The 72,089-nt window shown below is 44.2% G+C and overlaps 1 protein-coding gene across 1 annotated transcript; it reads right to left on the minus strand.

The window, feature by feature from the left end:
- Window positions 1-29,639: 29,639 nt before the first annotated feature.
- midn (midnolin) lies at window positions 29,640-56,584 on the minus strand. Its single transcript, XM_070832381.1, has 8 exons — window positions 56,480-56,584; window positions 54,025-54,253; window positions 52,232-52,319; window positions 51,990-52,052; window positions 42,242-42,793; window positions 40,722-40,845; window positions 40,124-40,447; window positions 29,640-33,464 (listed from the first exon to the last, which is right to left on the minus strand). Exons 1-8 carry the CDS (start codon window positions 56,553-56,555, stop codon window positions 33,202-33,204), a joined length of 1,719 nt encoding a protein of 572 aa, XP_070688482.1. The 5' UTR covers window positions 56,556-56,584; the 3' UTR covers window positions 29,640-33,201.
- Between the last annotated feature and the right edge of the window lie 15,505 nt (window positions 56,585-72,089).

The following is a 72,089-nucleotide window of genomic DNA, read 5'->3' on the forward strand; positions in this document are numbered from 1 at the left end:
GCCATGAAACAGGAGGGCACCAGGGACCTGGGCCACCTCGACAACATGCGCCCCCACAATCTGCTGTTCACAGTGTACCCCAACCCTCTCCCTCTCTCCCTCCCTCTCTCTCTCTCTCTCTCTCCACACTAACAATCTACTTCACTATTTCAAATATTTCATCCCTCAGGCTCTCTCTCTCTCTTTCCCTCCTGCACATTTTTGTTTTTGTTGCAATGTCTTGTCTCAGTTCTTTCAGATTTTCTGTTTGTGCCTGTCATTTTCTCTCCCTAATACTCCCTCCTTCTTTCTGCCCTCCAGTGGCCCTCTCATACTGTCACATCTGCATGTTTTCGCTGCTTGGCTGTCATGTCCCATGTTTTCGCCTCAGCCACACATCATTTCTCACAAACAGAAAGAAGAGGAGAGAGACGGGGAGAGGGAAACAGAGAAAACAGAAAGTCCGGGCTGATTCGGAGGAGGTTAAGAAAGCATGTGGAATAAGAGGGAGGCAGGCTGAATAAACCAACAACAAACAATTTCTTATTTTGACTGGCTGCACAGCACAATTGCAAGGCTGTCTGGGATTTAATAAGCACTTCTTTGGCATTAGGAGTCTGCTTGTTTTCTGTTGGTGCCAAGGCAGAGGCGCTGCGTGGTTTCCCCATTTTCAGCTCCATATGGGAAGGAGAGAACATGGCTGAAGGCTACGGGAGGAGAATCTCTCTCTTTCTCTCTTTTTCTCCCTCTTCCCTGGCTGGGTGGAGCTTAACTGAGGGGTTTAGCCAGAGGGCAGGTGCAGGAGCTGAGGTAGTGATGGGGACAAGCTCCCCTGGAAAGCCCTGGAGGGAGACAGCTTCTTTGCAGTAAATAAACAGCCCACTCTCCCTGCATGGAGCATCTCCTCCCTTTATGCATCTCAAACCCTCAAGGACAGTTTCCCATCACTACTACCCCCCCACCCCCACCCACCCCCAATGCACTTCTCGCTTTCAATGTCGCTTTCTCTCACATACTTCTCTTCCCCCCACTCTTGTCATGACACACTCATACAAACATTGTCATCCCCCCTACACACACACACACTAACTCACCCTTTCTTAACACATCAGATCAAAGAGGATGAAAATGTGATCTTTGTAATTCCAATTTTTTTTTTTCTCTGCCTTTCTGTTCAAGGAGAGACAAACAACAATGAACAATGTGGGATCTGTCGCCTTCTTCCCATGGGAGGAGACTTCTAACGGCATCTTCTATTAGGGATGGAGAGGAAAGAAGAGAAGAAAAGAGGAACTCCCCCACTGTGCAAACAAAAATCAAAGTGAGAACCATAATTCAGAACTTAATAGCACAGTGGTATCACATTTGTTTGGTATTTACTGTATGGGGAAATCACTCAGAATCCGGTAACCTTAATAAAGGAAAAGTCACGCACTTTGCAGTACAGTGAGTGTGGGTTGTAACGTCTTCATTTGATTGTGGGAGTACGTAAAAAAAGTCTTAATAGATTCAATATGAATTGGCAAAGCTTCTCCACAATCATCTTACTTGCGTCACAAAATACTTCTGTTTGATACGTCACTGCGTGGCGTTCAGAAGGCTTCGTTCTCCCTCAGGCCCTTGAATTGTCCTTCAAAACGTGTCTAAATCAGACCACATGTGAGAAGTCATCAAGTGCAGCAGCATCAAAGTGAGACTCAAGGTCAAAGACGGATTTCTCACATATTCCGTGAGCAGCCTCGCTCTCACCCCGTACAAATAACACATCTGATTAGCTTGCTGCTCAGTCCTCCCACGTAGGCAGCATGCAGTGTATATGCTGTGTGCATGCTGTATGTTTCTAACTGATGCTTTGACTGGTGTGTGCAATACTGCCTCTGATTCACAGAGGCCTTTGCTCCTCCTCCTTCTTCTCTCTGCTTCTCATAGCCCTGTCACTGCTTGAGTCTCACTGCTCGGCACAGTGGGATTGACCCACTTCTTACACTGGTGGGGCCGAGTGAAGGCACCCAGCAGAGTGAGAGCACACACACACGCACACACACACACACACAAACTCATCATATTATATACGACAGCATGCATACGATCACATATGCTGATAAATAAAACATGTCATTACTGGTACCTAATAATTCCATCAATGAAGCATAGCATCTGCAGCCCCCCTGCACCTTACAGACACTGCACTTGAAGGGGATTTAAACCTAATGAACACATAAACAAGACATAAAGACATGCACTTCTACATGAGGTCAGGAGCTGCGTTAAAGGATCATTCAGATTTATTGAAACCTAGATCCTACTATCACAGTTTCACCTGTCACATCTGTATGATAACATTGTATTTACTGAGTTAATTGCAGAGATATGTTGACCTCAGCCAAAAAGACATTGGTTTTAGACAAACTTATTTGGAAGAGGAAACATCACTCAGCCCTCAGAAGGAAATATCATACTGCTGATGGTGTAACAAGACAGCAGAGGACAGCACAGCAGACAATCAGGCACAAATAGTCTCGCAAAGCCAGATCTCTGTCACATCACTCTCACAGAGAACCAGAGAAAATCCTAGTAAAAACCAAAGGTAATGAGAACGTATGGTGACAGCCGACTGTGTCACCCTATTCTAACTAACCATTAGCTTAATAAGACGGAGGTCTGGCTACATGAGATTAGGACAGGACAGGAGACTAACTATTTCCTGTCCAGCATCCGACTGCAGTATTCATCTGATCTATCACATGATCTCCTACTCCTATACACAGACCATACAGCATACAAATGCATGCACAAACACACACACACACACACACGTGTGCCATAACCTGCAGGCATGCAGGAAGCTCCAAGGTTACCATCCATGTGAAAAGGCTGATATCTGGTCAGGATCTTTGATGTCAAAATGATGAGAGCGTTCTGAGAGCACAGAAGAACACAAAGGTAGCGGACTGGGGTCTGATCTACACACGAGGATATCTGAGCCTTACAGTCCCCTCTGGTTTAAGTTATTCATCAGATGCCTGCATCAGGAATACACAAAGGCCAGAGATTCAAAGGAGGAATGGTGTTGTGAGGGGCTGTGCTGCTGTACGCTGTAGATTTTTGGATCAAAAGCATTATACATATGGCATACACATGGTAGAGTGTCACAAAAGTTATTCTGTCTCAGTGACATACGGACAGCATCAAACCCCTTTTTGTTGTATTTTTACCAATTTCAAAAGTGATTTTAAAAGATAAACTGTGACTGAGCCTTTGTTCTAATGTTACATTATGAAAACTGGTTAAAACGTAGCCTGAATTAAACAGGTTGCACCACACAAACTAGTTAAGCATATATATATATTATCAAATACTATGAAATGTTAAATATTTACATCCAGGAGCTGTCAGGTGTGACTGTTAACTGACCCAGCTGACAACTAACTTTCATTAGCTTGCTAAGATTTGACCCATTTATGTTATGCCTCGTCAAGTTTTTTAAGTTTAGTTCATGTGTTTTATGTACTTTCTGTTTTATTGTGGCCCCTTGACTTCCTGCCCTTGTGTGTTTCCCACTCCTGTGATTATCTGCCCCGCCCTGGTTGTCTCCACCTGTGCTCCCCTGTCCTGTGCCAGGTCGTCTCGTGTCCTTGTGTCAAGCATCCCAGCATCCTCGTCAGTGTTAGTACGTGTTGGAGTCAAGTCAGGTAGTATTAGTAGTAAGTATTTCTTTGATTGTGTCTGTTGGTGCCTTGTCTTTGTTGTTCTGGTACAACAATTAACTGCACCTTTTTACCATCTGTTTGCCTCGTGTCGAGCATTGAGTCCGTCTTCTTGGGTGTGCTTCTGGTTGTAACAATTCACTGTTATTTAGTGTGACAGAGGCAAATGTGAACATGGTTGACATATCTGACGTATCCAAAAGGTACTTTAATATTGAATACACACTCAAATTATTGATATTTAATGGTGCAACCCAATGTAGGGAATCACAAGCTTGAAAATAGCTAGCAGTTCTTTAGAATTTAGAATTCTACACAAAGCTAGTAATGGATTTATGAATAGCAGGTGTAACATAATTCTGACCAAGGTCTGTTAAGCCTCACAGTCCATAAACCCATAAAGCCGCTTGCCCAGCAGACAGACAAGACCATTAATATGAAGCATAAAAGGGTTAAAACTGGTAAAAACAGCAGTGAGTTTATTCAAATAGATGCTACTTTGCATTTGTGACAGATTGTGAGCGCAGGCTCTGTCTTTTTAGTTTCAGGGTCACAAGCTTCTGTCACTGAATGTCATTTTTCAGTATTTATCTTCAATTCAAATAGAGTAGAGATGCAATGATAAGAGCAAAACTATCCAAGTGTAATTCGTGCTTTGGTAGGAATTATGACACGCTGTGTGTGTTCATGTATGAATGCAGGATTGCAGACTGCTGCAGGGAGAAATTGGGATCCTCAGGGAGAGGTCACAATAAAAATACCCTGCACACACCATGCCTGTCAAACTAGAAATCCCTGCAGTTTCGCTCAGCGTCACATCATTAGTATGTGGAAGTGAAACCTCACTGCTGTTCCTGAGTGAGTGTAGGCTACTACTTCAGCTCAGCATGCTGGCCTGAGCAGTGGCTTTATGTCAGACATGAAGACGCTGAGTATATGACTAACTCCATCCTACATGGCTCCTATATGAGCTTTTCAATGCAAGCAACAAGCAAGAAGGCTTATAAGGGCCGAGCAACAAAGACAGTACTGACAGAGTAGGAGAAGGAGCTGAGCAGTGGGAGGAGTGGACACAGGAAATGGAGTGAGAAACACAGGGCATTGCTGATACAATAATGACTTCCACTAATTGTGTTTCCTATGGCCAATGTGAGTGTGGTGACATTTCAGTTCTGTGTTTGTCGGTCAAAGGATGAGCTAATTAATATGGTAATTTAACCCCAACGCCTCCAGTGACAACCACACCCCCTCGTTAGCAGCCACAAGGACAAGGGTCTGATGCACCAGGATCAAGAGAGAAAGAGAGAGAGGGAGAGAGAGAGGGAGAGAGAGAGAGCAAGAGCGAGAAAAGAGTTTTTTTTTCTGGCTTTGCCATCTCAGCAGACCCGGAGTCACACGACTCTGTCTCTGTAACGGGAACAAGTGATTATTTCTGAAAAATGGGGAACTTTGTCAAAATGTATCCCACCCACACACTATCTCTCTCTCTTCCTGGCTCTCCTTCACACACACACAAGCTCAAGCTCTCTGTCATGCACACACATTGAAACTTTCATGTTGAGTATGGGTAGGCACACATATAGTATACTGGTGGGTATAAACATACACAGCTGTGCAAATATGCAAACAATGTGGAAGCACATACGTGCAGGACCAAAACTCTGAGGCAAGCTGTCTGATTGATCCCATCCAGCCAAGGGCATCTCTGCCTGTGAGGAGTCATGCAGCATTCAGCAGCATTCTGACAGCAAATCAAGCATCAACGATGAAGGATAAGAAGGTAGCAACTCTCTGCTGACATCTAAAAGACAGAGCAGAATCTATAGCAAAGGTGCACTGCACCTGCTGCAGGGTATAATGCAGCAATGCTGGGTGTATTTTTTACTTAAGTAGAAGTACTAGCACTACAACAAAAAATATCCCATTACAAGTAAAGAGTTTTGAAGGCAAAATATACCTAAAGTATTGAATTTATTTGAATTTAGTACAAGTAGATAGTTCAACCTGATTTTCTTAGGTTTTTGTGAAATATAGAAGAATTTTTCCTCCTTGAGTCTCTTTTTTGAATGAAACAACTGAGAAGTTAAGAGCTTCCCTTAGTTGGAACTGTTAACAATTCATACACATCTGAAACATGACAAGAGGCCACAAGTCAGCAACTGGTTTGAATATGTAACTATTGCATTTTATACACTTGTCAAAAGTGACTCTGAAAAGTATCATAAGCAGTGAATGAGGTACAACGTTTCCCTCTGTAATGTAGTGCAGCAGAAGTAGAAAGTAAGTGAGATGTCATGAAATTGTCCTTGTACTTGAGTAGATGTACTTTGCACCAATGTACTGCAGCTAAATGTAGGTTATTACTGATTCATTCCTGCAGTTTGGACAAACATTCAGTTTGCCGGCTCCACAATATTAGATGAACAGTCGTCTGAGGGAGACTGTCTACGTACACTCTGAGACCACTGAGCTGTCACATGTTGTCAAACTGGATTTCTTGATGTGCAGTGTGCCCCTTTGCCTGGATCCCTTTTTGCAAGTTTTACAAAAGAGAAGCTGGAGTCTGTGTGCTGCCAAAATACACTCAAGCATTCACAAATGCAAACAAAAGGCCCCGCACAAGAAATCTGAGCAAGCTCATAAATGTTTGCATGTATACGTTCCAAAAACCTAATCCTGACACGGGTTGTCAATTTAGAAATGTTATCTAAATGTCACAAGGGGGAAAGGTTTGTCAAACAAATGCAGTCCAAAATCAATGTTCTATATTCTATATTCATATTCTTCCTCTGTGACTTTTCTTTCCACACAGATGTGTTTATGTTTGTAATTCCTTCTAGTTTGTGTGGAGAGTTATATTATTTTTGTGACTGCGTAAGTTAGAAAATTAATAATAACATTTACTTAACATTGTCAGTGACATGCAGCCAGTAAATGAAGTTAAAGCAGATATGACTAATATATCTACATCAACAATGGATGAACCCACAGAGAATCATCAATCACCTCTGCCGCTCCCCTCAGCTTTACAGAGCTTTAGAGTAGGGATGTAAAGATTCACCGGCACGAACCGGAAATCGATTTTAACTCCAAAGTACAGTATTATATAGTATATAGTTGCTATATACTATATTCTGCATCAATTCTAAACGTAATATGACCATGATAAATATGGCCACTCCAATCTCGAGAGAGTTTACGAGACTACTGTTAGCATAACATCATTTCGGTGGCAGCAACAAAGCAAGAACATGCAAGACAAAGACTTGGTTCTTAAAACTTCTTCCAGCCACAACTAAGCCACAAATTGGCGGGTTCCAAGGTAATCACCAGCATCTATAGCCCGTTTTACTGTTAAGGACTTCAGGCCTTACAGTGTACTTGAAAGCGATGGCTTTCAGGACATGGTAGATTCGCTGGAGCTGAGGTATAAGACATCAGGTAGACAAAACTTCACGGACAAACGCCTCAATTTTATACTGTAGTAAAGAACAAAGAACTTTTCAATGCAGCACGAGTGGCAATAACAAGCAACGCCTGGACTTCCGCCACAGATTCTTATGTCACTATCAAAGCGCACCACATCACTCATGGCTACAAGGGACACAGCCAGTGTGGAGATCATGAGGGACAGAGAGCACATTTCTTTGGCCCTGAATGACGACTCACTACAATGGTGGAAAGCACAGGTGGTCTTAACACCGCTGTGGTCTGTTGCAAAAAAATACCCCTGTGTATCAGCCACCAGTATGGCATCAGGCGATATTGTCTCACGTTAGTTCACTGCATTGTGTGGAGACAAACAACATCAATATCACCAGGCTTTGATCTGTTGAATTAGAATTTAATATGACCATAGAATGTTTCAGGCCTTCTCAAATAAAGTTACTCTCTCCTCATGAGAGTGAACAGAATATGTCAATCTGACCTCCACAGACGTGGCTTCTCCTGTATTGTTTTGTGAAGAAGATAGACAGAATGTACCAGACGGACCTTGATTGTAATAATTTTGTTGTGCTAATCATACTCTAAAGTTACGATTAGAGATACACGCCTACGCAAACAACATCCACAAGTGTTTGAATATTATATGACCACACCAGGGATGCACTATCTGTGACGCACACACCGAAATGGCCAGTTAGAGACAGTCACGTATAGTACTAGGTCCAGCCAACCCTTTAAAAAGCATATGCATGAAAGAGTCTGGGCTCACTGCCAGAGGTCCATGAGGCCTCTGTCACTCCGAGCCCAGCGCTGTATGTACTTTACCTGTGACTTCTGTGACTTGAATAAAACTGCTATTGGGAACTGCAGAACTCTCCGGCTGAAATCCTCGGACTGTCAATAAAAGAACCGGGAGAATCTAACAGATCTATTTTAAATACTGCATATTTTTTCACATTTCATACAGCAAGTCTGTTTTGTCTGTGTCTATTTGAAAAATAAAACATTTCTGATTTTTCCCATTCAAGTAGATTCAGAATACATCGAATCGAATTGCATTGAATCGTAATGTATCATTTCGTATTAAAAGATGTTGATCCGTAGCACATCAGCACATAAGGAAGAGATGCACACCCCTGCTTTAAAGCGACTTTCGGCTTGTTGTTTTGGTTTTATGGACCACAGCTTTACTGTTGCGGTTGCCACCCACCACCCATCATGCAGCGACTAATTCATGGATATTATCTAGCCCGGCTGACTAACTTTTAACTATTATGCCCTTGGCCAACTTGAATAGACATAAATGTTATTAAATCGCCTGGTTCTTCTAGACACTGCAAATGTTATCGGACCGAACTTATCACATTCTGTTAGTAAAACAATTCATTTTGACTCGGCCACAATGCACAAAAAATGTATCCATTATTTTACAGCCACTTCTTTTCTGATGCTATTTGGCCCTCTGTCAGAGATCTGAAGTTGTAATTTCACTGTTTGACCGCTATGTCAAATAGGCTTCAAAGCCTGGCAAACGTCATTGGGGCTTGGTCTATTCTACAGGAAATATCATAGAAGAAGAAGACGTCATCATCGTCATTACCCCCACATGGTGCAAAAGGCACAGAAAGAATACATTTATTCCAAACAGAGAAAAACTATTGGAATATATTATGTGCTAATATTTTCCTACTGAACAGATTATCAAAGATTTACACCACCACTCTCAACCTATTTCAAAATTAATTCGGACTGGGTCGGAGTGTATTACTCTCAAATGAGTCAGAAGGGTATATAAGGCAATTTTATTCTAATTGGGCCATTATTCCCATTATCAATGGAATATTAGGGTCCGTGTAAATGAGGCTAATGTTGTACAATTCAATTACATTTTTACCCGATCGCCAGACCCCTGCTTACAAAGGTAGCACTTCTTCAGGAAATTAGCATTTATTTCCTTAAAATAAAGACAGGTGAACTTGTACTGCTCAAAACCAACATTTCTTTTAGAAACTGTCATTTCATTGATTCTGCATCAAAAGAGGAAACTCCTTATCTGTAGTCTGTGCCTCGCTGGCTATTTTAATGAGCAAACTCTTTCTTCTACCACCCACCACACCATTCCTATTTACCTTACCTCAGTACTCTCACCCCACCCTGAAACACCTAACATACACACACACATGCACACTCACATGCATACACAAACATTTGCCTGGCTCATTAATTAAAAGCACAAACAATTTACGGAAGCCAACTCCTCCAGCTTCCAGAGGTTGAGGTTTTTTTCTCCATGTGTGGAGGAATGTTTGGCTGAGCTGAGCCTCCTTGTTAATGTAAATAATTTACCTTTACCTTTATCCTGATGGAATCTTAATTGTGCCTCTCTGGCTCACCTCGCAGCAATTCATCAATGTCCTCCTTGACCAGAAAAAGATGCGCTGCCTGTTGTGAGGGAGGGGAAGGAAAAAAATCTAGCACTTTGAAACAAAGTAAGAGGCTGCACGGACAATGGAAGGCACACAAACATGCAAAAGAAACACACACACTGTTGTAGATAAATGGCAACTCTCCACCAATTAAATGAGTGTTTGTTGTTTTCATCTGATGCTGCTGGTCATCTATTGTCTCTCGATATTGATCTTTATTTCAATGGAGCAGATACAAGAGAGAACAATAAGAGCATTACGGGCTGAGGCCATGTTAGCCCCAGAACATTTGGAGGGTTATTGGCGAATCCATTCATTCCAGCGCAAGGTATTCATTATACTGTGAGACTGATAAATGCAAAGATGAGCTGCATGCGCATATGGGGCTGGAAGCTGTTCAGAGGGCAAGATACCGACTGTGTGTGTGTGTGTGTGTGTGTGTGTGTGTGTGTGTGTGTGTGTGTGTGTTTATTTGAGAGTCTGCAAGGGGAGGGTCAGAGTGGTGGAGAGGGTGAGGGGGAGGGGTTGACTCTTTATTTTTCATTCTTGGCATATCAGCCTTGGAGGGCCTCGGTGTGCAATAAAAAGCCATGCATCTCTGTCACGTGACCCACAGGGTGTAATTGCTAGCCTCTCGGCTTGAAATGAAAGCAGCATTCGGCCATTTCTCAACACACACGGCTCAAGCGAGACCACAAAAACCCACCACTTCCCTTAGCGAGAAATGTCCCTGCACTCCCACAGCCTGCGCTCTTTACCAGAAGCAGCAGCAGCTGACAAGGCAACAGTGGCTGTGTATGTGTGTGTGTGTATGTGTGTGTGTGTGTGTGTGTGTATGTGTGAGTGCACAGACAGGGCCTACACTCATCTCTGCTGATTTATCTGTGCTTAATTATGTTGCACTGTGGAATCTCAAGCCAATTATTTGCCCTTTCAGAGCTTTAGAACATTCTCGGAAAAGAGAAGCACAAGATAGGCATTTTTAGCATAGCTAGTACAAAGATGTGCTATCACAGGTACATTTTTGACCTTCATGAGACCACAAGCGTGCTTATTCATCCAAAGTTGTGATTTTAGTCTCATGGTCGGTGGGCTACAAAAGTCGATCAGCCCACATCAATACCACAAAGTGTACAATTCTGCTCAAGAGTGAATCTAAAATACCAACTTCCAATGACCTTTGCACTTTTGAATAAGAAAATTCAAGTGTAAAGGTACAGTGTATATGTCTCTTTCTCTTCTGCTGCAGGAAGAAAGAAATGTGTTCTGAGCTGGTGTGACAATAAACCGATGAGGGTAGAGGTCAATTGTCTGTGTGCATATGTGTTTGCAAGGGAGAGAGAGGCAAGTGTGCATCTGGGGGGGACAGGTGACATAGTGTGTGTCCTGGTGATAAAAGGTCAACTGAGGGTCACAGTGATCCAGTTACGCTTACCTTTCCTCTCCATTGATCCCTCTGATTCCTCTGATACACTGCTGTTTCTATATTGACATCTAACCATACAGATGAATGCTGGAAGGCATACGGTCTTCCAGTGTCTGAGTTCTTTATTGAGCCATACGAGAGACGCTAATGACCGAGATAGCTTCAAGCAAGCCGGCTTGCCATTCTCCTACACCTGTTTTGACCTCTGTTTTCATCTCACATATGATTGCTCACGGCCATGATGTCATCAAGGCCTCATGTCTGTCTTTCAGTCTTTTTATCAATACCCACCTCTCTTTCTCCAATTTGTCTTTTCTTCTGCCTCACACTCCTACTATAGTTTCTATTTCCCTGACTGTCTCTCTGCGCCTCCTCCCCCCTCTCCTGTGTTTTCCCACCCTGCACACCTGCTCAGGGACCCAGCCCTGTGCCTCCCACCCCGGGCAGGGTGGAGAACAGACGGCCCCTGTGTTTTCTGATAATCATCACATAGCTTGCATGCCTGCTCCTCTTCTCTCTATCTCTGTTCTTTCTCCTGTCCTCTGTGCCAGCTTACCTCAGCCAAGCCTATAAGCACCCCCGCCCCCCCAGCTCTCCCTCGTTGCATCTGCCCTGCCATACATCAACCTACTGACAGGCTCACTCAGCACCCACAATGCCTTGGTCTCATTCTTTTCACCTTTCGTCATCAGTTTCATCAATTGCAGCTGTCAATTGCAAAACAGACATCTAGGATGAGTGTTTCTTCCAGGAAGTGAGAACAGGGTGTGCATTTAAGTGTAGTTCAACATATGGAAATATTCTGTTTGTTTTGTTGCAGATAAATAAGACGAGAAGTGTTACCTTTCTTACATTTGTCTCCTAAATATGAGGCTACAGCCACCAGAAGATTTAGTTTTTTAGTTTTTCTTCATAGTAAGTAAAAAGGCTGCTTGACCGTAGCCTTACTGTGTGCACAGATTCCCAGGTTAGCAAATACCGCTGCTTAGTCACCCCCCTTGCCATTTGATACAGAGGAACAAGGTATTTTTTAGCATCTGAGTGAAACTTTACTTACATAACTAACAGACTTAATTCAAACCCACATTTTTTCCCACACATTTGGTTCCTAAACCAGCAAAACTGCTACAGTTTCAGAACATTATTGTTACCAGGATGACGAAGATCAAGTGGGCCCCTGTGGCATGATTGAGGGCTGGGATGTTAGTATTTGCTGACCTGGCAATAAGAACGGTTTGGAGTGAAGGGCCAGCCAAAGCAGTTGCTCTGAGCACTTAATGTTGGCACAGAAGGGTGCCTTGTGAGTCTGTATCAGACGCTGTGGAGGCATGACAAAGCGACAGTATTTGACAACCCGGGAATGATAACGTTTTGGTTCAGACATGAAAATGCATTTGCTAGAGTTGAAAATGTTTTCAACTTGAGTGGGACGAAAAATTCTTGGGCTTTATGAATCTGCTTCACAGACTTAGAGAGACAAGATGAAAAAGGAGAGGGATTGAAAGGAAAGAACCAAAGTCCAGTCCAGTCAGAGTCTGAGCTGAACAAAAACACAAATGTTCACTACCACAGGCTTGTTTGTTGCACCCATTGCTACCTAGCTTGCAGCTAATGTTTTTTTCAACTGATACACTGGCTGTTCGGGGCAGATAAACAAAAATAGCCCAGTGGTCAAATTTGCGCAAATGACACATGGTGAAACTGTCTGTCTATACAAGCCTTCAGGCTACAGCCAGCAGTCGGTTAGCTTAACTTGCTGTAGCTTAAAGACAAGAAACAGAGGGAGCTAGCTACCAATTAACACATTATATCCTGTTTTATTAATTCTTTCAAATGATGAAGAGTAAAAAAAAAGGTCACGTTTTACAGAAACACAACCCCTATAAAACTACATATAATTTTTACACTTTGTTCCCTGTCATTATGCTAATCTAAGCTAAGCTAACCAGATGACTGTCTGTAGCCTTATGTTTGAGAGACAAATATGAGAGCGATAATAGCCCTCTCATTTGCTTTGGCAAGAGAGCAAATAAGCATATTTCTTTCTTTCTTTCTTCTAAACCCCACCTCTCCCCTCACCTAAACCTTTCCTCCTCTTAACCTTGACGCTGTTTTTCCCCTGCCCCTCCACCCCCTCCCACCATGCCTGTGTCTCGGTGCAGGTGTTCCCATTGCTGAGGTTGAAAAGCAAAGCAGCAAGAGGAGGCTGAGCTCCGCTTCATTCAGCTATTGAGCTAATGGTTCCTCATTCACCACCCACACTGCTTATTAGGCCTGCTCTAAATAACCGAAAAAAGAAACTGAGAAGCGGCAGTCGGTTCCCTCCCAAATGCTATTCACAGATCCCACACTGTGTATTGCTCCGACGGCTATATGAGCGAGGATATCAGCTCTTGGTGTCATTATTTGATCAAGTGGTTCTCAGTCATGCAGTGGTCTGTGTAGTTAGTACTTGAGGGAATGAACACCCCTGTGGGCCCCTCTAAGCATCTATTGTGTCTGTGTAAAGAAACCCCTATGGAACAGGGGCCCCCGTTGTAGACTAAATTGTTCATTTATTAATTCATGCGATCAGGTTGCTGGGTTTCATGTTTTACAAAAAGCGCCAGCAACGAGCAGATTAGTTATCAACACCAGCTGTCCAGACTAGACTGGCTAGACTCTCCCGATCCCCTCCTATTCCGCCTACAGCTCCTGATGTACCATCCTATCTGTTCTTATCTGTTTATCTTTGCTTTGCTATCGTTCTCTACCCTCCCCACCTCTTCGTCCTGTGTACTCTGTGGCATTAAGGCCTGGATCAGGCAGATGGACAGAGCCTTGGATCAATCAGAGAGATCAATACTTCCAGACTGGCTGAGACAATCTGTGCAGACTGACGGACATCAGACGGCTCTGATCCGGTACAGTCTAGGGCTAGTTTCCTCTAGTCATGGATCGGCTTAGTTTAGCTTGGTTTGGTTAAAGTCCTGTCTGGTCTTGTTCAGCTCTGACATGTTAGGATTTCAGCTTGCTATGTTTTCCAGTCCGTGAATGAGTGCAGTTTCTAATTCATCAATCAATACTTCACAGAAAAACTGACGTTTGAAGGCGCACATGTTAAGACCTCTCTTACATCAGCATCATAAATGTAAAATAGATGAACGGACAAAAGCCTGTTCATGTATTTTACATGTTTCTTTTCCAAACGTGGAATTGCAACAAAATGATAGACAGCTGCATGGATTAGATGAATGCAATAACAACTGCACACTTCACCTCTCCTGTCTCTTCATTCACAAGTCATTAAGTCAACAGACAGCTCTGCTAGATGTCAAAAAGCTGCAGGAGGGAAACCACAGAAACAACCTGGTTTCATTGTTATGTTCTTTGATTATACACAGGTCAAGTGAGTGGAAAGTTTGTCTTCATCCTCTGAAAATAACCTTTTCCTTCATGCACTGTATTTTGTAACCTCTCTGCACCAAAAGAAGAAAAATTGCAGATGAACGTGGATCCAGTTACCACTTGACATCAACTCAGATATTCTCATTTTCTCTCCACCCTGAACACAAAGTTAAAACAAGGCTTAACAGGAGAACATGTTGACAAAAAGCAGACAGGCTGTTGGATTGCCTTCCTCCCCACCTGCCTGACACCCCCATCTATGCAGCTCGTTCTAGGTCAGCTTTTTGATGATAGACAGTGACAGAGCCGAGCAGAGCTTCACGGTTCCTGCCTGTCTTCCGGCTGCAGCGTCTGGTGTGCGTTTGATGTAGTCCAGGCTCACCGCTGGCCCCGTCTCTGACTGTTGGCCCATGACACCAAACTCAGACAGAGCTGAGATCTGGAGGAGAGGAAGGAAGGAAGCCCGCTTCCAAGACAGACGGTTCAAAAAGAAAAACAACAGCCAGTCTTCTCTCAGTCAGAGCTTATGCATTGTGGCATAGTTTAAGGGTTTTGCTGAGATGAAAAAAAAAACATGTTTTCTTAGTCCATACAACATTAATTTTAGATTTGCTTGTTTACCATTGTTGAAACACACTTCCTCATTTTTGTCCAGACAACATGGATGTGGATTTATGATAGTGGATGGCATTTGGAGTGGATCCAAGTGCACCAAGTGACTCATTCCAACTAAAGTTCCTCACTACAGTGTCTTTTTCTCTTGTATCACAGGTATTTTTGGAAGTAGAGCAGAGTGATTCAGGTTTGCAGCTGGCTGCTACATCACATTGTAGGGGGTTGGAGGAACTCCAGCTCAAGGTTTTACATGCAAGACATTATGTATGTATAAAAATATGATGCGCTGTTTTAAATTCACTATTAATGGTATATTAATGAGCACAAATTACCTTTACTTTGAACAGTATAAACATTAACTCCTTCATACATGGTAGTGCATCAGTAATACTAATCAAGCTACATATTACTGACAGGTGTCACTCTGCTGCTTAATGGGTACTTAGATTTCATCATCATTTTCGCACATTTTCCTGATATTGCGACTCTAATTTGAAGTACTTTACATGAGTCTTTTCTTTTCATTCCTACTTTATTGCATTTCAGAGGGAAGGTATTTACTTTTTTTTATTGTGTAGCTTTAGTTACAAGTTACTTTACTTATTAAGAGTACACAAAACATAAAAACCTTAAAGAATATGATGTTTTGTTATAAATTAAACTACCCAACATTGTGCACAAGTACAGCTGAAATGATTATTAAATTCATCAATTAGTCAACTGACAAATATTTTAATCATCCTAAATAACCATTTCGTGGTTCCAGCTTCACAAATGTGATAATTAGCTGTTTTTCGTTTTAATTATCACTTTTCCACATTGTCGCGGCTTAAAGGAGTGTTTTTCTTTTGTTTTGTAACAGCTTCAGAGAAATGGCCTCATACTTAACAGCAGTCATGGATTACATATTCGCAGAGGAAGATAGGAAAACATATGGATAAAATAGACGCGGCTGTTACCATCGTTCCCACTTTTCCTAACTATGATTTCTGTAGACTAGTATCTATGTGAGATTAGTGAGGTATTTTTTGTAGTGGCTAATTTTACTGACACAGTAATGTGCTATTGTTGAAGGCCCTTGGCAAAAGACATTCTGTACACTGAAAGAGACACAGAAATACACTGTCAACATGCGCATTTGTTCTCTTAAAGCATTTAAATTTCCCCCTGGGCACTTCTAAAATTGTTATGTGATGAGGGTTTGGCTGAAGGTCATGATGTGAGTCACAAAGCAGAGCGGGCTCGTGTTTCCTGCCAGGGGAGTCGGAGAGTGTTTCATGCTTCCTTGCTGGGACAGGAAGTGGAGGGGTAAACAGAGGGAATCCCACGTGCTGATGAGGAAACTCCATAGTGTCGTCCTACACTCACCCCATGGGGACTCTTGAGACTGCCTCCTGTCTCTTTTTCTTTCCCCCGTACATGCACACATACATACACAGAGAAATGCATTGCTAAATACAATGACAATGGATTTCTGTGAAGCGTCTGACAGATAAGAATTGAAATCACATTTTTGCTTTGTTCCATTCAGTAACTTCTGCCTATATCCACTTTTTCGAGCTTTGTTTTAGAATGCACAGAATGAAGCGCGGCAATTTTATGTATGTGCTTGTTGTGATGGCTAATGTCTCTTTGACAAGGAACGTGACGGTGTACAGAAAGAAAAGAGAGCTGCGAGGGTAAAAAACGAGTGACTCTGGTATACTTTGAACATGATCGCCATCGTGATGCAATAATGTGCAATGTGCCCTTTCAAAATTTTCTGGGGAATTAGCCTAGTTTGTGAAATGTCATAGCCATTGCTCACCTTGGCGTAGCGCTTTCTCCCCTGTTAGCGTGTGACCTTATTTCTCTTATCTGTGGCAGCCATGCAGGACCTTTGCTCGTCTGTTTATGTGTCAGTCATTTGCGGTGCACCAAAATATGTTTGATAGAATGTGGGTCTGAGGCGATGCTGACGTGTGTGCTCAGGCACTAGGCTGAACGTGTGGTTGCCATTTTGTTTTGACAACAGTGTAATACCACAATCTGCCTAATGGGAAAGTGATCTGCAGCCTCCTGAATATTTGATGTTAATGTAATAGGAAAGTCATAAAAGCTTTTCAGATCTCAATTTATCCAGTCAAAGCGGTCATTGATTTAACCTGCAAATTTATAGACGGCCCCTTCCTGTTCCCCCCAGTTCACCGCAGTGAATGTTATGCCCGTAAATTGCACGTCCAAATCACAATGAGGATTTTTTTTTCTGTACAATTTATATTCCAAGGGGCTTAACTATCTCATTTGAATTATTTACTTGTGGGTTTGATGGAGAGACTGGGGAGCAAGTATTGATCTAAAAGATTTAGAGCCTGTTGGCTAAGCTAAATGGCAGCTTGTGATCGTTAGTGGATGTGTTGGGAGGTCTGGTTATCAATTCTTCATACAAAATATGCAAAGAAGAGCTATATAAATGGGTAGAATGGAGTCTTTTCTTTAGAATATACTTTCACCAAAGGCCAAGAAAACTGGACTAATTCAACCGAGCATTTCACGCTGACAAATTTTCATAAAAGACGCCTCTGAGCATTAACAAAGCTGTCACAACAGATTTTGGATTGTAGCTTTTCAACCCCAGCAGCACCTTCATCAGACACTTCTTTACAGCAGTAGCTGCTGTGTAGAAGATCTCAGGCAGCACATGTAACTGAGGGTCGCCACTAAAGGCCCAAGGCCACCGACCCTCACTGGCTCAGGCTGCCACACTTCTGTGATGATGACGATGATCCAAGGAATCTTGCATGTGGGTCAATGAGCGCCTGCCAGGGCTGCACAGAGGTGGGGGGAGGGAAGGAGCACAGGGATCAATACATAATATCTTACAAATTGAATTCGACCTGGATCGACCCAGAGGGCGTGTGTGACCGGCTCAGAACTGTGGACGAGTGCACAGTAAATCCTACTGATCAGTACGGAGGGCAGAGAGGGGGGGGGTGGAAGGTGGGTGGAAGGAGGGTGGGGCGCTCTCACACAGGGGTGTCTGCTCAGGGGAAGGAGGCGTGAAGAGTTGGGTTCAGAGGGGTGATGGAGAGGAGTGAATATGGAGAAGGAGGGGTGATGGAGAGGAGTGAATATGGAGAAGGAGGGGTGATGGAGTGAGGGGAAGAGACGGAGGCAGTATAGGTTTATCACTTCCAGTCAGGGGGTCACTCGCTTCTCCCTGTCATTATCTTCAAGAGGCTTCGCCCCCAATCTGTCTCTATAATGGTGGGCTTGTTTAGACACAGTCAATTTTATAGTCTCATCTGGGCTCTTCAAATATCCTCAAATGTGTCTACGTGTGTCTGTGTGTTTCCATGTGTGTTCAGATACAATCTAGCAATGGTCTTGCATTTTAAATTAGCTTTGAAGCAAAGGTTAGAGAATATGCTTAATCACTTCAAGTGGGGAGATAGATGAGAAGATTAATACAACAGCGATGTTTGTCCGTTAAATACAAGGCTTCAGCTACAAGGAAACAGCTAGCATGGCTCTGTCCAAAGGTACATAAGTCTGCCTAGTAGCACCTACAGTTCTCTATTTGACACATTAAATCTCGTTGTGTATTAAAACCGAAGTGTAAAAATGACAATTCTCCGTGTTTTGCTATGAAAAGTTGCCAGGCAACCAGCGGAGACTCCAGGAAGTTACTGGTCGCAGCCAAGAAATAGCCTGATGCAGGTTCAAGGTTCATTTATTTGTCATTTTACCACTCAGGGCTGCACATCAAAATAAAAGTTGTTCTTGTCATTTTTACACTTCTGGTTTTTGTACAGATTGAAGACATAGGATGTAAGGTGTTAATTTGTGCTCTGTAGTGTTGCTGGTAGATGGATTTGGAATGAAAAACTATCTATTACTATCTAAGTCTATTGTCCTTTACAATGAATGCGTTATTTACACTTACACCCTTTTTGCAGCAGAGACACCACTGTGTACTTTTTCTGTGTGTGTTTGTTAAAAGTTCATTTCACAAGTGCAAACATGCTATTATTCAGCAGATTATCATTTTCTCTCAAAACAAAAACAAGCTTGGGCCACACGGCTCCACTGCTTTCATTTTTGTAAGCGGCAGTTGGTTTTCAGAGAAACCAAAAGGAAAGTCAGAGCCCTAAAAGGTGTTTCACCTACATGATGTCTGCAGTGTCGCAAACATTGTCTGATGGGCTCACACGTAAAGGCCGGGGTCAAGGTGAAAAACAATCTGTTCAGCGGAAAAGCTCTCAGTCAATTCTAACCCAGAAGGCCCTTTGGTATCGCCCCGGCTCCGGTGACATGGGGGCTGATGTGTGGGTGTCGTTTACATGGGAGGCTCTGCATACAGCCGGCCTGCTGAGGTTGAGGGCACATTTATTTGAATCTGTCTAATTGACGTGTTGGGATCGATGGGGGAACAGAAAGCCTCTCTACAGAGTCCGCCAATACAGAGCCGGTCCCTTGGGCCCCCACATGCTGGGGCCCGCCACCCTATCAGTCACAACCATAGCAGTGAACTAAAAGACACCTCTCCCCCTCCAGCCCCTCACCCCTTCCTCACATTGTTTAAACACACACACAGATGGAAACACACACAGACACACACACACACACATAGACTGGGAAACAGACAATCACACACACACACACACACACACACACATACACACAAACAATCAAACACACAAAATCCCTATTGATCATCGCCCCCCTGTTGTAACAGAGACCCCACGCTGTTTTGGGGGAGGGGGGAGGGAGGGCAGCATAGCAGGAGGGGTCCGGATGATCCACTGATCCCACCGTGGACAATTGGATCACACCCAGTGGTATCTACTGGAGGGCTGTTGATGTGTCACTCACAGCTCCTTTGTTACTGGACTGACATATAAACATTAATGGAGAAATAAAAATGACAACGACTATATTTTACCCAGACATTGATTTCAGCCCTGCCAAGCCTGTCGCCTAAGAATCATTTCGTGGTACAGTTAGGAATTTGTGGGGACCATAATGCAGCTTTTTTATGAAAACATGATCATGGTTAAATAGTAAAAAACTAATTGTTTATGTTACTAACTTTTTAATACCCACACACATTGCACCCTGTTTCTACATGTAGTTATGTTTAGGCAACAAAAACACCTGTTTGAGGGTAGGAGACAAAGGTACTAATTGCTAATTTAACTGTAAATTTTCACATAGTCATAGGACTTATGTCATATTTCCTGGATGCAATAAAAATGTTGCCATTGAATATAATCTAGAGAGCGATTAGATTTCCTCTGAAACATATTTTGTCAAAGGAAACGAGCAGTACATAATCATATGTGTAGATATGATTTCTGATACACTGAATTACACCATTGCATATCAGCAACATCACTTGTCCTAGAAATGTGTTATATTTAGCTGCTCAGTGGTGTCTAAACGCTTAGTCTAAATGTATCCAAACACCACTTTTCTTAGAAATTTTTGCAAAATTTCTTGTTATGTTGATTTATTTACTTGTTAAGTTATAGTTTCTATCTTAAATAAAGTTAAATAAAAACACATTTCTCACACTGCCAGAAATATAACTTTTGCTTGTATTTGGTTTAATAACCCACACCAGCATTTACACATATACACAATGTACATATATAGATATACAATATAAATGTTCCTACCTTACATAGTACACAGTCTTTTGAACACCAGATTGAACAGACTGAATAAAATGGTCCCAACAAAAACACGATTTGGCAACACAACTGCTGACACCCCAGAAACTAACTCACTGCCACAGACACAGATGTTTCAACGTATGGCTCTACTGAGAGATTTACGGTCATAAATCATAACCAGTGACAGACATGGAATAACAATCCAGAGTTTCCATCACCATGTGTGTGAGTGTGTGTGTGTGTGTGTGCGCATATGTGTGTTTGTGGAGTGTGAAAGGGGGTAATGAGTGGAAGACTATTTCTGAAGAGCTTAAAACCCACGAGGCGCCAGCACCTGTCCCTTGCCTCTCAACGTATTGTACGTAAAGAGGGGTGATGGGGGGTTGAGGAGGTGGGGAACAAAAAATGAGATGTTCTTCTGTGAGTGTGTGTGTGTGTGTAACTGTAGCCGAGGATCTCATCGTACAAGCCGCATGGGCTCAGTGTGGGTGGTGATGGACTCAGGGTTCACCCCAACCCTCCTCGATCTGCATGCATACACACCTCCTCTTAAGCCCCCTATCCTCTTGCACGTGCCTTATTCATCATAAGCAACCCCCACCTCCCCCTCTCGGCCTCCCATCATCACACAGATGCACACTTGTATCCCCTCCCCTTCCCTCTTTTAAAAGAGGTTTGTTGTCTGTGGATTTAGCCTTGGGGGCCAAACGAAATCTGACCCCTTTTCTTTAAACATCAATTCTAATATACAGCTGCAGCATTAAGAAGCAACAGCTAATTACAAAGGATAAGGCTGCAGCTAATGAGTGAGGGACTGTTGCATAGACAGAGCTGGATAAATCTGCATGGATGCAGAGTTTCTAATTAGACAGCAAGGGGGAGAAAGGCGAGGGGAAAGATGAGGCCATGAAGGTGCAGTTTTTTTTTGGCCCATTACACTGAAATTCTTAAATTCACATCAAATCACCTGCTTGGGCATTGGGTGATCATTTCATTTAGCCTGAAACGTCTTGGCTTGATTTTATTGAGTTCTGTGATCTTTTATATTTGTTGCAACAATTCCTGTTCAGCCTAAGTGGGTCAGCAGAGTGCTTAATAGAGGCAAAACATCTCCAGTCAAAGGATCAAAAGCAACTTTCTAGGTAGTTATTGCTCTGAATAATTTCAAAAAACCTTTCCTGCAGAAATAGTTAAAGGAATAAGTTAACTGCTTCAGCCCTGCAGGCATCAAGAGCTATGACTCTATATATATATATACTCTATTTGAGCCATGACCTAAAAATTTGACAGCATGACATGTGTGCTTCTGGCGTTTTTTTGCTCCATCCCTAATGCATGCATGCATGCATGCCTGCAGTTCTCCTCCATTTCCCAGTTTGCACCATCTTCAACACCTTCCCAGCTGGTGGTGATAATTGCTTTGTTCTGTCATATTTCGTCCTCAGAAGCCCCACAACATAATATCACAAAATTATCTGATTGCTCTCACTTTCTCTCTGTCATTTTGGTAAAGTCCTGTTGGCATCATGCTGGTTTTGGATTCTCAGCCAAAGCTGAGAAGCAAAGATGTAGTAAACCAGTGGTTGTGTAAACAATAAAACTGCACTTGCTTCACACACCTCTAAGCTGTAAAAGCGATAGCGCTAGAGTTTAAAAATGTGTCGGGAACATATTGCTAATTTGGCATTAACACTCGAACATTTGCATATTCATCAGTCACACTTTTGATAATATTCCATTAAAACTGTTAGTGCTGTCAGTGCTGCTTTTAAACCATTGTCCCTGACAGTGATAAACATATGGGGATTTTCTACTACAACGATTTTCTTTAAAGAACAGAAATACTTATTGCGAAATACTTATTGTGTTTCTCGTCATTTTTCTGTAAGCATTTCAAAGTTCCCTGTATCTTTGTTTGCGCGGCGTCTGCTCCGCAGCTGCTGCCTTTTAGTCATACCGAACTAGAAATGACGTCAAGACAGTGAGAAAGGCGAGTCTCTCTCCCTTGCTGCTTCAGGTTTCAGTTTGTTACCATGGCAGCACCTGCCACTTCCTGCCAGAGTGGGTCTTCCTGTGTTCATTCATTTTTGTGTGCATGCTCCAGAGGAGTTACGAAGCGCTGTGTTTACATTACCATATAAGGGGTTTTATGAACAATGGGCACAGGGCTTCCCCCAGAGTCAAATAAACACCATTAACGGTATCCACACACACACACACAGTCGGTACACACGTGCATGCACAAGCCTCTGTGCACACACACACACACACACACACAGCTTTGCGCTATGCTCCTTATCAGGCATTTGAAACTTCCCCCATTTGCACACAATTATCTCCACTTACAGTTAAATGGAATGTAAATGTGTGCGCTATTTGGGATTTCAAGGGACTGCGGAACAAAGGATAAAGCAGAAAGCAGGTTAGAGTCGGGTTAGCCTCTAGGTTAACTATGCTGAGGCTTTTATACACCTCACTACAAGAGTGATCTATTTTTCTGTTGCTAACAAGATATTGTCCAACAAACAGCCATTTTCAGAGCCTCTCTCCCTTTTCTAGACATTTCTTCTGTCCTTCTTGCAGTCGAGATTTGAAATTCACCTTTTCTCAGTGGAAACTATGTTAAACCCACACATACAACCGGTGTTTCCTTGCTACATGCTTAGCAAGATAACAAGACAGAGAGGGAGTGACAGAGAAAGCCCTGAGACTGACATAAGAGAGAGAGAGATGTTTGTCAAGAAGTGTTGTTGTTTCGTGTTTAGGTTGAGACTTTGGCAACTTCAAAAGGATCTCCATCCTTTTCTGAACATTGACTACTGTCCCACATTCTTTGGGCTGATTAGCACAATCCCTGCCCTGCCTGGCATCTCGGAGGGAGGAGCAGACAAGATCAGGCTCAGCTCGGCTCAGCTACCGGCTGGAGAAAGGCCAGCTCATTTACATTCAGCCCACGAGACTTCATGCGCTCGGTGTGTATTCATGACCTCAGCTGTTTCAGCACACAGTAAAGCCATTCCATAACTCATAGCGCCACATTCGCTTATGGGGGGCCAAGGGTGGACGGGTGGACGGGTGGAAGGGTAGCTGAATAAGTGGGGCGAGAGGGAGCGAGTAGGTGAGCGGGGATGAAGATGCAGAAATGGACATTTATCTGCCTTGCACTCATTCTTTCATTCAGTCTCTCCTTCCATCCACCCCTCCCTCCCGCCCTCATGCCCTACCTGCTCTTGCTGCTGTGAATACCTGTTGGAGGGCATCCAAACTGCTGGCCTGCCCTTTTCATTGAGTGCTTAGCACAAGAAATCACATCGTTTGTACAGGAAGCATGGTCAGCATGGAGCAGCAACACTACACCTCTCACAATTAACACAGACGCAGACCTAATTAGGCAACAAGCCTGAACATCTACCGTCGGTAAGGCTCTGGAGACTCTAAACTGTGCCATGGTATAGATGAGACCAAGCTTGTACTTTGTTAATGTTGGAATGTCCTGGCCAGCTCAGCATAAACAGCCCTGGGTTGCTGTTTGCTGCCACACCACACTGTGCTGTATAATTATACAGTGGACAGGCTTGACGTTTGTATCGTCAGGGCTCTTTTGTGCTGAGATATGCCGTACGTTGAAAATAATGTGCTATTGCTTTATGGAACTTCTGTCTGTACTGCTTCAATGCCATTCAGGCAGCAATCCCTTCCATGCAAAGCTCCAAGGTTGTAAAACACACCTCACGCCAACTTGTGCAAAGATTGTGAATTTGCGATATGGCCGCCCTGCTATTCAGGGCAGTGTATTCATGCGTGAGACAGGGAGAGAGATACAGAGAGAGCAGAAAGAGTACCAGGATGAGGTGAAGGAAGCTCAGCCAATTTCACCCCCACAGCTGCTAAAGGTCACTGGAGCAACTGCTGAAAGGTGCCTCATCCTCTCCTCGGTGGAAAGAGAGAGAGAGAGAAAGAGGAGGGGGACACCAACAAAAAGAGTATTTGACATATGACAGTTTCTGGAAACCTCCTAAGTGCTAAATCTATAAACAGCAGAGGGCTGTGTGTGGATGTCCAGCACACAGGGAGAGTAGAAAGTCTGAAATGATAATATCCTATTATTTTACTTTATTCCAAATTATTTGTGTAATTATTCACAGACGAAAATACATTTTAATTTCAATTAAAAAAAACACACACACACAACAGCTGAACATTGACTAAATAAATCTCAAGGTCCTTACATAAGCTGTTCTGGAGCTTTCTATGATGATCTTCCTCAGCAGATGGAGTCATTTGTCATTAATTAGCAGATGAATATATCATCAGTCTAGAATAATCTAGTGCTTCGAGTGACAACCAGACCAACTCCACAGGCCAGTTTCCAAAAGATCAGTTTCAACTGTCTCATTATCAGCGAGTCACGGCTGCCTGTGATTGGTGACAGGAAACACCACTCGCTGTATTCAATGCCTTGACATTTATGTTTCACTCTCAGAACTACTTGTCTTGGTCTTAAAATAAATTACTGTACGTTTGATGAGAAAACACTCGCTCTCAGCTCCAGGAGCTGGTTTTGTTGCTAAGCAGCTTGATCCATTTATATTACAGTACAGTAGGTTTGCACTAATACCGTGAGCTTGTAGCTTCCACAGAGATGATTTCCACTTGTTTTTCTCCCAGCTCAGTGCTGTTTGATTAGTGAATGCCATATGTCTGGGTGGGTGTACGCATCCTGTTTACACAGTTTCCAGGGTTTATTTTAACCATGACCTCTGTACCATTTCCCTCCGGGTCACGGGGTCAGGCTCCGAGGTCGGCTCCACACTGATTGGGGATAGACAGCTGAACACCTTTGAGTGTAATGTGTGCATGTGTGTGTTCACTTGTCCTGCAGTGGACCAATGATAGCTTGTTCAGGGTTTCACAGAGCAAAATTGTGTGTGTGTGTGTGTGTGTGTTTGTGTGGAGCCTGAAAAAGATATCAAAGGTTCTCTTCACAGCCTCACAGCTGCATAAATATCCATCAGGTAATGTTTCAAACAGAAAGCCATTCTTCTCTTTCAACTGTGCAGGGAACAAACAAAAATAGACAAAAGACAACAAGGTCCCTGCTGACCATGCGAAGAGCCCTGGGTCTTACAGAGGAGGAGGAGGCTGTGAGGCCGAGCTCTGATGTTTATGCCCTGATCTGAAGAAGATGCATCTTCAGTGTGTTCGCTTCATTACGCTCTTGTGCAGATGGGGCTTTCAGAGGAGAGAAGAGGTTGTTTGTTGTCCTTATGTAAAATGATAAAAGCATGTAGGCTGCTTTAACGAGAGACACGCATGAAAACATAATGTAGAAAAAGAAGAAAAAGGGGGAACTTGAAGACCAAAAATGTACACTCATAATGCTGACATTTCTGAAAGGAATGGTCTAACATTTGTGGAAATGCACATGCTCACTCTCATACCGAGAGTTAGATAAGAACATTAACGAATGGTAAACACTCGAAGTACACTAGCAGCATTGGGCTAGCTTAATAAGCAGTTAGCTTGCTTTTTATACTGATTTTTGCATGAATCAAGCAAATGATATATAACATGTTAACTGGTAACTTCAAAGCTACTGGGAAGCTGATTTCATCATCTTCAAACAACGGCAGGCTAGCTGTTTGTGCTTCTCTAAACTAAGCGGCTCGTATGCAGATAGTAGTGTCGTGCTCATCTCAGCAAGAAATCGAATAAGCGAGTATTTCCCAAACTGTCAAACTATGTCTTTAACATCCTCAAGTGTTTCATTGATTAGCAGTGATCATGTAAATCAGGAGGTAATTTGTCTCAATAATTGGACTGTGATTTGATTTCAGATGGACAAGAAAAATATTTTTCCATCAAGTACATCCATTTATTTTATTCTACTTTTTTCAAAAATATTTTGATGTGGTTCTAAACCAGCGTCTGTGAGTACATGCACACAACACACCAAGCCAATACACTCACAGGCGCATACACAAACATGGATAAGTAACACTTTTGCTACGAACTTTCATTATCACAAAGTGGTATACGATACTCGCTTTCGTGCAGCGTGACATCCTGGAATATGTTCCGTTATGTCTGTGTGTGTGTGTTTTTTTAAGTGAAGGGAGGATACAGCTGAGCGTGTCGTATCTTAGATCACACAACGATGTGTGAAACCCCAACTCTGCGGAACTCCTCTCGATCCCAGAGCCACAGGGTTTCAGTTTGCGGTGGCAGCTGAGCCTCTCTCTCTCTCTCTCTCTGTCTCTCTCCCTCCTCTCTGGCTGCCTGCCTCTCTCTGTTCTTCTCTGTCTCTAAAGGCAGTTACATCCACAGACAGCAAGCTTGCAGAAAGCTGCATATAGGTGTGGAGGCTGAGACTGACAGCCAGATGCAGGCAGAAATAGGCAGCGACTTCTCAGAAGAGGCTCTTGATAGTTGCAGTATGACTGGAAGCCATGAGAGTTTATCAGGGTACTGTTGCACTTCTTGCTCATGTTATATCCAGTAAAACATAAAGCTGCAAACAGTCAAAAGGAACAGAATGACAGTCAGTACATGAGGAGTTTGTTAGGTACACCTGCAATATTCCTGGTAAATATATGTCACCGTTCTCACTTGTGGTTTGTTTTGTTTGAGTCTTTCCTAACCAACAAATAGAGGAGAGGCCTCTCATCAACAGCATCACATACGAGTATTATAATGTTTGGTCAGTGATCTTTTTATTGTATTTTGCAGCTCAAGTGGATGCCTCACTGTTGTTGTTCTGGTCTGCAGTTTTATACTAGCATGATAATTTAGAAATGCAAATGTCTTAGCTGTCAGGTTATACTGTGTGGTTACTAAAAATTCTCAAGAACGGTCACGCTATAATTTCAGTGAATCCCACATACACCATTCTGCTGCCATAAATAATCATTAGAGCACAGAATGTGTATTAATCCGCAGCTGAACGTAGTCCCTAACAGATACACTATTTCTGCTCCTGTTTGAGTAACGTTTGCTAAAAACTACAGTGCCCATGTGTATTAGGAGACAAGTGAGTTTTCTTGAAAAACAGAACTGCATATTTCTTAGTAGTTTTTAAACATTTACGGCTTCAGTAGAAACAAATGAGCTTAGGCGGGGAGGGAAAGTAGTGAGACGGACGTATGCATTGTTGATTTTTGCATTTTCATTGTGTTGTTTGTTGACAATAAGGAAATGACATGATAACACCTGCTTTATCCGTTAAACCCCAATTAAAAACATCATCAGTACACTAAAATATTAGCAAATGAGAGATGAATACTTACAGCTCAAACTTACATTTGTCTCACAATTGAATAAGCATACATGTCCTGATTCTATTAGAAAAAAACACATTTGGTTCTTTCTACACTTCAGTCTGTTTATTTCTTTAGATTACTTACATGTAAGCATCACATTTCAGCCCATATCTGTGGTGAAATAGCTCAACGCCAAAAAAGCTTTCAGTGTTCAAAAACAAATGTGGTGACTTTGGACAGAAGTTGCTAACCAACATTATATCAGCTTGAATAACAACGTGCCACGTGTGATATTGAATTAACCTGAGAGAGATTGGGTTTACCTTACTGGTAAACTGATAAAACAGCTCCTGTTTTGCTCCATATTTAGCATTTTCCGTTATCTACCTCTGTGGTTTCAGGGAAATGCATGAGCATTGGCTATTGGTGAGCTAATCAATGAATGAGCGCTCATCGATATTTCCCTTTCATCAGACCTCCCTTATCAAACTTTGCTGGCCCCACGTTCACCACAGGCCACGGACAGAGGGGAGGTGTGTTTGCTTGTGTGCAGAAGGTCGCTGTGTAGGAGGGTTTCATTACCAGAATCATCTCTGCAGAAAGAGAAAGGGGCGCCAGGCATGAGAAAAGGCCATGGGACTTCTCGTCCTTGGCCATTATCAGCATGAAGGCGTAAACAACACAAGGCATGTTGCCTGTCTGGCATGGTCTTTGCCGAGTTAGATCTAAACTAAAAGTAACATGGCTTAAAATGCACAAGTTAAGGTATGAATTAGTTACACTTTGCCAACCAAATAGGTCTGAAGTTAATAGGATGTTTGCCTTGTTAGGAGATGTGTAACATGTCAGTTTATCTACTGTATATAGACTATGAAGTGCCGAAGCAGCAGCCTGTCATCGTGTGTGCAGCTTCTTGCAGTGCATACGCCTTGTTATTGGCCCCCCATCTGAGCCATGCTTTGACATACAGTAGCTTTGCCCTTTCATGTTCAATCCTTTTTCAGCTATTTCTCGATGCTCCGAGTCAAGTTCTGCTCTCAGCCACGCTGGCTACAAAAGCAGGGCGCTACAAGTGCCGCTTCAAAAACACCTTTCGCTGTGAGTACGTGTCAGGAAGGGGACTTCACATGAGGCACGGCTCTTTCTCCTTCTCCGATCTGTCACTCCACTTCCATATTCTGTCTCATCTTGAGCAGGGCTGCACTCGCAGATGTAGAGAACATCCCTCCAACCCCCCACCGTTCCCTCAACCTCCTTCCACCCACACAAACCCTTGGTCTCAGGTTCTTTTCAGCAGCATTTTGCAGGTTAACCAAAAGTTGAAACTGCTGATGCAAACTGCGCCTGAACAATGTTATGGAACTATTTGATTGGACTTAACATGAAGTCAACAAATATTTTGGATGAAAAATGTTAATAACCGTTACTTTGCACTAAGGCTCTGGCTTAGCAGCACCCAGACCCCTTGGGCCCCTCCTCCCAGCAGGCCCATAATAATCCATTTATGGGCACCCCTGCCGGCTGATATGGTTCAGTCCAATCATCAATTACTTTAGCTTTTGATTTAGTGCAAGCCAATATTTTATCAATGCAATTCCAAGATTCTCTAGTTTTTCATATGCCACTCATATCATGTAACCTCATGAAATAGATTCTCACATGAAATATTACACTGAATAGCAGCTTTCACTCAATGTTATTGAATGGGTTGGTAATGAATACTCACGGAGACAACCTGACGTACTCATTTTGTTTTTTTTATTTATTTATTACCTAAAAAAAGAAAATGTTCTATCACAAGTCACACTGAAATGTATTGCTTAAGAAAAAAAATATATTCATATATTTTTTCTTTTTTTTTTTCTTTTTTTCCTTTTTTTCTTTTTTTCCTTTTTCGGAAACACGTTTTGTTTCCATTATATTCCACCAAAAACAAAACGTTTTTTTTTTTTCCCCCGGACATGAGCATCAGCTGCTGCCACGTCCCGACAACCGTCTCCCCCGATTTAAAAAAAAAATGCACAAAGAAATACATAATTCACAGTTACCATTTTGGTTTCATAAATTAATACAGTCACACATGTGCTACACCGGTCTAGAGCTAGAACATTGTAAATTGTATTCTTGAATCCTGTTATTTTCAATAGTTGGCTACAAGAAAGAACAGGCAACTTAAATGACGTGATCAGAATTCCACCAACATACTGTTTTTTATCCTCTCTGTAATGCTTTTGTCATCTTTTTTGTTTAGTTTCATCTTTTTGAGTTTCACACAGAAGTGAGGCACACACAGAGTATAGTTCATACATATACAAAACAAAATTAAATAAAATTTGGGAGGGGCAGGGGATAACTTGTCCTTTAATAATGTTGTATCCAAGGAAACAGGAAGTGCATGTAGTCTGGAGTCCTCAGAGGACCTCTTTTATTCTGAATCACGGCCGTTTCTTGCCATCTAAGTACTGTGGCGTAAACTTCCTCGGTCAACATAAGTTACACAGATCTGTAGCTTTTTGCAGCTTGTTGGTGGGAGAACTGAGTTAAGAAGGATGTGAGGTTCGGACAACAGAGACCAACAAGCATGGCGACACAATGAAGAAATGGGACAAAGACAGTATTTGAGGAACAACACCAACTTCTGAAGAGTATTTGATTCACTCAAACAAGCTTTACCCCTAAAATCTACGACTCTCATGGCTGCGAATACTACAATCCTGTGTACCAACCAATGAAAACAAGCTTAAATCTGACACTGACACAGCAAGGGCAACATTTTTAAGGCACAGAAGCCTTGACATAATAGAGACTCCACCAGCTAAAAGCACTAAACAACAGATGCCCAGTGTCCTCAGTGACAAAAATGGCGCCTTGATGACAACAAATCCGACAACGATGCACACAGAAAGTTTAAAAACAAAAAAAAAACAAAAACCAACAAAAAGAAAAAACATTCCCGCCCCCATTGTCCCCAAGTGTCTCATTTTTTTAGTGAAAGGTAAGGCCACTTAAAAAAAAGATGAGGTTCACCAAAAAGGTAATCTCTCACTGCAATCTCTGGGAGTGCAATTGTGGTAGGGTGGTTGATCAATCAGACAGACAAGACAGATAAAGAGACAGACCAGATGCTTCTCTCGAGTACGCTTTGACGGACAGTACTGTAAAATCCGCTGGCCTGTTGGTTCCCTGCGAGAGTACGTCCACACAAGCCTCGGTTGGCGTTCGGGATGGGAGGAGGGGGGGGTGGCTAAAGAGTTCGTAGGCTGTCTAGATCCTTGAGAGTCATGGGGGGTAAAACCAGCGTTCGGGGAGTAGAGAGAGAGAGAGAGAGAGAGTCAGTTGCTCTTTGCTCGTCATCGTCTTCTTCATTGTCACACAACAGGAATGTTCAGTGCTGAGCAAGACGCGAGTCCACACTTAACTTCATCTGTTTTGGTTTTGCGTCGTAATACTTTAGCAGGACACTGTTGTTCTAACATTGAACAGTAAAAATTACAAAAACCTAACCAACAAAAGCAGCATTGTTTATTTTCTTCACAAATTCATGCATGTTGTTAACCTTCATTTCCACAGCACCAGTTTCTTTTTTTTTTTTTCTTCCATCAATAGAAAAAAGATCAGTGTAATTCACACCTCTGCATGCAAAAGAAAGTCACTTTTTCCCCTCTCGCGATTTTTTTTTTTTCATTTGGAGTCCCCATGTGTAGCAGCGGAACTGTGAAAGGCCTAACCTGATATGTCAATGGATGTACTGGTGGAGGCACTAGATAATGATGCTGGATACAGATCCCACTTCTTCTCCCTCTTTGCCAATAAAAAAATAGTCATTATTATGAGGACTTGTGGTAAAAAGGTACACATCAGATGGGCCTGGAACTGGGAACCAACTTGGAATTCGATGTTTTATCCTATTGTGATATAAAGTAGTGACCCATGCATTCACTGCAGCTGATCTTCATGATTTTGAGAAACTATGGGGTTATTTGGGAGAAGACAACTCACGGACAAAAACATGGGATAGTCTAAATCAATGTACACTAAAGTCAAACATACACACACCCTCATAAACCTTTGCCAATTGTCACATTTATGTACACAAACTAATACAAACTCTCAACGAGTCCATTCAGGTCTGTAAGACATGAGGTGGGCTAGATGAAATTTATCTTTCCGGATCATTTGTTGTGGCTAGACGACTATAATTCATGAATGAGCTAATGAATGATTGAATGGATGTACGTATTTGTTGGTAGTCAACGACTTGACTAAAGCCACAGAGGGCTGCTGTTTTTTGAAAACAGCAGATAGGAAGAAAAATAAAAAATAGATTTTTTTTTTTCCATATACATTTTAAAGATTTTAAAATCCTCTAAAGCACTTTCTGTTAATATTAATTCATTTTGTTTACTCATTAATCATTCCTATCGATACCCTATGTCACTGAGGTTGATATTAATACTTCCATATTCATTTTTTATTCTATTTCAGGCCCCACCTCCTCCTCCTCCTCCTCCTCCTTGCACACTCTGACCAGCTGTTATAAATCAAGAAAATGTGCAAATCAACGACTACTTTGAACTGTTATATGAAAACCTGAATGCTTTGTGAACAATGCTACATATTTTTTGTTTATAAAATATAATAATATGTTTCAAAATGGAAAAAAAAAAAGTTTAACCACCCCATAACAGGTAAAAACTAGACTCTGGTTGGTGAGCTTTGAGATCGATAAGAATGCCCGTTGGAATAATCCATAGTTCGGCAGTTCTGCCTTTCTTGTGAATAGGAAACACTGAGGCCTCTGGTGTTCCTGTCCTGTTAATAAGTCCAGTGTGGATCTCTTCATTGCTGTCCAGAGTGCGCTTTAAAAAACAAATCTTAGAAAACAAAATCTGAAAACACCACCACCACCATCCCCACCACCACCCACTGAATTCTGCTATGCTCAAGTTCAGGTACGGTCTCTGTAATCATACCGTAAAAAGTCTTGTACACTGTTAAGTCCGCTTGTTGCCTGTCCAAATCCAAGCATCGAAAGAAAGTTCTGTTACTATTGTTGCTGTTTTTAACAAGGTCAACTGTGAATGACAGAATGGGATTAAAGTCTGAAGGGAGCCTTTTTTTCATGTGACAGACACCAGTCACACGGACAACTTTGATTTCCTCTTTGCACAAGACACCTTTGCACAGTTCTGTGTCACCTCCTGCCAGTCCACTCCCTCAAAATATATCTCTACGTAAATCCCAAGCAAAGCCTTGCACATCTTTGAATCCATCCCCCAGCATGTGCGGTCAGACGGTTCAGGCCATGACAAACTCAGACTTCAAGTCAGCCTTGACGTCGGGCTTCCACACCGAATCGTCAAAGTCCAGGTCCAAGGAGCCCTCGCTGGACATGCTGCTGTTGCTGTTGCTGCGTCCGGCCTTCCGGTTAGGCAGCCACTGATACGGAGCGCGCTGGTCCCGTCTGGCCTTCCTGCGCAGGCGCTTCTGCTGCATCAACAGCTGCAGGCGTTCCACCTTACAGCGAGTTGCACGGTTCTCGGTCTGACGCAAACGGTCGCCTGGACAGAGGAAAAGAGAGGGGAAAGATGGTCAGTCATTGCTTTTATCTGCCTGTGTTGACTAGTTTATTTACACTGAACAGACAGAATTAACACTGGCTGAAAAAATAAGCTAGGATTGAGAAGAACGTCAATACATGTCTGTGTGTTAGTGTGTGTGTTTAGCAGGCAGCAGATACAGCAACACGGCCTTCATTGCAATGCCAGGAAACGCTAGGATCATACCCTTGGCTCTGACACACACAGACACACAGACACCATGTGCACAATGTGGAATTTGCTGCTTAACCTCCCCCACTGAGCATCATTAGCCCCCTCAGTGCCATCTCATCCCCTTATCGCTGAGTGGAGAGACCTCCTTAGACCTGAATCTCACTGAGAAACAACAGCAAGGCCAAAAATGCACAAACACAAGCCAGAGACGACATATTCTGATAGCTGCATGTGATATCTGCACACATAATTGCAAATGACATGCCTCAGTGACTGGATGTGCTACTAAGTGCATTTCTAGCTGTTGATGTGCCTATAGGAGAATACAGTCTCGAGGGAGAGGCCTTGCATAGCACTGTGAATGCTTTCCTACAGTGGCCGAGTCGAGCCTAATTCAATTTATACATATATTCAGGGGTTTGGAAGGAAAGGAAAGCGACCGCAATCTATTAGGCAGCTCCATTAGTATCTGTCTGGGAATTAAATAATTAAATAATGGGCTAGAATGTCAATAAACCAAAGCACAGAGGCCATCTCTGCCTCTGCTTCACCGCAGAACACACACACACACACACACACACACACACACACACACACACACACACACACACACACACACACACACACACACAAATCCGCATTTGAGTACATCATGTATTCACACAGCACATACATAATGTGTAGCTGCACACACACACAGACACACACACACACACACACACACAGCAACAGCAACAGCCGCAGTAGCTTTTAACGTGGATCGATGGCAAATTAAAAAGACCTATTGATTAAACCTTAGCTCTAGTGCAGCCATCCATCTCGGGCCCAGGACAACGCTATTGGCTTTCAATAGAAAATGCAAGCGAATGGAAATTGTAAGCGGAGAGGGAGACAGGGAGAGATTGGGTTTTTTCTGCTATTTTTTTTTTTCTTTATTATCGCTGTAGCTTCCCACTCTCAGCTCATTGACCCAACACCCCCCACCCCCTTCTCTCTCCATTTCCCCCCACCGCTTCCACCTCTTTCGCCCCTCAAACAAACACACACACACACAGAGTGCCCTCATCCTCCTCCCTCCTCCAGCTTTTGCCCCATGTCTCCCCAGAGACAGCTAGGTGGGGCAGTGCGAAGAAGGGGAAGCAGGAGGCGAGAGGAGTGGGGGTGGCGCTGTGGGTTAAGGAATTCCTCCCCCAGGGGCAAGGGGGATAGAAAAAAAAAGGACAGAGGAAGAGGGTGGAGGGTAAAGGATCAGCCATAGGTGGCAGTTTTCCGAATCGATTGTGCCCTCCTTGGCTCTTCCCCCCCCATCGGAATGAATTCCAGACTCTGTGTGGGCTTAATTTACCTCTTTCCCTCATTTGCTTATCGGATGGAGCAGTGCAGAGTCTTTTCTCCAGCTATAAATATTCACCTCTGTCTGGCATACTAAAGAACCAAACTGCCGTCAAGCAGCCTTGATGCTGCTTTTTGAGAGCAGAAAGGATGGAAATAGTGGCACTGACTTAACAGGAAAAAAAAGTACTTCTTCACATAACACTCAGCCACATGGAGAGTGGGGTTTTTCCACTTCCTGCCAATACGTTCTGTCCCGATACAAACGTTTGTGTGTGCATCCAGATGCCGTGTGCGCTGTGTGAGAGGGCAGCGTGTCATCTCTAGAGAGCAGGGGGTATACCAAAGGGGGGTTCTCCTACATTAGAGCCATTGTTCCGCTGCCTCAGCTCCATGTGACATTCATATACGCTGCCGCAAGGCTTTGTTCCCCCTCCAGTCCTCCCTCTTCCCCTTATTCCCCTGCTCTGACTAGCCAACAGCGAAACCGCCCCTCGGCTGTGTCGGAATATGGCTGTACACAATGAAACGGCACGAAGCCAACACATGCCCACTTAGAAAATCTGTCTGCTACAATTTGCCTTTAGGGTGTCTCAGTATAAATTCTCTCTTTATTTTACCAGGGTAGTTCACTCAAGGTACATTTACGAACACTACATAAGAACAAACGCGCACACACACACACAGCATAAAGGGCAGATTGGTGGTGCTGTAGGTCTTGGCCTTTGGCTTGGCAAGAGCTCTGAGAATGTGCTTGGAGCTACACCAAACTTGGTGTGCGTGCGTGTGTGAGAGTGTGTATGTGTGTGTGTGGCCATTTATCAGCGTCACTACCGGAGCCCTGGGCGGCTGGGCCGGACACAGCTGGCCACAAGGATCTCCAGACTATGTTTATGACAGTAGGGCTATTATTAGGGCTGGCTAAGAAGGACAGACTATACACATACACACACACAAAAAAATACACACAGGCTGGCCTGGAGCCTAAGAGCACGGCTAGGGTTTGACGTGAGCACAATAACCTTGGAGGACCCAGAGAGAGGTGGGTAAGAGACATAAGGAATGAATTAGAAGGAGAGGAGGGGAGAGAGAGAGAGAGAATCCATGTTCATATACGACCCTGCATGACACAGAAAAGACAGACGAGGCTTAGAAACATGCACTGGAAGATATAACACAGAAGACAGGTCAAGGGCAGAGAGAAGAAGCTGACACCGGTCTTCTTTTCCTCCCAACTCTTTTCACCACTCCCCTGCCTGTCAATCACACCAAAACTCAGTCCCGAGCAGCACATTTTTCCATCCCCAAACTCTCCTCTCTGAAGACTTGGAGACAGAGCATTGCAGAGAAAAACAGAGGGAGAGAAAGAAGGGGTGATCTATGAATAATCGATGCGTCAGTCAGTTTTCCTTGCCTTTGAGCCCAGCCCAGCAACACAGCAAGGACTGAGATAGGGAACACACAGGAGGGTGGGAGGAGTGGGTGGGTGGAGGAGGAGGTAGAGAAAAAGGGAGGAGGGCTGCAGTGTGCAGGACGCACGGGGAGATTAAAGGAGCTTCTCCTTTTATTGATTGTATAAAGATTGGCCTTCATTTGCAGTTGTCTTAGTGCTGTTGTTTGTTTGTTTGCCTTGATAAGTCTTGTGATCTTGCAGAGAGAACATTGTGTTTGCTCAGCATCCAGGGAACCAGGGGAAAGAGGGAGGGGTGGACAGAGAGAAAGAGAAAGAGAGGAGGGAGAGAAGAAGAAGGGGAAAGATAATCACATTGCCGCAAAGTCAGCCTTGATTTCCTCTAGTGTTACTCTTTGGTTTGGTTTCTATGGGCAAAATTAACATTGCAATAATACCACAGTGTTGTCTTGATATTAGTATGTGACAATAGCTACAGCAGTGTTCAAACTAATGTGATCAAATCTCAGTTTTGTAGTCATAACAGTGAGTCAGTGTGGAAAGATCACAGTCAAGCATTGAGCCCCATGAGAAGGAGCACAGTTCAGCCGTAAATATGGGAAATCCAACCTATTTGGAAAAAAACACCTATCAGGTTCAACATCGGGAAAAAAAAAAAGAATAAACCAAGTAATCAGACACAAACTGAGGCAACCAATCAAATTGGAGTTAATATGAGCATTTTGACAGCCACTGAAAGGGCACTGACGGCCCTGCGGGGACACGAGCTCTTCAATGACTTTTAGACTTCATTTGCATTCTCTCTCTCTCTCTTTCGTTCTCCTTGTCGACAATGAAAGGGCACCTGATGTGCTTGGCTGGCTTTGCTAGATAGCTCTGTGCTGCGTCGCCGTGGCGTTCGTCGAGTTACCGACGCACGTGTCCCGCGCCAAACCTCCGTGTGCGAACCAGAGAGGAGTAAAGCCTGCCGGTGGGTAATGTGCGGTGCCTCAGCCAAGCAGGTCAGGGCTTAAATACAGGACTCAGTGGGGTTAGGGGCATAGGATTTTTCTCTGTCTCCCTCTGTGCCCCTCCCTCCTCATTTGGCTTGCCCAGTCCCAGCCGGCACGAAGCTAACATGACCTGACAAATCGAAAGGGGACGGGAGGGGGTGAAGAGATGCGGAAGGCACACAGGAGAGGAAGGGGGTGCCGGACAGGCTTCCAGAGCTAACTTTGCTCCTCTCTGTGGGCCTGTGTTGAACTAAGGCAGCTGCAGTGGGAGTGGGACTAAAAGGCAGCCCTATAATCCCATAGCCCTCCCCCTCACTGCCCCACAATGGCTCAGCCTGGTGCCCTGTATGCAGCCCCTGTCCCTGGCCCCTGCACAATGGCTTTGGTTGGACAGGGGGCTGAAGGGCTGGAGGGGGGCGCCAGGGAGGTCCAACCTACTCAGTAAAGGAATTTAGCTAACAATCAGCCTGCCGGGCCCTCCTAAAGCCCTCCTGTTCAAATCCAACACAAGTCCTGGGCTGACAAATCCCAACACTCAGCAATACTACTCAGAAAAGCCTTGAAACCAAGCTAGTCGCCAAAGCCTTTAACCAGGTATTTGTGGTCGAGTGTGTGTGCATGTGTATATGTTCAAGCTTTTTATTTACGCTTGTCTTCTCCCCATCACACATGAACTTGCGGTGGAAAGGGTAAAGGCTCTCAAGGGGCAGCCAAGCTATGTGACATTTTCAAGGGGCTGTTTCAACCAGAGTTTGACTGCACACACACATTCTGGCAGATGGGAAGCACAGGTTATTCCTGTAGCTGAATGAAGGCAGGTTTCTGTGAAGCAGTGTTAAGCCGTGGTGTTAAGTCCAGTAAGTCCTCCATCAGGTGTCGGCTGATAAGACTGCCTGAGAGCACTTAGTCATCGGCTTCCTTAGGACACCATGTGGAACGGGAAACACGTAGGCACGCAGCCTCTGTCCACACAAACAAACCGGCACATTCATTGTCTCAATGAGTTGAAATCGGTTGGACAGGTTACCCATTCACATCACTTTCTGGAAGTGTACATTGTGAGCAGGAAGGTGGACAGGGGCAGTTAAGTTGGAAAAGGACATAAGAAAGGCTATTCTTTCAGTCATTCTTCTTCTTCTTCTTTTTAACTTTGCCTTTGGTTAATCAGTGGGCAGTTGGTAGACTGATGGACAGGATATAAACACCCATATGATGAATAGAGGCTTAGTGTTGTGGTTTTAACAGCCCCCCTCTTCCGCATCCTCCTCCTCCTCCTCTCACTGCCCTGTACTTCACAAAGCAAATTCTTTTCAGTGCTGCATTTCGGAATAAATCTATCTATTTAAAGGCCAAATGAACACAGACAATGTATTGATGCACAACACAGACATGGAAAGAGAGGGAGGAAAACAGAGAGATGGATTTTACAGACAAGGCTGTTTTTGGACAGCAAATGGGGGAAACGGCGGCGTGGGCTGTTGAGTGCAGACGAAGAGGGATGACAATAGTGGGAGAAGAGGGGAAGGGCGGGGGGAATATGTAGGTGGGGGCAGTGGAGAAAGGTCTTCCCTGAGTTAAGAAAATAAGCCTGTGTTATTCCAACTGTTCAGTGAACACTTGCGAGGGCACTCAGGGTGATGCAAAGGAATACTGGACATTCCCGGTCAGTCTGTATTCAGTTGCTGCAACCAAAGCTCTCTTCTATGACAATAGAAATGTATGTTCTTGCTTTTTTTCAAACAAAAGAAGAAATTAAACGTAAATCACTGTACTCCAGGGCTGTCCCCACAAGACTATTCAACTAAATTTACCAGCAGCTCACCAAAGCCTAGCTCCATTTCCTTCACAGGATATACGGAGGTAGCAGGGGACAATGCTGTTTCTCTCTGCGCAGCCAGTCTAACCTTACAACATCGACTGAATGTTATCTGTTCTGGACATCTGTCTGACACTCAACATCCTGTGTCTCTGCAAGGAAAGGAGCTTTTAAAACGCTCAAGTCCCTAAACGCTATCATCTGTACTCCAGCACCTGCCCCGGCCCAGCCCTTGGGCATGGGTATGTGGAGGTTTTGTCCAGCCTCAGCCCGTACATGCCCCAGCTGCAGGCCTTCCTTAAGAGGAAGGTTAAACCACCCAAAGCCTAATCTAATCTAAACATAGCCCTGCCTAGGCTTGGAGGGGTAAACCTATCTCCTTGACGCACAAAAACAAAGACAACTCTGCTGCCTGACAAGTGAAGCCTGACCGAACAGGTCTGGAGAGGCTTGTATTGCGTTTCTAAGGAGACCACCCTCCTCCCGTCTCTTCCGCTTCTCCTCCGCCTCAAAACCCAGGAGAGATCACTGTTGCTGTTTTTTAATCTGACTTTTATGTTCTTCCTCTGTTAGTATTTTAAAGAGGAAAATATGTGCTTTAACGAGACAACGATGCAAAATCATCCAAATAGAATTGATAGCCAACCATGATGCGCAAGGAGAGAAGACACAGAAAAGACAAAGATGCACTGCAAGAGCAGAGCTCAGTAAAATGACAGGTTGTAGACTGCAGCCATTAAACACACAAACACACACACACTCCTCCAAGGCTGTGGCAACTGCAGGAACATCTGCTTCAACGGATGCACAATGACTTAATGTGTGTGAGTGTGTTTCTGTTTGTGTTCATGACATGCTTGCATGAGCAGAGGGAGTGCGGTGTAGAGTCACTCACCAGGGGGTTTGCACATGCGGATCTGGCTCTGGCACTGCACCAGCGGATGAAGAGTCGGCGGAGGGATGCTAGGGCTGCTGGCGGGCACAGAGGTAGCTTTGGCAGAGAGGCCCGTCACGCCAGCAACTGGGGGCGAAGGTGGCGGTGAGGGGGATGGAGAGTTGGGTGAACCACACTGGGTCTGGTAGCGCAGCTGGGTGAGAGAGGGGGGCATGCCCTGGTAGTGGCGTGTAGCGCTCAGGAGGTCGTTGAGGATCTGAAGGATGGTACCGATATCTCGTCTGGGACGCCCATTGCTGTCCTGGCAGTTAGGGTGCAAAGTGCCTGAGAGAGCGAGAAAATAGATGGAAAAAAAGTATTACAAGAGATGCCCACAGAGTTTTCAATAAAAAGCAGAAAAGTCAAAGCATTTAAGGTCATTCATATGCACACGCCTACAATAGACCCTGAGACCAGACAGAGGAGCCTGTGTTTAATTTTCTGGGTATTTTTTGTGAAGCGAGTTCTCATAAAAGAGGCTTTCAGCTGGCTCTCACTGTGTGCATGGTTATTGCTTAGAGCAGCAATAGATCTTAATGGCAGCTCAGTGTCCTCTCACCTGAAAAGGTCCCTGAGAAGACTCCGGGAGCATGGTTGACAAAGCTCTCAATGATGGCGCCAGGTTTACGGGAGCGTGTTGAGGGACTGGTGCCACTGTTGGCGCTGTTGGTGTTGCAGTTAGCCTGGAGGAAATATATTAAATGGCATGAAGTGACGCTTTGGGGTAATGGAAAAGCAGTATGACAAGAACACATCTGTACGCAATCTGCATGAGAAAAAATTCACACACACAAGTACACATCCTATGCTGTCCCAGCATCAAATGACATTCAGGCACAACTTTTATTATTGTGTGACCTATACCACTTATATATATATACACAGTACAAGTATGTGAGCTCTGTCCCAAGTTTTGTAAGTGACCTTTACTTCAGGGTGCTGTAAATACTATTTTCACTATGTAAATAACCTTTGCAGTAAAGGCTGATGGTTACAAGAAACCCCAGATAGCAGGAAACCTGAGCTTTTGACATACCATAGCCCCAAAACACCCAGGCTATCCTGTTACCTCAAACTGGAGAAATCCCAAACTTGGCAACTGCTCAACTTCACCTTAGATTAACTTGGATCACATAACTGACACCTGAAAGTGAAATCGAAACCCAGGCAAAGGCCTCTGTGTTTGCGTGCGTGTCAGTGTTTGTCCGTGTGGTTCACATGTGAAAGCCTGATGAGGAATAGCCATTTCCGTTTTTTTTTTTTTTTTTTTTTTCAGTATTAAACTGGCCTGTCTCTCTGTTTTTCTTGTTGTGAACCATCTCTCCCACATAGTTCACTGACATCTGGTTCTTATTCACTTTCCATAGGCTGGACCTCAGGGAGGTAGAGAAAGTATAAACAGCAAATTTGGTTGGCGGAGAGTGTGTTTGCGCATGTGTGTGCAGCTGTTCTTAGAGTTATCCAAAGTTAAATAAATGGTTGTAAAGGTTAATGACAAATGGCTGACAACACTGAGGTTAATGATCAGTCCTCACATGAAAAACCAATTCATTAAATGTGCCTCCCTTTGATTCTTTTCCTCTCAGGCTCTTGATCTTCCCTCCTTTTCCCCATATGTCTCAGTGGGCAGGATGAGGTCATACGGATACCCTGCCCGTTCTGGATTATGTGTGTGTGTTGGCCTGTTTGTATGTATTTGGGAAGCAGACTGCACTCCAGTGATGACTAAGTGCACTGTGGTTTGGAAGCACACACACACACATCACATGCAAACCTTCTCCAGACCTGAGTAAACCACGGGTTCGCCCTCATGCTGCCGGGATATCCCACTAATCTAATCAATTTAATTGAGGCTGATTTACTTGTGTGCATGGCACCCGGGTCAAACGGTCACAACCCATTCCCGCCTCTGTTCATTCAGAAGAGGATTGAGTGCCTATGATGACATCGGTTATGCAAAAGCTAAGCTCTTTTACCACCATCTAATACTTTGTAGCACCTTATATAATCATTAGATAATATTTTAGACATTTTGCATGCTCGTGACAAAGTGCATCACTAACAATATTGGACGCTTACCTCATGGCAGAGGACCGGGGCTACAGGGCTGGCCTGGCCGATGTCGTGGCTGGGTTGGCCTGAGGAAGGCTGGTGGTAGTGGTGGTGGTGATGATGGTGATGGGCTGGAGAGCGGAAAAGACCTCCAGGGGTGTGGGACGGGCGAGGGGAATGGGTTGGAGGGGGAGTAGGGGGGCTACAGTGAGCAGAGGAGGGCGACTGGTGGTACATGGGAGGGAGCGGCTGGTGGTGCGTGGAGGGCAGGGGAAAGGAAGGGGAGGCTGGGGTTTTGGGGGAGGAAGGTACCAGGTGAGGTTGGGACAAGTGGGGGCTGGGGTGACTGTGAGGGTGATGGGGATGGTGGTGGGAGGGCGGGTGAGGGTGGGGAACACGGGGATGCCCCGTGGGCTGTCCCACTGCGGTGTCTGCGTTGCCCCTGGTGATGAGGTGTCTGTGCTGGAGCTGGGGACCGCCAGACTGTTGCGCCGCCAACTGGAGCTGGACGAACATCATGTGGTCACCGACACGCAGTGCGAGGGTGAGTGGAGAGCGGCCGGACAGGAAGTCACTGACCTGTAGGTAGAAAAAAAAGAGGATTTAAGTCATTTAAATCATAAACTTTAACAGAAAAGTCATTAACAAACTTCTAACAAAATAAGAAAAACATACAGGATTCATTGGTGCGGTTGTATCAGCAAACTAAGATTACATGCAGAAAGCCAAAGCATTTCAAAAGGAGAAAAACTCCCCCATGAATATTGACTTCCTTCTTTGTAAATGAACAGTCTGCACCATGGCAGTTAAAATGCACAAAACAGTGCTTTGAGCTCCCGTCTCATAGAGACACAGACACACCACATTAGCCCATCATGCAATCAATCACTATTCTGTAACACTGGCCTATTTACATCTGCTGGAGAGCAGTGGATAAGGAGACCTATTGGAAAACACACACAAATAAAGCCCACTCTTGCTTGCTTCCCACTGCCCCTTAGTCCGTTCTTAGTCAGCAGTGTCATTCAGCTCAGAGACAGAGGCCACCCTTCTGTCTGGCCCCGGGCCTGAAAAATCAGTCCCACGTCCAGGAAATACACCCCGCCTGCCTCTCAAACACAGAATGGCCAATTGTCCGCAGGTCAGCGGCGGATCTGGAAGGGCTGCCCATTTTTGGAGCTCTGGCAACGGCTAACAGGGGCCAAGTGTGGAGGCCTTCATTGACCCACCCATGGCCCGGATGGACACACACAAATACACACAGGATAGCGGAGTTGTCACGACTTGGCTGGAAGATTCACACTAAACAACAAAAGTTCTCTTGTCCCTTTCCTGCATGCCTGCGGCTCTGTTGCTGTGTATTGCCACTCAGTGCTGAAGTCTGTGCATGTGAGTAGGTGCGTGTGTGCGTGTGTGTGTGTGTGTGTGTGTGTGTGCGTATTCTCGAGTTAGAGTCGTTCGGGGGTCAGAAAGCTTCTTTGGGTCTTGAAGACTCAGCAGTAATGACATCTCAGGTTGTCCCCAAACAGAAACAAACAGAAACGAGCAGCACTGGCAAATACAAAGTGATGCCTCTGTCCAAAAAGGTTTCAACAACCCCTGCAGCCTGTGTGCTTTCGGTCCCCAGAGACGGACGGAGGGAGGGGGGGGAAACAGGAAGGCAGAAGCAGCACCAAAAAGCCACACAAGGGGAGGAGAGGGCACAAAAAGGACGGGAGATAGAGAGAAAGAATGATGACAAAGCAGAGAAAACCAGTAATAGAGACATACATACAAAAGAGAGCAGAAACCTCACCCCACCCCCCCACCCTCCAGACCCCACAGTCTTTGGAGTGTGCTTGTGAGATGTTGGCCTGTAGTTAACCCTGTGAATCACCAGGCTCTACCCTCCATCACTTCTCTCCCTTTTCTTCTGCTTATTTATTTCTCTATCGACCGCTGTCTCTCTCTGTTGCCAGGGTGACCTTTGCACATTGGTATTGACATGGTGTGGAAAAGAGGATGGAGGGAGAGGGGAGGCAGGTGAAAGGACGAGGGGGTTGGGATGATCTGATGGCTACATTTCAACATGTAAATAATCAACAGCTAAAGCAGCACAAATCAGCTTAAAGGATGCTGCAGGGCAAACAGAAACTCAGCCTTTTCAGAGTGTTAACTTAGCCACTAACGGCTTGTTGATAGTTGAGTCCACACCCACCATGATTACCCCGTGGTAAGACAATAAACTCAGCAGGGCGGGGTGTGAAGTGAGGAGGAGAACAGGGCAGGGTGCTACCCGAGATCGCGCAAGGAAACTCCAGGTGCAAAAGGTCAAATGATAGACAAGGTGTGTGTGTGTTTGAGCCCACGGAGAGGGGGAGGTGAATACCAAAAGTTGGGGGGGGAATGGAGGGGGAGGAGATGCTGACTGTGTCTGTGACTGACAGCTGTCAAGAGAATGAGTCGGCAGTCTGCCAACCTACGACACACACACACACACAACTGACATGCATACGAAGTCAGAGGCCCTGAGGGAGATCAACACCAAGTGTTTAGTTAAAGGGAGGGAGGAAGATGTGGTGAAAATACCCCGGAGAGATGAGTATCCGTTTGTCTACGGTACCGCTCAGACCCCCGATCCTGTATCCACATATCCAGACTGTGTCAACTTCCAGTCGGGACAGGTCACAGGTCTTGAGTGACTGCTTGTGATCAGATTTCCCTGCTCTGTTCGCATTCGATTTTATCTGTGAAAGAAACTGACTGAGCACAAATCCACATTTTTCTGTTTGGCAGCAGTTGCAGACAGCTCGAGCAGAGGACTGCGGTGTCTACTCTGTGCTTCTACACCTTGTCAGACTTGTTTGGAGGAAGCAAATCAACCGTGTGTAGGAGAAATGTCTTGCTAAACATGGTCAGGGATACATTTGTGTTCTAACTATAATGCATATGTTGAACGAGAGCGCAATTTGAGTGCAGTCAAAGCTGTATTTTAAATCATCCAAGATGTCACTCAAAGTCAGGCCTGTGAACGGGGCCTTTGCCTTATCAGTCTGTTTGTCTCTGTGTATGTGTGCAAGTGCATGTCAGAGAAAGTGAGAGAAAAAGGCAGACAGTGAGTGACAGCAGGAGAAACAGAGAGGAGGCTTGATTACCCTTATAATGACTAGTGTGGATTATTCAAAACCACCGTGATGAAATTCATGTACTCCTACTGAGCTCCCAACACCACATGGCAGGCCTCAAATTAGCCTGCGAGAGAAGCGAGCTTTCTTATGGCTGTCTGTGGTGGTTTGTTATGAGAGACGCAAGACAAGGGGAGGGTGGAGGGCCCCACTTTTGTTGTGTTAAGGCAGACAGAGAGAAACCAGCCATTCATTGTTCTCTTACTGATGCAGCAGCAGTGGTATGCAAAGAGAGGAGGCACTCATGCCTGAGGAACAAGGTGCGTGTTTGCTGAAAACAACACGCATAGCTGATTATACTCAACAGAAACTGCACGGCCGATGTCATGACAGAGTGTGTTCAGTGACATACAGGTGGTGATAAAGAGATGTTCCCCTTAATTGCCATCTGCACTCCTCTTTAACAACTGACCCCAGAGCCAGAGCCATCAACCATTTTGTTTTAGTTGTCGGGGTCCAGGAGGTGGCATTTTGTTTTAGCAGAAGGCTTCGGTTGCTATGCAGTGATGGGGGAGAATATGATAAGGGGCAGCCAGGGGAGGAGGGGTGGAGGAAAGATGGAGGAGAAAAAGGGGGGGTGAGTGGCATAAGAGAGGGAGGGAGCAAAGATGGTGAGAGGGGATGGGGGATGTGGGCGATGGGGGTAGGGTGTCAGAGTGGTGGTGGTGGTGGGTGATGAAATATTCAGTGAGAGTGTGCCTCTGGCTCCTTCCCTCTTTTTTTTCTTTCGACATCTCTGGCTGACAGTTTTATTTATTGGGGTCCCTGTGGTTCAAGGAACTCATTTGCAGTCGTTCTTCCTTTGCACACTAAGCGAACTAAGGGAGGGAGATAAGGAGTGAGGGAGGAAGAGAGAGGCTGAGAGACTGAGGGAGGGTGAGGGTGAAAGGGAGAGGGAGGGAAGATAGAGAGTGCTGGCAGCACTGAGCTGACATTCATGAACAACTGAGCAGCTTTGTGCCAGAGAAAAGAGGATAGAGGATTGGAGGGCGGGACAGGAGGGTGGAGAGAGGGAAGCCTTGAGAGGAGGAAGCCGGCTCCTCCAGCCGTTCTCGTTCCAGCGCAGCAGCTCACCTGTCGAACCGCTAGGTGAAACGTACGGTTCAAAAAACCTGCTTATTAGCCCGCCTATCGACCTAGATGTTTTGATCGCACCAGGACACTATTGATAGTCTCTGTGCAGACAACCACCGGCTAAAGATGCAATAACGGGATCTCAAAAGAGAGAAGGAAAAAAAAAAAAATCAATGACTTGCATCATGCCCCAAATCCTAAGAGCAGCCAGGGGGCTCTTCAAAGGCCCCATTACAAAGATAGGCGTCTGTAATACTGCCTGATAAGAAACAGAGGGGGCTGAAAGGAGTAAAAGAGGACCAGCTGGCCTTCACTGAATTTGATCGGCTGAGTGAAAAGAGAGATCAGAATGGCAAAGTTCAGGGTGATCAGGTTCCTGCAAAAGCCACTCCTCACACTCTCACACAACTGACCAGCTACGCGGAGCTTAACATCACATGCACATTGAAGCCTGTCAACCTACGGCATTCGTGCATCAGCTCCAGTTGTTGCTCACACTCCTCTCCCTCCACTGAATGCCTTTTACACCTGCTGATTAAAATATTTTAATCAGGAGGCTTTGTGTTGGTGGAGAGGAGCACCACTTCACGCTGAGCAGATTCTGTACCCAGCGAGACAAATTTGTGGATACTTGTAAAAAACAACATCATCAGCACCAAGAAAAGATGACTTAGGAAAATAGCATCTCATCTGCTGGAGAGGAAGCAAGTGGGTATAAATGGAAGACAGATTGCTACTGTGAGGGTGCAAAGACTGCTGCCTTTCTTCAGAAAACTTCCTCAGTATGTTGTTGTATGATTTACTAGAAATGGGTCTTTTGACCTCTGCCTCTCCGTTTCACCAGTAGCATATGCCTAATTGACTTCATTAGACTTGGTGGTGGCTATCAGACGTGACATTCCTGGCCTCTATCCTCCCACACAGTAGCCTCACTAGTCACGATGCCTGCTACTTGAATCACAAAAGCTCAGTGTCACCAGGGAATGGCAAACAATGACGGTCACGACTGAAATGTGAAGAAATAAGACTCCCCTGGCCGCCGAACGAGGAAACACACAAAGACCAGGACATTAAAAATGAATGTTGGCACATGCATATACACACGCACGCGCACACGTGCAAGCAGATGCATACACACAATAGGACAATGAAATCCCCTACAAAATCCATCTCTCCCTTGATTGCCCCACAACACACCTTGATTCCCTCCACCCAGCCCAGCATCCCCCTCCCACTGTGCATTTAAGCATCACAAAGGGGATTACACAGGTGCAAAAATACTGCGTGATCAGCTTATTAATGCAATTTTCAAGGCCAGGATTTACATGAGCAGGGACTGAATAGGCCTTTAGATCAACATTGTCTCTTATTCCATACACAATTTCATTTATACATCCAGCAACAAATTAATTTCTGTAGCTTTCATTAAGGTAACAAAAAAGCAAATTACCATTCTAAAGAGCAAAGACAAAGACTTATACTGCATGCATATAAAAAGCCTTCATTTCAATGGCAGTGGGAGCCCCATGCTATAAAAAGGGAAGGATCCTCTCATATTGACCAAACAAACTGACTCATTTTTCAATTCCTTGCACTCCCAAATCCTCAATACAATTACTCTCCAATGATTTCCAGTAGTGTCAATCCTGCTGATTAACTAGCACCTAGATAAGGTGGTCTGAAGAGTGTGGGACTGGAAAAAGAAACATATTGACCATCTGCATTGAGCTGTTCCACACACAGTCATGTACTGGCATACAGTGATGCAAAGGTATACAGCTGATTGTCCACACACACACACACCATTCTCCACCACTGCCAAAGCCAAATGACTTCTGACCTATTTTGCCTTGATTTCCTTCCTTGCATTAGACTATTCCCTGTATTTCCTCATCTGTGAGTAACCAAAGCATATGTGCTCACCCCCCACCCCCATAGCCTCCACCCAATACAACTTGCACACACACACACACACATCAACTTGACGTGTTGCAGAATGAGTCGGGCAAAGCTCTCCCTTTCTTTTTTCCCCCTCCACCTGCCTGAACCGTGGCACCCCCTGAGGGAGGCAGAGCAGAGGAAATGAGGTGAGGGTGACCCAGAGGTGACTCCTCACAGATTGTTAGATTCTACTAGTTTGCATCTGTGCGCTTCAAGACACAATGACAAAACTGTGCCATATCGTTGCCTGTCGTTCCTAGAGGAAGAGGAGGAGGGAGGTGGATGAGGACAGGAGGTGCTTGTCGGCGGGAGCAAGAAAAGTAGAGCAGATATGTAACGGCGTATTCCGCGGGGACGTATGGAATGGCAACACACAGCCTCCGCCCAAAGCAATCTGTGTTAGTGTTCAAGGCAAAATTTGTCAATCTGCAGCCCGCTGAGCCTCGCTCCAGCTGGGCCATGCATTGATTGTGAAACCAGTATGCACCACTGTAGCTGCACTCAATTGGGTATGGCAGACGCCTATGGAAGCAAGGAGGATGAAAGGGGGTCGTAGGGGAGAGCCAAACTTAAAGAGTGACCCTCAATCATTGTTGTGTGTTTGAGGGTTTGTCAGCTGGGCAGGTTTGGTGCTCATGCTTTAAGACAGGAACAAAGAGGTGGCTGCATGGGGGAAGGGCGATGGGGGGATGGTGAGGGTGATGCCTGCCTGCCTGCCTGGTTGGCTTTTATTCTAACATCAATGTGCACCAATGAGCAAATAGTCCCCGTGTGCTGAGAGGGACATATAATCCCTCTCTTTTTGTCAAATACTGAGATCAATAGATGGAGGGCTGATGTCACTGCCTGCATATGCCCCAAAATAGTGAATATTGCTTTCATTTCCCTTTCACCACTTGTCTTGCAAGTATACATTCATTTTACTACTAGGATCAGACATTTTTTCATTCTCTGAGCAGGATCAGAAATCCTCTTAAATATATCCTTTCAATTCTGGTGTATGTGTGTTTATGTGTGTGTGCCAGTGCATGACTGCATATGTAAGCTGTACACACAACCTCTATTTAGCAGACAGAATGAGAAGAGAGTAGCGCAGGCAACTGTATTTTGACGGGCTGTCAGGAGGCAGTGGCTTAATACAGCTTAGATGTCATGCTAAAAAGTCTAGTGAGATGCCAGAGGAGGAATTAAGGCAGCCAGGATTGTCCTTGCTAAAGAAGCCAGCCATCACGGTCAAGCTGAGGCAGCTAGCTGGACTTGCAAACCACAGCACATTTAAATTACAGGGCCCCGGGAGAGCTGTTAAGCAGGAACAAGAGAGGGAGAAGGAGCGAAGGGGAAAAAAAAAAATCTCATTTCGATAATTGCCGGGGCTCCATTTCCATAAAACATTTTCTTTCCAACTTGCTCCACAAAAGTCTGAAACAGCCCTGGAAGCTGTCATGTTCTGCTTGGGTTGGTTGGATAGCTAGCTGCTAGCTGACGAAGAATTAGACATGAGGTGATCCGCTCAGACCCGTCTTCCATGAATACACGCACACTTCCCGGTAAAACACCCAATCTGGAAACGAGACCTCACATGACCCAAAATACAGGTGGGTGGAGGGGTGTTATAAAAAGGTCCAGGGGTTCATCTTCTTCAGCTACCACAGCTTACATTCACCCCACATCTCCCCGAGGCTATTTTTGGGTGTATGCGCATATCAGTTATCATGTCAGACACTTTTAAGGGCTAAGTGCATTGATTGATTTTTGATAGCCCCAGAGTTAGGGGGAGAGAGGAAATGAGGGAAAGCTTTTGTGTTCGAATTTTCTAATCTTACTCAGATCCTTAATCTCTCTGCAATCTATATCATTCCATTCCGCTTCATGAATTATAAAGAGGAATCAATTACGCTGGATAAAAACACACTAAAGCAGCTTTATGCTTTTTTCTAACCTCCTGCCCACCTACTGTGCCCTTTATTCTCTCTATCTCCACTGCCGGATTACAATTAACATCACAATAAGTATGTATTTAAAAGTAATGTACTGCAAGCCGTTCTTAAGTAAATGCAAGAATCTGACTCATAATGTCTCCAAGAGTGATAGAAACACTGGAAGAAGAGTGAGAGATCTAGCTGGTGGTTGAATTATCATCTGCCTCTGGTGAAAATGAAAGTCACTCATGGCTGCCCAGCAAAGACGAACCACACGACGGCCAAGGCTCATTTCCAAGGCTCACATCCGCACACACATCCAGTAACAGACACGCACACGTTCACTTACACACACCTACACACATGCAGTCATCCGCTGTCAGTGCTACGAGACGCATGCTGAGTTCACACACACAACAAGGCCAGGATTTCCACCCAAAAATGACCAGGGAACGATGCCATACTGCACGACGCTTGGTTATCTCCGAACAAACCACATCCTCTGATAATGCAACGTGAGTGAATGAAGGATGTCATTTTTTGGACAAATTCATCAGAATTGCATGACTGACACACTTAACTCCGCACATCGGCGTCCAATTTCACCATCTTGTACTGTTTTGACATCAGTCAGCAGCGCATCACTGATGCTCTTACGTACATCGCGGCGTTACCCAACACTACAAAAGGAAGTTGATCTGAGTCAGTCAGTCAGCTGCAGAGTATTTCATACGTCACTCTGTTGTCTGTGTGCATTCAGCCTTATCGCCTCTCTTCTCGCTCGTGCTCTATCTGCGGCCAGCGTGGAGAACTCTTTGCCTTTTTTGCTCTGCTCTCGCTATTGATCATTTTGGTGAGTCATGCCACTATGACTCAAATGCATACTGTATTTCAGCGGACCCACAGAGCTGTTTCACTGTCAGGACGGAGTGTAGGCCCCTCTCTGGCTATGTATACATGCTAGGCTTCCAGGAACCCTATGCTAATACTGAGTGAGAAGGCTGTCATCTGGTTATCCAGCTCTCTGTTTATGAGTGAGTGAGACTACGCTCAATCTCCATGCAGCCACAGCACACTTCCTGGAACCTCGCCCGTGAATGTATGTGTGTGTGTGTGTGTGTGTGTGTGTGTGTGTGTGTGTGTGTGTGTGTGTGTGAGTGTGAGAAAGTGTGTTAGAGCATGAAATACAGAAGGAGTGGCAAGAGATTACAGATAAAGGTATAAACAGAAAGGTGGAAGTGAGTGTTGTGTGCTGGTCCTTTCAGCAGCTCACAAATAAGCCTTTCTTGTGTGCAGTTCGGCCTGGCATCCTGCAGTGGCATGCAGGCACATACACACAGCACACACATGCACGCTATCACAGATGTTACTAGGATACAGGAGGGTGTTGCTGCTTATTATATCCTAACAGCTCACACTGGATGTTGGCTTGGCTTGGCTTGTTTAAGAGGCTGAGATTAGACGAGCAAAGAGGCTTGTGCTTGTGCAGCCTGCTCATCTCATCCCATCTCTTTCTCTCTGTGTCTGTCATGTCATAAACCTCCCATAACCCCCATGCAAACACACACAAACACACACAAAAGGCCCAAAGACCAGTCAAGATTGCAGCCATGTTTGGTTACCAAGTTTGTTACATTCGCATTGTTGTAGAGTCAACAAAGAGAAACGGTCTCTTACCTGAGTTTCTGTTAGACTCTCCAAGGCTTGCATTACTGACTGTTCGGGTCTTGATGCTTGAGACTGCACAGAAAGAAAAAAATATATTAAAAATCTGTTTAAATAGACTGCAGAGTGCAGATATCAACTATGTCAGGTATTATACATGCAAAAATACTTATTAGAAGTGCAAATATACAGCATTTGTTATTGTAATAAGAGCTCTGAACTTAAAAATAAAATCAGAGTCAAGTGAGCCTTACCATTAATCCTGCTTCAACTGTTGGTACAAGTGTTAACTTGCTCCCATCAGAGATGCCTAGATCCTGGAGTTTGCCTGAACTTAGTCGCCTGCAGGGTTGGAGAGAACAAGATAATTAGACTGTGCTGACAATATCTTCTCTCTTCAAACACACAAACACCCTTCAGCCAGGGGGGGCCAGACACACTTCAAAACTAGTTTGGAAAAGAGCCGTGGGTGAAAAGCTCCATGAAAGAGAAGTATTGATTGGGCTGTCATATTTCAATTTCGAGTATAGTGGAGCTTGACAACTGCTCGCAGTGGATATCTGGCACCACTGCCACTTGCCTAAGTGGAGGTAAGTATTTTCTTTTGGCATTTTGAGTTGTACAAATGAGGAGCAGCAACTCCACGCTGAAACCAAACCACAATATTTGTAATAGTTATAAAGGAAAGTTAAACAGTACGACAACTGACAAGTAGCCGCTCTTGACATTACAAGTCCATTGTTCTTAGTCGAACAGTAGAAAATAATGGTAGCTGTCTCTGCAATTCTGCAGAGAGTTTAACTATTTACTATTTCATGTTTGGTGCAGAGCCAGAGTATCTGTCCCGCTGTGGGGGGAAATTGATGTTCCTCACAAGTCACGATGCACTGAAACCACTCACATCCCAGCGTCTGACTCGCTGCCTCCTTTAGTTTGGTGAGGGATGTTTAGTACAGGCATGACCCAAATCTCACGCCATGCAGCTGAACAAAGGCCCTCAGCACTGACTTGCTGTAGGTCTGCAGTTTGAGGGGCAGGAGGGGATTTAAAAAAGGGGGTTTCAGGTTTTAAAGGATGATGTGATTTATTGGGTGATTACAATGGGTGGGAGGGGATGGGGGCAGAAAAACAATGCCGACTGTTTGCATGTACTAAAGCCTCCCTTCTCTTTTTGCATAACACCACCTGCACTTTTGTTAGCTCAGTTAACCTGGGTCTGATTCATTTGGGCACCGCCTGAAACTGTAGGTGTTGGTTCGTTTCGAATAATAAAGGTTTTAACAGCACCCTCGCCCATGCAGCGCTGCCCTAATGTGCTATTATAGCAGCTTTTTCTGAGGGCTGGAGAAACTGGCCAGTCGATACCTCGCACCAAGAAATCCACTCAAACCATTAAGGAGGTTTTTTTTCCTGCTTTCAGCAACTACAGAAAAAAACACACACTTGCACCCTCATCTAACAGGATACATCCACCTTCTATAATACACTTCACAGACGAACAACATGTATTCCAGTGCAGCAGCAGCAGCAGAGTAAATAAATTACAGGCTACCAAGTCCGTGTGACTTTACTCATCAATGATTTACATGTTTGATTCCCACAGCATTAGTAATTCAGTCAGGCTTCGGTATTTATAATGAAGGAGGCATGAATCAATGCTAGTCTGCATTGCAAGTCCTCATCAATACTGTTCCAGTGACCGGTGCGTCCCCTATGCGTAATTCCAATACCGTGCGTCCTGATGGTCAGTGGTTTCCTTGAATGTATTGATGACCAAAGCAGCCAAGGTTGCTTCTGACGCTCCCGAGAGCTCAGCCGCAAATCCAAAGTATAGATTAAAACATCTCACTGCGAAGCCCGGAGGGTGAACGCATCTAAACTGGGTTTATTCGCAATTTTAAACTGCGGACTAGCCTAGACATTACGGTTCCTGATGTCAGCGTATGGTAAAGAAAGGCCTACGGGCTGGCACTTCGGGACAAAAGGAACAGTTTCCCTGAAGACTACAACGCCGCTCAATGCATTTCAGTGATCCGGTTTTACTCACGTGTCTTTGTGCAGCAGAGCGAGTCTCTCTTTTGGTACTTTGAGTTTTTGCGACAGCCTCCTCTTCAGTCCCTCCACGGTCTCCTCCAGGGGCAGGGAGAGCTCGAAGCGCGTACCGGTGGTGGAGTGGATGTACAGATTCATGGAGGGCTCAGCCGGGACGGCCTCGCAGGACGAAGCCCCGCGGCTGGTGCAGCTCCGGGCGCTGGGATGCTGGTCCATCCGATAACCTGTGATCGGAGAAGGGAGGATGGGGGGGAGGGAGGGGACGAGGGGGACAAGACGAGCAGAGCCGGTGGATGAGGAGGGTGAGGAGGATGGTGAGGAAGATCCGCCGCTTCGGCTACCGTCCCGAGTTCTGCTCGCAAATCAAAGGCAGCATTCAGAGAGCCGTCTCTCTTTCTCTCGCTAGATCTCGGTGCCTCCTCTCACAACAAAACCCGCTCCGTCTCCTCTCCGGTCGATATCATGAGAATATTCCCCCAGGAAAGTCAACTACATGAGGCTCGCTTTTGTTTGGTCTTTTCTTTTCTTTCTTTCTTTGTCGCTCTTTCCAGCGTGCAAGCAAAAGTCCTCCTAAATGCTACATAGATGGGCAAAAGCTAGGCAGGAACGCGAGTAGCCTGTGTCAGCGAGAAATGCCATGAACGCTCATTTAGCTTTAAAACAAAAGCAACGAGGTCTAATTTGAAAAAAGAAAAGAAAAGAAAAAAAAAAAGAATATAAATTCCTCTGGGTGCTTTGCAAGCTTCAGATGAGAAAACACCCGCTCCGAAAGCTGCAGAGCCTCATTCGGCTAGTAGTGAGAGGCTCTCCGCTGCGCACTCATACCCACGGCAGCTCACGGTGAAATATCGACAATGAACAGTGTCACAAAGTATCCCACTTCCACCATCGATAAAATACACCCACAGCCCAGAGGCGGCCCCGACCAATCACAGCAGAGCTCCTTCAGGACGCCGCGGGTCTCAGCCAATAGCGTGCAGAGATCCACACCCACGTGGAGGGCGAGCGAGTTTAAGCCATTCATAATAAATTACAGCATAGAACAAAAATATGCGCCCATGCCACAGTTGCCCTCAGCAGCGGCTCTTAAACTGAGCTCCGTGGTCCTTCAGAGGTCACCGGGGTCCGAGGATGCCTCCATTAAAACGACCAATTGTTTACTTCTCGCTATAAATAACTTATTCACTATTAAATATTTATTTACACCACGCATGCAGACAGGAACTATCTGTCCAGCTGGTCTACTTCGTTCATTTCAGCCAAGGCTGGCATCGCCCCACACACACAAAGAGAGACGGTTTTAATCTTTAAATAATGCTGTGTATCTGAGGTCCTCTTGTGTGGGAACTGTGCAACAGGCTCAAAATAGCATCCACCATTAAAACAACGACTGCAAAAGAAATGATACTCAGTCTTCTTATGAGCTGAGTTTAGATCAGTGTTTCCGAAGGAGTCGTGTCAGTGTGTCTGATCGGACTCTGGTGAATCTAAGTTATGGGATGTGCTGTGATGACATTAATAGTGCTGACGCCATCCCCTCTGCCCTGACCTCAGCATGCAGCATGCACGGACCATTAAGGTGAATTGTATGCAAATGGCACACAGCGGATGGGCTATCCCTCTTCAGGAAATAGGAGCTCCGGTTAACTCCAAATATACTCGGCACACATGCCAGTAACAGTGTAGGAGCCATGAACATGACACATGACGGCACATTTTCCCCACATGCAGTCAAAGGTGCTGCACAGGTTGGCGATTTCCAGTCTGAGGAGACCAGCAGGTCAATAACAAAGCCAATCACATTTACACGCGAAGTGGGACAGACTGGAATATATTTAAAGCACAGTGCAGGCGTCCACACGGGGTGACTTCACTTCCTCCAACACGAGTAGGGGCTTTAAACTTGAGAAAGAAGATACTCGATCGCCACCCAGTGGCCCAGAAACGAACTGTGACAATTAAAACTTCCATGTGATTCCTAGTTTACTGGGGTCTTAACAGCGGTGGATCACCCAGTTTGGACCTCACAGGCAACAACGAAAAAAAAGTTTTTGCTTTAGGCTCAATCATGAAAAGTGTTTGTTAAACTCTCAGCATGGCTATCACTGCTGCAGCTGCGTCTGATAATCTAGTTCTGTGCCTCGAAACAGTCAACATATCAGCAACGACATACTGCTAGTTGGTGATTATAATTTATATTACCAGTGGCATTCTCCTGTCGTCGATGTCGGCCTCATTAAGTTAATCATGTCCACAGAATTTACACGGAAGGTGCCTCATCCAATCACTACACAAGATGCTTCCATCGATCCGCGATTGACCACTAGTCTCCAATCAATTCACCCTCCGACACAGTAAAGTCTGTGTCAAACTTGTCTGACGCGCCGCCGTTTACGCACATAAAACACGCCAATAGGATCAAATGAGTCCTCGGACTTGATGATACTCACCAATTATTGTGGCGAAAACTGTGAAGCTTCGCGTTGAGGTCTGCTGTGCTCCTGTGGGTTCCCCCAGCTTTGGCATGTAAGTTAAACCCTCTCAGATAAATCCAAACACTTGAATATCCAACACGGTTTCCTCAACAAATTCTCTGGAAGGAGCCGTGCGTATCCAGCGCACGCCGCGTTACGCACCAGACCTCCAGCCCGCAGAACCAATAAGGAGTTGCGACTTTGTCCGAAGGTGCCTTTACGTGATGTTTGCACACCGGCGTGTAGCTCAGTAACATGTAAGTCCTCGGGAAGGTGAGACACCTCTTAACAGACGCTTCTCGGATATGGGTGGAGAGTGAGCGTTCTTGTTATGTCAGCGTGTGATTTAAGGTGGCCTCGCGTCGCAGCGTCCGCCTCCATGTCCGACGTTTTCCTCGTTGGTGGGAAAGAAAGTGCCAAAGCAAAGCCGCAGCGGATAAAGATATCTTTCAGCGGCTCATCTGAGCGCCACAGACGCCTTTAAACGGCGGCAGATGCCCAAATAGAAACAAAACCGCACCAGCTTGCCGGCCTACCACCTTAACACAAAGTTAATGAAACGATTGCTTTGAGATATCAGGGGTGTGTCCACTCTTTGACGACATTGAGAAAAATGTTACCGGGCAACAGAGCAGGTAAACAGGCTCCCTGGAAGCACGGGCATGTACACCGGCAAACAACAACTTTACTGGCAGGACTGCTGAGTTTGAGGAAATACACCTGTGATAACAATCTCCTGAGAAATTCTATGGATACCTGAACAAAACAAGTCAAATCACCATTTTTTTTTTTGTTGCTTTGTCTTGCACTTTATATTTTCAAACATAGCATCCTTTTTGTGCACTTTGATATGCTATTAGTAGCCTAGACTGCTCATCTTTGACTTCATCAAATGTAAAAGTATTTAGATTTTACACTTAAAGCAGAGATACCTCAATATAAAATATACACAATATAAATACACAATATATATATATATATATATATATATATATATATATATATATATATATATATTATAAAACACCGTCTCTTGCACTGAAAAGCATTCTCTCATATGTTTGCTTAGTACTGTCACTTAAATGTACCTGAAGTTAACTCATCATGTAGAACAGTCCTGTTCATAATGCTATATTATTAGGTTTATTATTATTTCATTGTTACAGGTGAATTAGCATGTATGACATAATAGTTTGAATCACTTTATACATGTTAATTCAATGTACAAAATGCATCACGGTTTTAATTTTGTTAGTTGATCATACTGTAACATTTTTAACCACAAGGTATCCAGTCAACTATGGCTTTCATGTAAATGTAGTGGTGTTGGAAGTACAATAGCTGCCTCTGACATTTAGTGGAGTAAAAGTCAACTCAAGTACAAGTACCCTGAATTTGTACTTAAGCACAGTACTTGAGTAAATGTTCTTTCCATCACTGAGAGTAGGTCAGGGCAAGCTGTTGTAACATGTCTGTGCAGTGATTATGTCCACGTAGCTTAGATATCTGTGATAATCATCACAAAAAGGTTCACCTCGAGGACAAGAGAGATGTTTTGCAATGTGCCAAAGAGAAAAAAAATGAATGCTTCAGAAAATGCTAACATACCACCAGCCAAGAACTGTCCTTCCTCCCAGGCTCAGGACCAGCACAGACTGTCTGTCTGATTACACAGACACACTCCTCCCTACTGTGCAGGGGACTCTGTGCCCCACCGGCGTTTTATCACACTGTCTGAGAGCTGAATCATCCTCATCTGTGTGTGCATGTGTGTGTGCGTGTGTGTAGTGACAGAGAAAGAGGAGTGAATTCAAAAGCAACATCTCCCAGAGACTCCACGAGCAGACAAAGGTGGCTGTCTTTGCCCAGCCCCAACAGCTCCCCCCCCCTCTCTCTCTCTCTCTTTATCTATCTCCATCTCTTTCTTTCTCTCTGGGAGATGCTGACTCAGTGGAGCAAAGTGAAAGGAGTTGGTTAAACTCCCTCCTCGACTTGAAACACAACCCTTTGTTCGAGTCAAACGCTGCAGCTTTTGAAGAAGCTTGTTTTGACGCTTGTCACGCTGGCAGGAGAGCATTACGTGTGGATCTGTCCGTACAGGATTCAAGTGGAAGCTAATGTGCACTGATGTTTGTCACTCTGGCTGCTTGAGAGTCAACTTCTTCCTTCGGCCACAAGACGGCTTGGCAGTGCTCGGCAGCAGGGCTGGCTGTCAACACAGCTCAGGTCACGCAGAACACTCTGACCTTGTCTGCCCAAATTAGACCTTGTAGTTGAAGTGACAGTTGTATATGTTTTCTGACAAAGATGCAGCTTTCAACACATGTAACATTGATCTTGACATTGTCTATTAGTCTAGCCGGGGAAATAAGTTCCCATGTACCTACATGGTATTTTTGTAATGTGCTTTTTCAGCACCCTAATGGTGTTTGTTACGTTGCCAAGGTCAACTAAAGGCCTATTGGGTTTGTTCTGGTGGCCATCTAGAATTGATATCCATGCAAGTGGTGAAAAATGCCAATTTTTATAATTCCTGAACCCAACAACATACAAACACAAAACAACCCACTTTATCATACAATGTTGACTATAGGAATCTAATAGAAATGTCATTGACATGGTATAACTGCTCTTATAATGAAACAACACATTTTAGTTCACAACAATATAACTTTTGCTATTTTGTTTCGCAAGTAGTTTCCTGTGAACGCCAAATGAAACTAAACGGATGGTCCGTCCCTCCAACTGACATAGATGTCTGATTATATGAGCGAAGCGAAAGCAAAAGTCATCAAAACCCTGTTTCACTTATCATTATCGTCATCCACCTCATCATCAATCTCCATCTCATCCTCTTCCCCATCATCGTCATCAGTGACAACACCAGCCGCCAGCAGGTCAATGATAGATTGTTTTTAGGTAGCCTCATTTGATTGGAGGGCTATGAAGACATCTCGTAGTTATCACACTTGAGCCACACACATTCTGCTTGCAGAGGCTGCAGGACTTTCATCACATATTTCATCTTGGCTCTGTGACATTCATGAACCCTGTTCTGACCCATTCATTTTCCTTTTTGGTGCTTTTGCTCCTCACTTTGTTTTAATGGCTGTAAACATACATGATTTAATTTTATTGTTAACTGTATGACATCTAAGTGCAAGTACTGTTGTATGCATGTGTTTTATTGGGATATGGATAAATAAATAAGTGTGCTAGAGTTGCAGAAGTCAAAACAACACACTGGAAATACAATAATTCTATTTTATCAGCAAATGACAACTCAGTATATAAGAGATTTTTTTTGCATGCCTGATGCCCTGACTGGTACCTGGTGAAGTGGTTGTTGCACACGCTGTAACAATGGCAGTATGCGCACAGGGTAAAGAAATCTATATGAAAGTGACTGAAGCACTGGAGTGGGAATATCTTTTCCTGTATAAACAAGTTGGTGAAATGGCCTGGGAATAGCAGTGAGGAAGCCTCTATAGGTCTAATAACCAGTCAAACCGCCTCAGTGATAATAGGAGAATACGTTGATTCATATTCTTGATCTTCCATGTTTTTATTTCACCTAGTTAAAGGTGTTTGAAAGAGGAGCAGAAAAGTGGAGTTGTTCACGTGCTACCAATAAAACACGTGTCTAGTCATTTTGTCATTTTAACCAGATCGCAAATGTGTGTTGAACATTTGCTGTTTTTCTGAATTTTCTTTGATAGGTTTTGGATTGTAAAGTCAGACAAAGAGGACATATGAAGCCATTACCTTGGGCTCTGGATAATTATGGCATTTTTCAGCTATTTTTTAGATTTAATGACTAATTGCAGAATAATCAGCAGCCCTGGACATGAAAAAACGGCAACAATTACCTGTGTGTTATCATCACTTAGACCACAGAGGCCCATCTGGCTGAAACACTGATAAATAAAAAAGAATACTGGTCACACACGTGAGACATCTGTCAACCTGCTCGGGAACAAGATGCTCAAGAAGACTGTGGGAGAAGGCAAGACGCTCATCAGCAAGTCCAGACTCGATTTTGTTGTCTTGCTCCCCTGCCAAGACTCCCTCATCCCCCACATTCAGCGGGTGAACAATAGAGTTGCCTATTACAAGCGAGCAGCTGAGAAGATCTTCTGGAGGCCTAAACCATATGACAGGGCTCAGGGGTGAGAGAAGAAATAGGGAGCGATACTGGGATCTTTCTGGTCCAGTAGACCAATTCTGCTCCCTCTCTCACTGACCCGTTTGCTGCTGTCGTCGTTAGTGATTATGATGAGGGAAAAGAGGATGAGGTTTAGATGGATGACGATGATCAGAGAAAAAGGATTTTGATGTGATTGCCATCCATTTGATCAACTTGCTATTGATATAAGAGAATAAACTAGTTTCATTCAGCTAATGCACGAAAATAAAACTGAAGTAATTGTTACGAGCCTAAAATGTTGTTTTCACCAATAAAGAGTGGTTTTATCATGTCAGTGGCCTCAACAGAATTACACGAAAAAGTGAGTTGTCTTGTCTTTATATGTTGTCTGGCTCAGGAGTTATGAACATGAGTGAGTTTTATATCAATTCAAGATGGCCACCAAACAAACTCCAGAGGACATTTGTGACCTTGGCTACATGAAAAAATCTTAGTGAACCACCATTAGGCTCCTAAAAGGCAGGTAACAATAAAATAGGAACTTGGGAACCTATTTGTCCTGCTAGACTACAGGAATTCTGGGTGTAGCCCTCCTTTCAGTATGTAGTTTGTCTTAATCCACAGCAGCTAGTGCAGTATGTCCCCTCATTCTATCTGTGCTAATGTGACAAATCACAATGTGATTAAGTTAAAAAATTGCATTAATGCACAAATTTATCATCATGCAGCCTAATGTTCTTCACTGTGTGCTGCATGGTGCAGGATGCACATGGGTAAGCCTGTGATGGAGGATGCAAGAGCAACCCCCATATGCAGCTACATGATAATGCATCACACATACTTCTGGGAAGAGTTTATTGACAGGGGAGGAAGGCCGTGTGGGCGGGTCGTAACAATTTCACATTGGATATCAGATCTGGTGGGACAGAGCAGCCTGCGTGCGATGCTGTGTGTGTACGTCCATGAGTGAGTGTATGTGTGTCCATGTGCGAGCAACAGCGCATGAGTTGTTGTGTGAGTTGCTGAGACTGAGTGTGTGGGACATGTGTGGGCGTGTGTGTGTGTGTGTGTGTGGGTGGGTGAGCAGCATTCCTATCCATCAAAGTCACCAGAGGGCCGCCCTCTGCCTCGGGAGAAAAATGAACCATGCCCGACGCACTCAGCCTGCCGCTGTTGTTCTCCTGCCACCATTTCCTCCTGATTCACCCTGAGTGGCTATGAGTGGGACAGACACACCTCGCCAGCCACGCCACGCTCACAGCGCTGCCACAGGAAGCTGACACATACAAACGCCTGCATACCTTGCGTGCGGAAACAAACTATGAATTGATTCTTGGACAGCTGATCAAACAAGGAGTGTCTCTCTTCCTGACAGATGCGAGGTTGGCTCTGAAATAATTGGACACGTGTGCCCAAACACATTCATAATCAGTGAATCTACCACCTGTCTGACGTCAAACACAACATCATTTCATGCTGTAAAGTCAACACATTCTTTTTTGTCTCGTTGACCGAAAAGTAGTCTGATCATTCAACCATCAATGTCACAAATTTCAAGTATGATGATGGAGAAAACAACAACAAGGTACAAAAAGTTTCTCTGTGCTTTGGTTGCTGTGTTGGTATTGATTTGGCCTGCCCAGCTCTTATCCCAGTCTTTACTCTTGGTTTTGACTAAATAAGGCCCCGATCTTTATGTGTCTCTAATCTGATTCGCATGTTATCTTTGAGCTGGTATTGACTACATCCTAAGTGCCTGTTACTGTAAGTGGATGAAGTTTCTGAATTATGTGGACATTATGTGGCGATCTGAACGCCATGTTCAGGCAGACTGGTGAATGACACAGTGTGTGTGTGTGTGTGTGTGTGTGTGTGTGTGTGTTTGTGTGTTTGTGTGTTAGGGAGGACATAGCTGTCAGAACACACCAACATAAGTGAGTTCAGCTGTGATTCATCATGCGATACATTTTCAAGACTCAGCTCACAATGTCATAGTAACGGTTTATTGCTAATTTATTTATTTATTCAATTCCAATCATTTGTATTTCAAAATGTCCTTGTTGGATGACTGTTTTATTGCGTACTGCCACTTTTCGTCTTCAGGTCCTCAGAGTCAATCAGAGCAGAGACGGTTATGTAATTGGCTGAATGGCACAGAACCCTCTATACATCACGTCGCACGTATGTGATCATCACATATGTAGCAACCCATGCGAGGACGCAACATACACGTGCTGACACATCAAATGCATGCCGCGCAGTATACGATTTTGACTGTGAATTTCACAGACGCACAGCGGGATGTCAAGTACTGCCGTGAATTTCATGTATTCGTACAAATGCGTGAAGACGTGAAGTCATAGACGAGGTCTGCCTGCGTGCAAGCCATTATGTGACTGTGTAATGTGACTAAATAATAGAGAATATTATCCCAAAATAAAAAATAGTCCCAATATGCAATAGTTAGCAGAGATATCTATTAAAACTCAACCGGAGGTCTGTGGGTGTGTCAGTATTTCCTGGAAAAGCTAATTTCTTTGTACATTTGATCATAGGTACAAATAAGGGTGGAAGGATTTTACTACCTCCACTGCTTGAAGAAATCTGGTCATAGTAGTGGCAAATGTAGAGTGGGATCAGCGTTAAATTCTGGGATTGAGTTCAAAAGGCCCCAAGATACAGTTTAGGGTGAAAAAAAGAGTCATCAGAGGGGTGAGGAGTTGAGTGGGAGTGGGAAGGATTTCAGTGTGGACAGGGCCTCTGATCCCACACCTACAGAAGGAGCCCTGTTTGAAGTGCTGCTGGCTCGATCACCCTCCCGGCTCACAGTACAGATGATTGATGACACATCTCGAGCTCTACGGGTTTACACACCAAAGCAGACAACGCGCCAGAGAGAGTGTCAGAGTCCCAGTCTGAGAAAGAAAGAGAGAGAAAATGTGCAATGACAGGGGACAAGAAAAGAAAGTGTCACATCAGACTATGATTTAGTCACAGTCACGGCTTACAGTAACTTCTGAACATCCAAGCCAGGGACATTTTAACCAGACCCCCATTTCCAGTAGTGTGAGTCACGACATACACTTTTGTCGTGAGGACGTTTTATTCAAACTTACTTCATCTAGCAGAATCCATATGTAGCAGTGACTGATAAATGAATCATAAGATCATGATTACATACTGTAAACTTTATGATTTCCAGTTGTTGGTGAGAGAGAGATGACTAAACACTACAAGCTCTGCAGATTGAGCAGCACCCAGAGGCACCCTGGATACAGTCCAAGCATTTCACAATCCAACTCCCTGTATTCATTCTCTACAGACGGCACATTCATCATATGGCTGAATGTGTGTGTGTGTGTGTGTGCGTGTGTGTGTGCATAGCAATGAGTAACATTATGTAGTGTTTGTGTTTGTTTCTATATATCGTTTAGACCATATTAGTCACTCCATACTCCACTCAACACATTCCCAAGTGGCAGGTAAAGTTGATGAGACATCCTTTGTGTAATAGTGTGTAATAAGAATTGCATTTATCATATCTTGTCATGTGAATGTTTTGGTACAAGTAGTGTGTTGATCGACAAGATTTTATTGAGTGTGTCATAGACAGTGACTAACGTATGTCGTAATTAAATATGCTTATTCATTTTGATGAGTTTGATGAGAACATCAATACCATGTCCATTAGATATGAAGCTGGAGCCTGGAGCTAAAGTGTGGATGCACGAGGAAACTAGCTAGCCTGGCTTTGTCCAATGTTTAACAATCAGTACCTCTAAAGCTCCTGAATTAATACATTGTGTCTATTTAAAAAATGTACAGGGGGTGGGTGGGTTATCAATAGGACTATTTCTTGATTGGGTGCAGTGACTTCCTGGAGTCTTGTCCATGCGTTTAGTTGTAACATTAGAGGTGCCTGTAGGCTGTTTCCAGTCTGTATGCTAAGCTAAGCTAATGAATTCCAGGCCTCTTGTCTGCACATAAATGGAGTTTTAGGTCACTGAAATTAAAGCACTGGGGAAATTATTTCCAGGGTGAAGACAGTCAGAAACTCTGTCAGAGTTTGGTTTCTCTTTTGTTTACATCATCATGAGGGGACATTTCTTTGCCAACAGGGCTTTTTATGTTTGCACATAAATGTACAGTTACTCTTCCACTATTTTTAGGAGAAGCAGAAGCATCAAAATTAGCTACAGCAGAACATAATCCCAAGACTAAATGCCCGCCAGTTTTGGTTGAGACTCGGTCAGAGCGGGTCAGACCTGTTGTTGGTGGGACAACTTTGAAAATGTGGTTGTTGCTGTTGTGTTTGAGCGAGCTGTTTCACCCACACATTAAAGGGTTGACACCTGTAATGAGATCACCTGTCAGCGAGGTTTTGGAGAACTCTCACTGTAACTGTACTCTTTAGCAGGCTCTTGACAGCGCTTCAATTGTGTTTTTGTGTTTGGATGGACTGAGACTTTTTTTTTAAAAGCAGGTTTGTGCCAACAGGATTTTTTTGCAAACAAATGAGGAAAAACCATGTCTTCAAAAATACCCGTGTACATTTGGGCTTGGCCTGACTGTGTTCACTCCAAAGTGAACACTGTTCCTTAATGCAATATTTATAACTACAACCACTGCCTTGTAGTAGCATGTTAATGTGAATCAGCACTGTGATCTGAGCCGCCACGTTGATCCTGTGAGAATACGATGTACTGTTATGGCTTAGCCTATCACGTTTGTAACACGATACTTCACACTGTGTTCCATATTCTGTCCATGTGCGGGAAACCATTTGTCTTGTTCACAGTCTCTCTTGTGTCGTGATGCTGCACGACTCATAGGACGCTAGTGGTGTTGCACTGTACTCCCATCCCCTAGATCCAGGCCTGTCAACCACTTACTGCACAGCCTAATCCAAATGGTGTAAATTCGACACCCCCACAAAGTGGACCTGATAATTGCTGCCTTTTACAGAGCCAGTCTGCTCACACTAAAAGGCCCACAATAGGACTCAGCCTGGAACTGGGCTGAATGTGCTAAATAAGCTAATGAAATCCACCCACAGGACACAAGCCGGGCACGATAAGAACCTTTATAGCTGTGAAACTCGGCCAAGCTGGGAGGGTGTTAGCTCTATCTGTTTGTTTATTTGTCTGTTTGACAGCCCACTGCGTAGCACCAGAGGGACTGGTGGTCGGACAAAGGTTAGGTGTCAGCGTGGAGTGTATAAAATAGAACAGAGCAGAATGTGTGAGAGAGAGAGAGACTGGAGAAAATAGGAGTGTGAGAGAGAGTGGAGGAGAGAGAGAGAGACTCAGGGCAGGAAGTGTGGGTGGCTGGGTAGGTGGTTTTGGCAATGCAGAATGGACCTCTTGCGTATTACTTCTGGTAAAACAAAGATATGAGTTTTGCAATGGCTCTACCCATTCACTGAGTAGTATCAGTTGTAAAAATTTTGCTCTTTGAGGTCAGCGTGTGTGGAGGGGACACCAAATCAGCTCATGAGCAACATGTTATGATGTGCACCAGTACTCCCAGCACTTCTACACTGAAAGAAAACAGATAGGAGATAATAGCAGTAAATGTGTGTGTGTCTGTGTGTGTGTTTGTACAGTAAGCAGTGATGAATACCAGATGCAGGCATTTCCTTTGTTGGTGCAAGCAAGTTCAGAACTTGCCAAATCGCCCTGCTCTCCTCCCACATGGTTGAATACTTCCACACACACCCACACACACTCTAGAATCCCTGCCCACTAATCCTCCTCCATCCAAGGCTTAGGGGTGGCCGAAGCTGCAGGCTAATTCAATCTTGGCTGGTGCTCCTCTGTTTTATATCTCTCCTGTTGTCTTTCTGTTCTCCTCCCTTGGTCGACTTTGCACTCACACTCTTGCTTAATTAGTTTTTTTTTTCTCCCTATCTCTCCATCTGCTTTTACCCCTCACTTCTTTTCTCGAGAGAAGGAAACGCTTACGTGATTAGTCCTTCTCTTTCCATTTGTGCCTTCTTTTACTTTCTCCTGTTGCTTTGCAGCAGTGTATCTGCTCCCTACAGTGTGTCTTTTGCTCTGCAGTTGACACGCAGTAATCTAATCACTGATAGCGAAGGTCATTACGGGTCACATGATCGGGCTGGCAGGTCGCACAGAGAGTTGATCTCATCTGTGACGTCAGTCCAGAGGAGTGCGCAGCGGCCTTCTCCCTATCACGTTCTTAAAATAGCCCTCAGTCCCCTCTGACGACGTCATCCATTCCCGTCTCCCTCTGGCTCTGCCGCCCCCTCCCCTCTCTCACTATATCACTCTTTCTCTCTCTCTCTCCCTCTTTTCCCTACTCTCCCCCCTTTGCTCTCTTTTTTTTCCACTCCCTCCTCCTCTAAATTTCCAGGCTTTGCCACCACCCCCCCCTCCGCCTCCCCTTTCTTCCACTTCGCCATCTCTCTGATTATGCTTCTTGATAACAGCAGTAATTCCATAAAAGAGAGTTCACTGTACTTTCGGCTGATTGCTCTCTAGCAGAGGGCCTTAAATTTAGAATTTACTTGGTAATCCTTTCAATCAGTGAAACCTCCATTCAGAGTTTCCTCTGAAAAATGATAACAATATCATGCAAATGAATCCAGCCTGCCATTTTCCCAGCACTTGTAAAAAAAAAAAAACTCAAGCACCGAAATGCCACTGTCATATCGGGGAAGAGGTGCATTTGGATACTGAAAACAGAATGCCACCAATTACGTGTAGTTAAATATTTACTGTGTATGGGCGGATTACGCTGAAGCTACAATGAGTCACACAGGGAAGGCTGCGCTGACCCTCTGTATCTATAGAACTAATGATCAAAGGCGAGGCTTCGATTTAACCGTGTCCGCCAGCAAGGCAGTGTTTGTTCTGCCATGACAGCTCCATCACCACTGCCCACACCACGGGTATCCTGTTGTTCTCAAACACGAATCAAAAGCTGTCATTATCATATCTCTCTTGCTCGTTCTTCACACACACACACACACACACACACACACACACACACACACAACCATATATATATATATATATACATGCATGCTTGTACAGACATTTAAACTCCCTGACTTTTCCTCCAGTGCCACCATGAGGTTGACATTTGTGTTTTTGAGTAAAATGTCTATTAAAATAAAACGATTGGATGGGTTGCAGTGACATTTGGTACTGCCTCATTTCCAATAACATTGTTGATCCTTTAACTTTTAATGTAGCTTCAGCATCAAGTCATACTTTGAATTTGTCCAGTCCTTTGGTTTGTGATAAATAGCGATAAAACTAATCACATTCCTATCAGCTATATTTTCTCTTTAGTGCTAATCAGCAAATGATAGAAGCTAATTAAGATGGCGAACATGTAAAATACAATATCTGCTATACACCAGCATGTTGTTAGCATGTTAGCATGCTGACATTAGCATTTAGCTCAAAGCACCGCTGTGTTTGTTGAGAGCCACTAGCATTCACAGCACACTCTTATTCTAGTTAAAGCATAACCCAAGTAGATTATCATTTAACCCTATGTAAAAACTACATAATGGTGTAATAAATTAAGTATACAAATATTAGGCCTATCGAAATAATCATATTAACAGCACTATTAACAGTAATGTGTCAAAAGAGGATGACTCCCCACTGCTTTATTTTCATCATTCAGACTTCATTCTGTATCCGCATGTCAGGGACCAGAGGCATTTAAAAATAGGTGTTCAGGACCAGAATAGTCACAACAACAGACAGAGCTCGTCGGATCATGTTCAACTGACTCCTGACAACTGACAGTTATTTGTCATCCCAGTCCCGACCCTCCACTCACCATCAAGCTGGTCTTAACCTTCATCAACATGTCTGAAGTGCTGAAGTACAAACTAACCTCATGTTAGTCGCTCCAGCAGGTTTTGGCCTTGTCTATGTTTAGTCATGTCTGTGCCCTGTATTTGATGCTACTGTACTCGATACAGCCAGTCGGCCAAGTATGAGTTCATGGGCAATTAGTCAGTTGAGTCTATTTATACTGTACCAGCTGACGTGTCTGGTGTTGACTGCTTGTTAAGGATGTGTTTATCGAGCATTCACCAGTGTTTGTCGCACAAAGGCAAGAATCTGGATGATACTTTTACATAATCAGACACATTTCTTGGTGGGTTGGTTGTGATGTACTAAGTTTAGCAGCAGTTAAAAGGGTAATTTGAGACTATAAACGGGGGTGGAGGCAACAGTTCACTGGTGCATAGTGTGTCATCATAAAGTAAGATGTTTTGTCAGGCAAAGTTGTCGGCAGATCAGGCAAATTCAGTGTCGCCTGTTATTTTATGTATGAATGTTTTCCACTTAAGCTCTTTAGAGTGTTAATCAAAGTTGGAATAAATCAAGTCTCAGTCCAGATATGATAAATCAGCATTATCTCTGGACTCTTTGAAAAGGACCTTAATGATCTCTGTCAAGATGATAACTAAGATCATTCACATTTCCCAACAGTTTCACTCTTTGCCAATACCAACACATTTATTGTTAACAAACACTTTTACTGGCACCACAATCGTGACGTCCACCACAATCAATGTGATTCTTGACCTCTGAACTGTTAGCAAACAGTATACTAATAATTAATTAGGTGGTAAGTCATGTAGCGTTGCATCAACATCCTGAATGGCATGTTTTCGGTCATGCTTGTTATTGAAATTTCTGGACATTTGATTGCAGTAGAATGTGTATTTTCTGTGGTGATTCTGCTTACATTTGCTCAGTCAGAAATTTCCTAAAATAATGAAGTTTACTGGCGTCTGTGTGCAAATAAATAGTACATGTAGAGGTGCTTCTCTACTGGAATCCATCCATGTGACCTTTTCAAGAAGTATTTCTCTTTGGGGTCATGGAAGCGGTGGGGAGGTGGTAGCTGCATTCATAGGATGTCTAGCCTGGGCTGAACTCACACAAAACACATGTTCGTGCAATAAGAGCTATTTATCTCCATGAGCTGCATGTTTCAACACAGCAGTGAAAAGTATGGCTACACCGTTCATCTGTGAAATAGGGTAGAGTTGAGTTTTGAACCCCTGCGGTGTAAATGACACTGTGTGTAATGCTATACTGTGGACATTTTATTTGCAGTGGCAATGGCATGGCTGTGCTTTCCCAGATGCGGTCAGACTGGAAAATCCAAAGTGAAAAAGATAGTTTGGGTCAAGGCGTGAAGCGATGGAGGAAGGAGGAGCAAACCTTATTTGATTGAGGTGACAGCAACACTATGCAGCATATATGCTATATGTCAAAAATCATATGCATCACCTACTGTTTAAAAAGGAAATGTTACTGCTTTTATAAGATAAAAACTTGGTTTGTAACTTGGATCATTATGACTTATGACACTATTCATTCATTTTCTTAACAGGAACCATGCTGCCTTAAAAGGTATCTCACATACACTATATTTTTTATACACCACCATCACTTGCTACCATCACTCACTCATTATAAGCTCTTTTGTTGGACCCCACATCACCCATGGGTGCACTTGAAGGCCACCAGCATGAGGCCCAAGCCCTGGAATCCAGGCCCTGCCTGTCAGAGCTGGTCCACGCGTGTTAAGGGAGTTATTTCTGCCTGCTTTGGGTGTCTAAAGTGGAAACTATCTTGTTGGCATATTTTCCTACAGTGCCCCAGTCAAGAGACTTGTGACTTTGAAGCCACAATGACTTGTCGGTCACTCTGGGGAGAGAAGCGAACGTCACCCAGCACAGAGGGATTAGCTGAAGGTTGAAGGGGAGCACATTTACACCAGTCAAAGTGTGCCACATGTAATTTGAGTTCTGTGTTTTTGTTTATGACACAGTACACAGAATGATATGGCATGACATATGATGGTTTTGAGGGTGGCATGTTTTGCTACTCAAATTTCCTCTTTTGAATTTCTCCACACGATTTGAACAAAATATATACATTGTTGTTTACTGTGATGGTTTTACATACTGTGTGCACTGTAAATCAATGGTGGTGGATTTCTCATTGCACAAACCATGATATATATATACCGCTCTGGAAAAAATTAAGAGACCACTGTAAAATTATCAGTTTCTCTGATTTTACTCTTTATAGGTATGTGTTTGAGTAAAATTCTATGAAGTACTGACAACATTTCTCCCAAATTTCAAATAAAAATATTGTTATTTAGAGCATTTATTTGCAGAAAATGACAAATGGTCAAAATAACAAAAAAGATGCAGTGTTTTCAGACCTCAAACAATGGAAAGAAAACAAGTTCATATTCATTTTTAAACAACACAATACTAATGTTTTAACTTAGGAAGAGTTCAGAAACCAATATTTGGTGGAATAACCCTGATTTTCAGTCACAGCTTTCATGCGTCTTGGCATGCTCTCCACCAGTCTTTCACATTGCTGTTGGGTGACTTTATGCCACTCCTGGCACAAAAATTCAAGAAGCTCAGCTTTGTTTGATGGCTTATGACCATCCATCTTCCTCTTGATCACATTCCAGACGTTTTCAATGGGGTTCAGGTCTGGAGATTGGGCTGGCCATGACAGGGACTTGATCTGGTGGTCCTTTATCCAACCTTGATTGACCTAGCTGTGTGGCATGGAGCATTGTCCTGCTGGAGAAACCAATCCTCAGAGTTGGGGAACATTGTCAGAGCAGAAGGAAGCAAGTTTTCTTCCAGGATAACATTGTACGTGGCTTGATTCATGCGTCCTTCACAAAGACGAATCTGCCCGATTCCAGCCTTGCTGAAACACCCCCAGATCATCACTGATCCTCCACCAAATTTCACAGTGGGTGCGAGACACTGTGGCTTGTAGGCCTCTCCAGGTCTCCGTCTAACCATTAGACGACCAGGTGTGGGGCAAAGCTGAAAATTGGACTCATCAGAGAAGATGACCTTATTCCAGTCCTCTATGGTCTGATCCTTATGGTCTTTTGCAAACCTCAGCCTGGCTCTTCTTTGCTTTTCATTGATGAGGGGCTTTTTTCTAGCTTTGCACGACTTGAGCCCTGCCCCTGGGAGCCTGTTTCGAACCATTCTCGCCGTGCACTTCACCCCAGCTGCCATTTGCCATTCTTTTTGTAAGTCACTTGATGTCATCCTACTTGTTGCTGAGTGATATTCGAATGAGTTGACAGTCATCTCGGTCAGTGGAGAGTCGTTTTCGCCCTCTGCCGGTCTGTAGTTTTGTTGTCCCCAATGTCTGCTGCTCTGTCCCTCTGCCAAGTAAAGCCAGAATTGAACCCTTCTTTTCCTCACTCAAAACTTTTCTTTTCAACTCTTTTGGCATGGTCAATAGTTATTTTTGTGATTCCAATTACTTTTGAGGTACTACTCGCACTGAGTTTGCTATCCAGCTGGTCCTATTGCAAGATGATAGTGATGACCACAGCAGTGGTTTTTATACTTTTCCTCATTAAATAAGATTTGGT

Source organism: Pempheris klunzingeri, chromosome 6, assembly GCF_042242105.1.
Source record: "Pempheris klunzingeri isolate RE-2024b chromosome 6, fPemKlu1.hap1, whole genome shotgun sequence".
Taxonomy (NCBI): domain Eukaryota; kingdom Metazoa; phylum Chordata; class Actinopteri; order Acropomatiformes; family Pempheridae; genus Pempheris; species Pempheris klunzingeri.

Coding starts and splice junctions, on each gene's coding strand:
- midn (XM_070832381.1), bottom strand. CDS start 56,555: ATGCCAAAGCTGGGGGAACCCACAGGAGCACAGCAGACCTCAACGCGA. Junction 42,794..51,989: donor AGAGTCTAACAGAAACTCAG/GTAAGAGACCGT, acceptor TTCTACCTACAG/GTCAGTGACTTCCTGTCCGG. Junction 40,448..40,721: donor CTTCTCAGGGACCTTTTCAG/GTGAGAGGACAC, acceptor TCGCTCTCTCAG/GCACTTTGCACCCTAACTGC.